Source organism: Balaenoptera musculus, chromosome 16 (assembly GCF_009873245.2).
Source record: "Balaenoptera musculus isolate JJ_BM4_2016_0621 chromosome 16, mBalMus1.pri.v3, whole genome shotgun sequence".
In the NCBI taxonomy this organism is placed as follows: domain Eukaryota; kingdom Metazoa; phylum Chordata; class Mammalia; order Artiodactyla; family Balaenopteridae; genus Balaenoptera; species Balaenoptera musculus.
Window position 1 is genome coordinate 47,027,909 of NC_045800.1, and position 54,190 is coordinate 47,082,098.

General features: G+C 50.1%; 3 protein-coding genes and 1 long non-coding RNA gene across 6 annotated transcripts; 2 read left to right on the forward strand and 2 right to left on the reverse strand.

The window, feature by feature from the left end:
• Positions 1-10,037: 10,037 nt before the first annotated feature.
• Positions 10,038-43,840, forward strand: RASSF4 (Ras association domain family member 4). Of its 2 annotated transcripts, none has more exons than XM_036828205.1 (11): positions 10,038-10,149; positions 19,274-19,367; positions 21,378-21,453; positions 32,445-32,575; positions 33,971-34,062; positions 34,774-34,931; positions 38,503-38,604; positions 38,876-38,927; positions 39,553-39,674; positions 40,531-40,628; positions 42,025-43,840. In XM_036828205.1, the coding sequence occupies exons 2-11, from the start codon at positions 19,306-19,308 to the stop codon at positions 42,083-42,085; spliced, it is 954 nt and encodes a 317-aa protein (XP_036684100.1). In that variant the 5' UTR covers positions 10,038-10,149; positions 19,274-19,305; the 3' UTR covers positions 42,086-43,840. The 2 variants fall into 2 exon arrangements, with proteins under 2 accessions (XP_036684100.1, XP_036684099.1); XM_036828204.1 differs by having other exon boundaries at positions 10,057-10,149; positions 19,271-19,367.
• Positions 27,205-29,195, reverse strand: DEPP1 (DEPP1 autophagy regulator). The gene is made up of 2 exons (XM_036828209.1): positions 28,461-29,195; positions 27,205-27,890 (listed from the first exon to the last, which is right to left on the reverse strand). The coding sequence occupies exon 2, from the start codon at positions 27,861-27,863 to the stop codon at positions 27,237-27,239; it is 627 nt and encodes a 208-aa protein (XP_036684104.1). The 5' UTR covers positions 27,864-27,890; positions 28,461-29,195; the 3' UTR covers positions 27,205-27,236.
• Positions 32,559-49,626, reverse strand: LOC118882479. Its single transcript, XR_005016779.1, has 7 exons — positions 49,489-49,626; positions 49,183-49,322; positions 44,511-44,542; positions 36,538-36,694; positions 35,467-35,519; positions 32,770-32,888; positions 32,559-32,622 (listed from the first exon to the last, which is right to left on the reverse strand). It is a non-coding gene; the product is annotated as an uncharacterized LOC118882479 (long non-coding RNA).
• A 316-nt stretch (positions 49,627-49,942) lies between these two features.
• ZNF22 (zinc finger protein 22) lies at positions 49,943-53,450 on the forward strand. Of its 2 annotated transcripts, XM_036828208.1 has the most exons (3): positions 49,955-49,979; positions 51,993-52,007; positions 52,626-53,450. In XM_036828208.1, the coding sequence occupies exon 3, from the start codon at positions 52,713-52,715 to the stop codon at positions 53,388-53,390; it is 678 nt and encodes a 225-aa protein (XP_036684103.1). In that variant the 5' UTR covers positions 49,955-49,979; positions 51,993-52,007; positions 52,626-52,712; the 3' UTR covers positions 53,391-53,450. The 2 variants fall into 2 exon arrangements, with proteins under 2 accessions (XP_036684101.1, XP_036684103.1); XM_036828206.1 differs by lacking the exon at positions 51,993-52,007 and having other exon boundaries at positions 49,943-49,979.
• Positions 53,451-54,190: the final 740 nt, after the last annotated feature.

Below are 54,190 nucleotides of genomic sequence, written 5' to 3' on the forward strand. Positions count from 1 at the left end.
CACGCCCCTTCCCCTGGGCCTCTCTCCCTTGTGTTTTGAAAGAGAAGGGTGTTGACCAAATGACCCTAAGGTGCTTGACATCTAAGTCATCTGAGACTGATTTTTCTCAGGGATGGATGGAGAGGAGGAAAGGAACAGGGAGGGAGAAAGAAAGTTTAGGGAGCTAGCTTAGGTGGGACAAGGCAGAAAACCAGCTCCGCACTGAGGCTGTGACTGTGTTTACCCCCTTTTCCACCCTGTGTTTGCATGCCCAGGAGCAGTTTCTATTCTGAGCATTAAACCCTCCCACCCCAACACAGAGGGAGCCTGAGCAGTGCCTGACTCCTGCCCCCGGCTCGGTCAGTGCCGTGCGGCTCACCCTGCCAGAGGCCTGGCGCCTTTGGGGTTTTCCCTGGTGGCTGATGGGCCTGAGCCAAGCCCGGGAGCTGCGCCAAGCCCCGCCACGTGGCCCGCCTCCACGCCCAGGACAAAACCCCCCGGCTGCAGCGGGGTCTCCCCTGCCATGCAGGTGAGAAGTGGCGAAGTAAACATCTCTTTGACACCTCGGGAGACAGCATCAACGCCCAGGCTACCCTCTGGTTTCCCTCCAGAGGCCCGGGGCTCCTGCGGCTCCTGCGTGCTGTGCGCCAGTCCCTGGGGCTTAGAAAAAAGGGCAGCAGAGAGAGACCAGCCAGCACAACCCCCCAAAGTCCTCTTGCTCCCCTGAGCCCAGAGCCCCCTGGCTAAGGCCCCCCCCCCCAGCTGGTGGGAGGTCTTTCTGGCCTCAGGACCCCACGGCCGCTCTTCATTTCTCCACGGACCTTTTCAGTTCCCGTTTCTCTGGCTTGGGCAGCTCCTGTGCTCACAGCCAGGCCACTTTTCTCGAGCCAGGGTGCTCTCCCAGTTACTCAGAGCCTCCATCCCACCTACTTGGTGCTCAACAGCAGCCAGTGCTCTCCTGAACTTCTCTCCATCTGTTGTCCTCCCCCTCCCCCTTCAGACCTGGCTCACTCATCACATGGCAGTGACTTTGCCCACTGGAATGGGCTGACCTTGTCTGCTGGGGCTTTGCAGTCAGGGCAGGCATTGCCGGACTTCTTCCCAGGGGCGCTGTTGATCCCTTGCTTGCTGGATTTTCACAGCTGATCTATCTTCCTCCCCTCCGCCAGCCATGTGCTTCACCCTGCCAGTCACAAGGGTCCATCCTCTGCAGCGCACCCCTACCCCACTGCCGGACAGCAAGAAGTGAGAGGGGGATGGCCCAGTACCTTCTGGAAAAGGTTTCCTTGCTATTAAAATGACCCTGACTGGATGACACCCTTCCTCTCCTTCAATTGAAGGTCATGACTGCTGAGAAATATAGGAACCATTTGCAAACATGAGGGGGAACTTAACCAATATGCTGAGGATGAGTGCAGAGATGGAAAGAACTTGGGTCCTTGAAAATGTCTTCGAGACACTGACTTAACCAACCACGGAACTACCCATTTCTGGGGCTTTTTACTGTGTGAGATAATAAAATCCCCTTTGTTTGGGTTTTTTATTCCTCACAGATGAAAGCATCCCATGTTAGAGTGTAACTTACCCACACCCTTTGCCAGGTTTTGCATAAAGAAAATGTCCTATATCAACCCCAACTCTTTCTTTACCCGTGGACCAAATCAAGCCCTCTGCCTGCTTTGGTAAATAAAGTTTTACTGGAACACAGCCATGCCATTCATTTACAGATTTGTCTATGGTTGCTTCTGCTTGAGTAGTACCAAGAGAGACAGCATGGACTACAAATAAGAAAATATTTACTATCTGGTCAAGTCCTAATTTACACTCAGTAGGCCAACAGAGAAGCAAAAGTTCCTCAAAAATTGTCACAGATTATATATAGGTACATGAAAACATGAAATCCCTAGGAAAGGAGGCACTGTCACATACTGAAGTGTCTCAAATGCCAAGCATCAGGCCACAACCTGCCACAGAGTCTGTCCCAAGAAGGACATGAGGGGATACAAGCTGTTGGTCAAACTCACGGGTTGTGATGGTTAATTTTCTGCATCCACTTGGCTAAGCCATGGTGCCCAACTGTCTGGTCAAACACAAGCCTAGATGTTGCTGTGAAGGTATTGTTTTTACATGGGATTAACATTTAAATCAGGAGACTTTGAGTTAAGCAGATTTCCCTTCATAATGTGGGTGGGTCTCATCCAATCTTAAGGCCTTAAGGGAGACTTAAGAGCAAAGACTGAGGTTTCCTGAGGAAGAAACAATTCTGCTTCAAGACTGCAACATAGAAACCCTGATGGAGTTTCCAGCCTGCTGGTCTGCAGCTTTCAGACTCAAGCCTGCTACATCAACTCTCACCTGAATCTCCAGCCAGCTGGCCTTTCCAAAAGATTTTGGACCTGTCAGGCCCCACATTCACATGAGCCAATTCCTTTAAATCAATCAATCAATCAATCAATCAATCAATAAATCTCTCATCTCTACCTATCGCGATAAGGTATATAATAAATATAATATAATGTAATATAATATAATATAATAATATAACATAATATATATTTCCTATTGGTCTGTTTCTCTTAAGAACCCTATTACACTGGTCAGTCTAATTCTGTCCCAGCTGTAAGGCTAACATCTTAATTATTACAATGAGAGAGAGTTTTCAAAGTGAAGAGCCAGAAATGATTCCCAATGGACACAAAATTTAAGAATTTTAGTAATTATATGGCGCCATCCTTTCTTAAACACCCAGGACCTTAGTTTATAGTTACACATTTGGGGAAGGAAACTTGGGAATGGACAGCCTCTGTCACACCAGGGGCTAAACAGAGGTGGCTTTGATGGTCGGTTCAGAGGTAAGGTCAACTCAGCTGAAACATCTTTTTAAACCCAGGGTTTACAGGTCAAGTCTGGCCAGCTTGCCCCTTCCCCACTGGGGATGTTTTACATTCCTCGGGAAGCTGCATGCTTAGAAGAAGAGGTAGAGGAGGCCGCTCTTCCCTCCAGGACACAGTAGCAGTCACATTCTCTAGCTGGTGAGTCTCCCCAAAGTGCCTGAGGAAGATCATTTTGAAATTCACAGCCCAGGAGCTGGACAAACGGCCCTTGTTTGTCAAATGCTCTGTGCTCTCTCAAGATTCCTTTCTTTTCCATCTAGAAGGTCTCCACTTCCTTTGGCTGCTTAATATCCTGGCTTGAGGGAAGGTCTTAACACTTCTTAGTTCTCAGCCTTGAGTATCAGTCAGTATCTTGCTATTCATAGAAATTCTGGCTCCTAAGCAACACCAGACTCTGTGTGGAGGGAAAGCCTTACTGAAGACATTCTCCTTTGAGAAGCCTTGTCCTGTAAATCCTCCTGCCCTTGTACTGTTTCATGACCAGCCACTGTGTCCAGTAAATAGTCTTGCTCTTTGCTAAATGAATCAAAATATTAAAAAAAATAAAGTCATTTTCTACTATTAAAATCATAGTCACAATGAAAATGCAGTTTGCTCAGGAAATTTTGCATTGCCAGTTATTTTCATCTTATTATTAAGACGTTATTAACTCATGGCCATTACAACATCCATTCATAATAATCGACTTTCTAGCAATCCCACGTTGTCAGCATCCTCCAGGGGCATAACCACATAGAAGGTGGAAGAACGTATGAAATGCAGGTGAGTGGGGAGGTGACACAGGTCTGGGGAAGGCGCAGGAAGGCAGGGAAAATCCAAGGAAGTGGAGAGATGTCCTTTCCCTAGCCTTCTGATTTGTACTGTTGGATGAACCAAAAAAAAGTACGTATATCCAGTGTCAGGAAGATAGGGAGGTGGGTGTGTAGAGAAAGAGCTTTGACTTATCAACAAACCAGATCTGTTTATGTTCTCTGTCTGTAGATGTTCATGCCATCCTTGTCCTCACATATTTTTTTCGAGCAGATCTGGGGCCAATTTACATCCTCTTCTCTGGACCAAGTGGAGAAGGGACTTGAGATAAGCTGTTATTTTTCCCCAGAAGGAAGTTTCAATGGCAGTCTTTAGCTATATCACCTTTTAAAGCAAACTCTCTTCCTCCTAGGAAAGCCAGTGCCTAAGCACTTATTAGTTCTGCAGAATGGGATACAAAAGGTTTTCCAAAGCATAACTTAAAGGACAAACAATATGTTAAGGGTGTGTGTGTGTGTGTGTGTGTGTGTGTGTGTGTGTGCGCGCGCACACAGGCGCACATGCATGCCCGTTTAAGGAGAAGGCACTTATATGGCATATATCATTGAAATTTATGTCCATTTGGAGAATAAATTCTCATTCCCAGCCTACCTCTGGAATGGGTTGCAGAATTCCATATATTAACCTGAAGTTATTATATTTATGCTAACAAATGGAGTTAATGAAAACCATTTCACATAGGAAAGAAAGGTAGATGGTATGCAAATAATTTGAGAAATCATCTGAAAACTGATGGCAAATCCTGCTGCATGTTAAGATCATGCAATGGGATGACCTCACTACTCAAGGATTCCACCAAAACAAATGGTGCAAGAAGCATTCTGTAAGTGGCCTCTTCCTCCTGATGGGTTTAATAAAACAGAGCCCATTAAAGATAAAGAAAAGCTGCTTGGTTTAAATTGGATCTTACAGATCTCAATCAAATACAATCATCCAATTGTTTTCTAAAGAATATACACTCAGAATCTGCAGACTTTTTGAAAAATTGCTTTAAAAACTCACTTGTTCAGAATCTTATGTTGGAGAGAGTAAAGGGGAAAAATCATACAAAGTCATCCATAAAAGACCTTAGGCAATTAACCAGTAATTTTAATTCAAACTCCCCTTTACTGTTTTAAGGGAATGGCCTTGAAAATAATCTTCATTATTAATATTATTTATGTTAAGATACATAAGCCTATTTTTCCTTCAAGACACAGAGAAATCTAAATTGCCTCTCAACAGCATGTGATTATACCGAGTCATTTTCACGACTTGCCTCTCAAAGCACCAGAGGGAAGAAGGCAATTTCTCAGTCTACTTGGAACGGTGCCTTAGTGCCAAGAAGCTTCAAGCCAAAGCTGAGCAGAGCCCCCTGCCCCAGGGGCAGCCTTACCTGATGCAAGAAGTCACATGTGTTTGATCAGACGCAGGCTCCTTTCCGTTTCCACAGTTACAAATCAAATATAAGTTTATCCTCTGTGGCTCTTTCTTTTTTTTTTAAATTTATTTACTTATTTTATTTATTTATTTATTTATTTATTTTTGGCTGCGTTGGGTCTTCGTTGCTGCACGCGGGCTTTCTCTAGTTGCAGTGAGCGGGGGCTACTCTTCATTGCCGTGCACGGGCTCCTCACTACCGTGGCTTCTCGTTGCAGAGCACAGGCTCTAGGTCCACGGGCCTCAGTAGTTGTGGCACACGGGCTCAGTAGTTGTGGCTCGAGGGATCTAGAGCGCAGGCTCAGTAGTTGTGGCACACAGGCTTAGTTGCTCTGTGGCATGTGGGATCTTCCCGGACCAGGGCTCGAACCCGTGTGCCCTGCATTGGCGGGCGGATTCTTAACCACTGCGCCACCAGGGAAGCCCTGGGGCTCTTTCTTAGCTAAACATGTTGGATCATGAGTGCTCCCATTTGGCTTTTTATGGATCTTACAAGTCAGTCTGGACTGTTCACAAAATAATAACTTTTCTAAAGACTTTCTGATGCAGGAATGCTATAAAAAATGAGACTGCCCAAGATAACAGGATAATGCTCTATTCCCTTAGTGGACTCCCAAAGGCCCCCTTTATTGGGGTGATGCCCTGGGGGAAGTAGTCTTGCAGAAAATTCTGTGGCCCCAGCTTCCCTGAGGCCCGATCTTCCCATAGAGGTAGATATTGTTCTACTCTCATTCTCTGGTGGCACGAACATGACCACCAGGGCCACCAGGGGGCAAACCCAGATTCTATGTCCCCTTGGATGGGGTAATGAGCCTCCCTAAGACTGTTTTCTTACCTGAATCTTGCAGAAAGAAAAAAAAAATCAGTCCTACGCCAAATGTTGATTAAACACCTTGACATTCCAGGCAGAGTCAATATCTAAGGAAACAGATATAATCTCCTTCCGTCAAGGAGCTCATGATAAAAGAAATGAAATACAGTGTGCCAGAAAATAGTCTGCATGGGCCAGGGATGGGCATTTTAGATAGTGGGCCAGGGAAGACCTCAAAGAAAAGCAATTTGTGTGTAAAACCTGAAGGAGATGAAGGAGTGAGTCCATGCAGATGTTTGAGGGGCAAGCTTTCCAGGCTGGGGCAATAGCATGTGCAAAGGCCGTGAGGTGGGAGTGGGCCTGGTATGTGGGAAGAAGAGTGTGGTCAGAACAAAGAGAGGGAGGGGAAGTGGGAGGAGATGAGGTCAGAGAGGCAATAAAAGGGGCAAGATCATCTAGGGGCAAGATCATCTAGGGAAAGTAAAAGTTAGCAAACTATAGCCCATGGGACACATGTGGCCTATCCTGTTTTGTTAATAGTTTTATTGCAACCTCAGCCATGCCTTTTGATTTGCTTGTTATCTGTGGACGCTTTCGAGCCACAACAGCAGAGCTAAGTAGGTGCAGCACAGAGCACTTAACCCACAAAGCCTAAAATATTTACTATCTGGCCCTTTACAGAAAAGACTTAACCAACCTCTGGCTTAAACCAATAGTGGTTTATTTTTCTCCATGGCAGGAAATCTAGAGTAGGCAGTGAAGGCATTATGCAGCAACTCCATGATGTTAATAAAGACTCAGACTTCTTTTATCTTTGTGCTCCCCTAGCTTTAGTATGTGGACATGTTGTATCATAACCTCAAAATGGCTGCCAATGCTCCAGACATTACACATTATCCACATTTGAGACAGAAAGGCAGGGAAAGGGGGTATCTATCTGATCCTTCTATCAGGAAAGCAAAAGTTGTCTTCACTCTCCCCCCAGCACACTTTTCCCTATCTCTTGGCCCAGAATTGGGTCATGTGACCACTTATAGCTTCAAAGGAAGCTGAGAAAGCCATGAAAAAGATTGTCAAGACTGACTTAGACACTAGCTTTCAACCTTTTTTGACTGTGGCCCACAGTGAGAAACACATTTTATATCACAGTCTAATACACATAAATGAAACATAGTGCAAACAAAAGTTTCATAAGACACAACTTACGTTTACTATGTGTGCTATACACTGATATTTTCTATTTTTTTTAAATACCAGTCAAATCACCTACTAACTTAATTTCATGATACACTGTTGGATTGTAAGTACAGTATGAAAAATACAAGTTGTCTTGATCCTTCACCAGGGAGTGGCACATTGCTGCTCCAAACAAGTTGCTCACTCTTGCTCTCTCCCTCTCTGTCTCTCTCTCTTTCTCCCTCTCAACTTTTTTTTTTTTTAAGTATTGTTGATTCACAATGTTGTGTTAGTTTCTGGTGTACAGCAAAGTGATTCAGTTATATATATATATATTATTTTTCATATTCTTTTCCATTATAGTTTATCACAGGATATTGAATATAGTGCCCTGTGCTATACAATAGGACCTTGTTGTTTATCCATTCTATATATAATAGTTTGCATCTGCTAATCCCAAACTCCCAATCCATCCCTCCCCTGTGCCCCCCTTCCCCTTGGCAGCCACAAGTCTGTTCTCTATGTCTGTGAGTCTGTTTCTGTTTCGTAGATAAGTTCATTTATGTCATATTTTAGATTCCACATGTCAGTGATATCATATGGTATTTGTCTTTCTCTTTCTGACTTACATCACTTAGTATGATAATCTCTAGGTCCATCCATGTAGCTACAAATGGCATTATTTCATTCTTCTTTAATGGCTGAGTAATATTCCATTGTATATATTTACCACATCTTCTTTATCCATTCGTCTGCTGATGGACATTTGGGTTGTTTCCATGTCTTGGCTATTGTAAATAGTGTTGCCATGAACATTGGGTTCATGTATCTTTTTGAATTCTAGTTTTCTCCAAATTACTGGATCACATGGCAACTCTATTTTAAGTTTTTTGAGGAACCTCCATACTGTTCTCCATAGTGGCTGCAGCAACTTTCCTTTCTTTTCCTTTCCTTTCCTTCCTTTCTCTCTTTCTTTTTGCCAAAGAAGGGAATGGGTACTGGGTTGGCAACTAACCGTATACACAACACCCACCATAAGTGAGCTGCAGGTCAAATACAGTTCCATTGAATACTGAAGGAAAAGGTGATTCTCCTTCTGAAGGTACTTGACGATGGACACTCGTGGTCCATGTGAAATGCGGGTAGTAACACCCAGCTCCCCAGGAATGTTGAGGGATTGTGTGGGATCCCTGCTGTAAAGCACCTAGCGGAGTGCCTGACACACAGTGGGAGTGCAGGACACATCAGGTTGCTCCCTCAAAGCCAATCATCACTCCAGGCTAGTCCTGGCCCTGACGATAACATCAGCTTGACCCACACTCTCAAGTGCTGGAGGGCGCCAGGGAAATTGTATCTTACCTGGGTGCTATGTTTACTTATCCTATTGGGCATGAATGAATGCTCAGAGGTTGAGGGCTATGTTGAATTTTACTTACTGTTAAAAAAAAAAAGAAAACAACTTTTTGAAGCACCCAATTTCTGTCCTCAGCTTTGAGGATCAGACCTTTGGGCTATGCAGGAGTGGAGGTCCCCAACCACTGGGATGCCCTGAGCTGGCAGAGGATGGGCAACTCTTCACAAATTCATGTAAAGGCAGAGCTGAAAGATCCCTACCTGGCCTGGTCATCTTTAGCTCCCTCATTTTTACAGGTAGGGAAACTGAGGCCAGAGCGATTGCAACATGGCAAGGTCATGCAGGAAGTAGATGGTAGAGACCAATCCCTTTACCCCAAATCCAGCAGCCCTAACAACAACGATTAGCCCAGCCTCTCTCAAGTGGGGTCCAGGGACTCAAAGACTCAAATCCCAGGCTGATTTTTGCCTATGTGGGCACCTGCATTTTTCTAAAAGGTCCGTATCTGATTCTAAAATGGCCATGTGACTCTAAAATGATTAGGAACCACAGATTGAACGAAAGTAAAATGATTCATGTTGGGGGAGGGAAGGGGAAGTCCCGAGGTCAGTACTGGGATGGTGATATAAAACAGAAATTGCAATTGTTTCCATCAACCCCTTCCCCTTCCCTGCCACCCCACACCCCAGAATCACTGAACTGTTCTGAGTTCCCCAAAAGGCCTGTGCTCTTCTGTCCCCTCTGCCTCTGCACAGGCAAATCCTCCTCCAGCAGGCGGTAACCGGCAGAGAAGTTTATCTCCTCTTAATCATCAGAGGATCTGATTTCTTTTTTTTTTTTTTTACAATTGAGATTTTATTTATTTATTTATGACTGCACTGGGTCTTCCTTGCTGTGCGCGGCCTTTCTCTAGTTGCGGCGAGCGGGGGCTACTCTTCGTTGTGGTGCGCGGGCTTCTCATTGCAGTGGCTTCTCTTGTTGCCGCGCACGGGTTCTAGGGTGCGTGGGCTTCATAGCTGTGGCACGCGGGCTCAGTAGTTGTGGCGCACGGGCTCAGTTGCTCCGCCGCATGTGGGATCTTCCCCAACCAGGGATCGGACCCGTGTCCCCCGCATTGGCAGGCAGATACTTAACCACTGCGCCACCAGGGAAGTCCAGGGTCTGGCTTCTTAAATGGAGTGGAGCTCTGAGAGGCCTCAGCAAGCAAACAGCCGGACTGCACACAGGTGGCCCCTGAGCAAAAACTAACATCGCTCAGGTTCTACTGATAACCTCCTCTTTCGTGACAGGCACACTAGCAATTGCGGGGCCCGCACAGCGACCTTTGTTGGAAACCCAAGGGTGTCCTTTCCCCCAAGGTCCCTGGCCTTGGTCTGCATACCGGACCCTCCCGACCGAGTCGGGGCTGCTTCCTCCGCGAGTCTCCAGGCGCCCTCTGTGTAGTCCGGGGACACCTCGCAAGGCAGACGCCCCAACCCTTCCCCGAGGCCCCTCAGGCACCGCCTGGAGCGGACCTTCCCCGCGGTGCCCGCGGCTGGGCGGGCCGCACAAGGTGACGTGACGCCATTGGCCGGCGCGGGGCGAGGGGCGGGGAGGGGCGGGCCTGACGCTCCAAGCCCCGGAGCAGTAGGCGCTGCGGACGCGTCTCCGGTGACTGCGAGGGCAAGGCAGCAGCAGCGGCTTCTGGACAGCGCGATGAGTGGACGGTGAGTGATGCACGGGCGAGAGAGTTCGGGGCGCCCACGGAGCGCCGACCTCCGCCCACCGCCCGAGCCCAGGACCTTGCCCAGCCGGGGGCTCCGGAGTCTGGGCACTGGTGCCCTTGGCTGCCGCGTGCAAAGTCCCCTCCCTCTGCCAGCCTGGCGTATTGTGGGCCTCGGGCCCAAGGCTGAGAGTGAGCACTGCGCCAGGCACCTCCTCCAAGGAGAGGGCACTTTAGAAGCTAAAACCTGAGCACAGCAGGTGTGTGCGCGGCAGCAGGCTACATCTTTGCCCACCTTGTCTCTCATCTTGGCCAATATCCTAGAAGCATTGATCTTAGAATTGGGGGGAGAGGCTCGAAGTGCCTCTGGCACAATTCTCAGATTTCATGGATGGAAGACCATGAACACCAAGATAATAGCAGAAGCAGGGCCTCACAATTGCTATTTATAGAGGATTTGCCTTGTTCCCAGACCTGTGCTAAGAGCTTTAGCACAATATTTCAGATGAGAAAACTGAGGCTTTAAGAGTTATGGAATTGTCCAGTTTTACCCAGATGAGTCAGTGGTGGAGTCAGGATTTTAACCCAGGGCTTGTTGTGCCAGGTCTCATTCATTTCACCCACTGACTTCAGAGCTCACCCTGCCAGCCACTCTGCTCGCCCCCGTGCTCCTGACTGTGTCCTGCACTTCCCACTCCAGACAGATGCCTTTTTTTTTATTCATCTGGCACAGGCCTGGGGGAGTGAGGGCCTTCTCTCACACCAGGATCAGTGCCAGGCCAGTGCCAGTGTTTTCTTGAAACACTGAAAAGAGAGCTGTGAGTAATCCCACTTCACAGAGGAATTAAATAGAGTCACAACAGGTGAGGGCTGGGATTCTGGAATTTTAGCCCAAGCAGGTTGGACTCCAAAGCCATGTACTTGCACTTGCAGGAAGGATCCTCACTGGCTTCTCTCTAGTTTAACTGCTCACGGCACAATCAAGATTTGTTGCCAGAAGCCATGAGTAAATATTAACTACAACTAAAATGGCGATCTGCCTGCCCGCCCCCCCCCCCCCCCCCCCCGGCCCCGGCTCCCCTGAGTAATTCCTGAGCTGCTGCCAGCAGAGTGGGAGGTGCTGGGGGGGAAGGGGGGGTACTGGGGAGGGAGAGGAGAGGAAGGGGAAGGGAGAGAAGAAGATGAATGCCTTAAACCTAGGTCAAAAAATTGCTGGCTAAGAAGTTGTAATGAGGTGTGTTTCAACACTGTCGGTACGTTTTTATTAGTTTTTGTCGTTATTCCCTCTGTGTGTAGTGCCTGTGGTTCGAGACTTTACAGGGAAAGTGAGATTGAGGCCACAGATTAAAGTGTCAGTGTGAAAGCCGGGAGGTGGGACCATATTTCCACCATGAGACTCCAGCAAGTGGACTGGAGGTCGAGAACAGAGTGAAGTCCAGGGTCCCCCCGGGTGAGGGTCAGCTGGACAATGACCCAAAACAACAGAACATGAACAGAACTCAGGCGTGTGTTATAGCTCAGGTCCTGTAAATGCAAAGGCTCAAAGGGGAGACTCTGATTACCAGAAAGCACTCTGGACTTGACCCTGGTTTTGAGAGTGAACTCAGCCAGTTGTTGTGGCTCACAGACGCTCCTGCTGAGGACTGTCATCCTCTCTGAGTCCCAGGTTCCCATCTCCAGAGCCTCACTGTCTCTCTGGAGACCCTGACTCCCACTGTGACCTCTATTGGGAACTTCTGTTTATCATGGGTGAACCCCATACAGGCCCATCTTACCTGTTTCCTCATTCACCTTCACAGCAGTTAGTGATTCAGCTAATGAGGAACCTGAGGTTCAGAGAGGGAAAGGGACTTGCCTAAGGTCACACAGCTAAAGAATCTCAGAGCAGAGCTTTAAACCCAGATCCTTGCAAAGGCTGGTGGTTATTCTCTCACAGAGTGCACTGAAGAAAATATTTTCAAATTGTTTTAAAGTAAATCAAAATCAAATAGGAAGTGGCTGCACTTCCCGAAGCTTCTGCAGTTTTGTCACTCTTGTTAAAGGGGAACTTGCAGTTTGCTCAGTCTCCTTTTCTGGCTGTCTGACCTCCTTCCCCAGGATGCACTGCTTAGAGAGATTTGGAACCCCCTTCCCTTGCCTTGCCTGACCTTGGGGGGTGGAGTCGAGGGTGTCATACAGCCCCATAGCCAAAGAGCTAGGAAGAGACCTAAAGACACTCTGGTCCAGCTGCCAGGACAATCCTGGCTAAACTGAGGCCTGAGAGATGTCACAACACGTTGAAGTCACGTGCCAAGCTGATACCCCAGCGAAGCTCATACCCAGACTTCTCTCTAGTATGCCCCTTTGCCTCCTCTCCCTTGATGTGACACATTTCAGCAGAAGTTCTTAACCTGGGACCTGCAGATCCAGGAGCACATGAGCAGGGGCTTACTGATCCTCCTGCAATGGTGTGCAAATTCAGTGTGTGTATGTGTGCACACTCATGCACACACGGGCATTTTTCTGGAGACAGTGTGTTAAGCTTTCAAGAGACTCCAGAGGGCTCCATGACCCAGAATATTCTGAGCCAAACCGTGTCTCACAGGAAACCACCTCCAGCAGCTACGTGCAGCACACAGGTCTGGTGCAGTGGGTAGCACGGGCTGGGGGGATGGGAGGACGTGGGGGACGAGGAGGGGCAGCCATTTTGAGCACCCAGTGCAGCCCTGCAGCAGCTGGCACTTGGCACTCGGAGGGCCTGCACCTCTGGCTCCAGGCCATTGGAATATTAACCAGTGGTCATTCTGAGTACCTGTTTGGCCCAAAAAGCATAGCTGAGAGGATTCCTTTTTTCCTAGATCTCTTCTTCCATAGGCAAGAGCTAAGCTCAGTCTGGGGAGGGAGAATCCCGCGGGGCCAGGGAATATGTATGTAAGGGGGAGCCGTAGGATTGGAAATGCTTTCTTGCCCCAGGGTGCCAGGCCTGGAAAGCAAGGGCAGAAGCCAGAGACCTGGCGGCAGGGGTCTGGGTGCAGCACCGCCTCTAGGTGGCGACTGTCAGAAAGCTGTGAGGAGGGCCAACCTGCCTGGGTGCAGAGGGCCGGGCTCTTCAGAGGAAGAGCAATGGTGTCAGGGAGCCTGGTGCTGGGATAGGCTCAGGGGGAGTGTTGGTGGAAGCCCAGGACCTCGGGGGTGGGGAGGATACAGTAAAGGTGAGCTGGGGCCAGGCGGTAGACCGAGGGGAAGGCGGTGAGTGGAGGTGCTGGGTGGCTCTGCAGCTGCCGTTCCTGCTCTCCCTTGACTCCAAATGGACTGTGCACAACGTCCCTCTGGGCTTCCAGCCACCAGGGCTGGGGCAGGGACGGTGTGGCCAAGCCCAGGGGGTGAAGGCAGAGGAGAGAGGAAGGGCAAGGACAGCAGTGTGGAAGGGGATGGAAGCTGCAGCTGCTGTGTCCCTGCCCGCCATCCGCATCCCAACAGCTGGCTTTCTCGGCACAAATACATTGCCAAGGGGTGGCCTGTGTCTGGCCAGACCCCCTCTCAGAGGCAGCTGGTACCAGCAGGCACTACAGCTTCTTCCCTGGCCAACCTCCTGCCATTTGCCGGTTAACAGGTGCTAGCTAGGGAGGGCCCATTTAAAGGTTCATTGTTTTCTGCGCCACCTTCCTGCTGGCCCTGGCTGGCATTTGAAAGTTGCAGCCACGGGCTGCAGAGCAGGAGACTCAGGCTTCACAGGAATGCATGGCAGTGTCACCAGCACCTGCCCTTTCCCTAGGAGCCTCCTACCTCCTTCTGGTCTGAGCAGCCTGGGCTGAGAGGCTCCCAGCTGTGCCCCACATGCTCCGTCCTCTTTCTTTGACTCGCCATGTCACGGTCTTTACATATTTGATTTTAATCCTGCCTAAAGAAGAACTTCAGAGTCATAATTTTATAAGATGTTAGAACAGCGGTTACCAGGCACTCAGATTTCACAGACATCCTCGGAACATTTTAATTTGGATTCCGATACATTTTCCATTTTGCCAAGTTAGAACAACAACGACCATCTATCACTGCCACTATTTTATGGAAGAGAGGGCATCGTAGGACTAAAAAGTAGGCAGCACATCATCTTGAAATAAAAGGCTTTCGAATGCAGTGGATTTAGCTTCATGAAAACGCCACTGCGTTAGCTTTCTTTTTCTGCTTCTGCCGTTAGCCAGTAGGAAGTGGGCTGTAGTGATGGCCTGAGGAGCCGCAGAGCTGCCTTCTCCCATAATAACCAGCTCCATGACCCCAAAAGAGGAAAGATGGGCCGCAGCTTTAAAGGCTTCATTGTCCTTTGTCCCAAACCAAAGGCCAGGGACAATAGCGAGGGCAGGCAGCAGGCCCACTGTCCTCAGCAGCCCCTCCTCACGGCTGGCAGAGCCGCTGCTGAAGTGGAAAGCGAAAACAATCCACTGCCTGTTCACTGGGACAGGTAACCGTGGCTGGCTTGCTGCCCTGGGGCCCCTCCTCCGGGGGACAGGGAGCCCTGGCGCAGCCTGAGTCCTCGGGTTGGGGACAGAGCCTCCTCCAGCCAGGGGAGCAAGTGTGGAGGCCTGAGCTCTGTGCCCTGGGGCCTGGGGGAGGGGAGCGGGCTGGGACAAGGAAGGCCGGACTCCCCAGAGCCACAGGGCTTGGCCTGCCCAGCTGCACCTGTCATTTTGTGCTTTGCAGCCTGCGCCTGGGTGGGGGGCCAGCCCATCCTCTCCCCGACTCCTGCTTCAGCCAAAGCAGCCCCACGTTAATCCGTTTGTGTGTTAAGCTTCTCCTAGAGCTTTATTTAAAGATAAGATTGTCCTTTTTTAAAAGGTAGAAGAACACTCCACTGAAGATTCATTAAGTCCTGCCCAATGCATGAGGACAGTGAGTGTTTAAGGGGCACGCTCCAAATGGAGAGAAATCTCAGTTGGCTTTCTTCCTGGGGTGTGTGTGCCCGCTGTCCCTCAAAGCTCTCTCATTCAGGTTATCCCTAGGATGCCTCTTAGGTACACATGCAGCTCACTTGAGAACCGGACAAGACACTGGGAGTATCAAAATCAAAGAAAACCGCCTCAACCTCCAGTCGGGCAAAGGAGGCACAAATGCAGTGTTGGCATTTGGAGAGGAATTCTGAGAGTGACCCCAGAGCTCAGGTCTGGAACACAAGGAGATGGAGGTGTTGCCGAGTTGGGGTGGGGGGATGGGACACGCGAGAGCCAGAGACCACGAGACTGGCTTCGGGCCACACACATGATGGATGTCAGAGGACACAGCAGTATGTGGTTCTCTCAAAGAAGAGATTGTTTTTCTATAGAGCAGAGTTTCCCCCCCCCGTAAGGCTCAGACCCCACCCGGCAATTTGAAAGAGCCCTTGTTCGTTGCCTCCCCCCAGCCTTGCTCACTTATCTCCTTCCCTCACCTGGGATGGTGTACCCCATTCTCTGTCCCTGCCACATAAGCTGTTCACCCTACGAGCCACCTTCTCCTTTTGCTTTGCTCTCTGCAATTCAGGACCCTTCTGCACTTTCCTCCTGATTCCCTCTGAGCTGTCTCCCCCAGCTGATGTCACCCAACTCCAGCTGGAGACACTCGACTCGTTGGTTGTGTCCTTTAAATAAGCAGGCTCTTGAGGGTAAAGCATTCCAGAAGGCCATTGCGGGGAGCATCTCCTGTGTTACTCAGCACAGTATTATCCAGAGCCCTAGGCAAAGCCGCGGATGGGGCGCCCCGCCACGCACCTCACCTTCAACCAGAGCAGCCCCTTTAATCTGATTTGCGTAACTGTTGCATTTGAACAAAGAGTTCTACAGTTGAGAAAATTTCTAACTCATTGGAGATCAATATTCTCATTGTACAGATGGGAAAATCAAGGCCCAGAGAGGAAAAAGCATGCAACTGAAGCTACACGGGTCTTTAGCAGCTCCCAGCCCAAAGCACTTTAAGAAGCATCTTCTATTAATAACTAATCACTGCTTGATATAGAGAATTCCACTTGTAAGTGTCCCTACTAAATAGAGCAAAATGGGCATATTCCCCACATGCTTAGGGAGAAAGTGTTATAAATGGAGTCATGTCATGCGCCAGCAGTTATACACACACACACACACACATATACATACATATATATATTCATTTTAACATTATTATTTACTGAATTAGTCAGAATAGCCTAGGTTATGCTGCAGTAACAAATCCCTGAAACACAGCAGAGGTTTATTTCTCTTTCCCAGTCCATATTCGTTGTGGATTGGCAGAGGCGTCCGGTCCGCAGAAGCACTTTGGGTCCAAGACTGACCATCAAGAAGCTGTACTTACTGGGACATGTGGCTTTCTGGGTCACCACGACAGGGAACAGGAGAGCCGCAGGGTCATGCACTGGCTCAGATGCACTGGCCTGGGAGTGACAACAACACTTCCGTTTGCAGAGCTAGTCACGTGGCCCCATAGCTGCGGGGGGCTGGGGAACGGGAGCTACCACGTAGTCATTCCAGGGGCAGTAATTGTCTCTACCCCAGTCACCCAACTTTAAACAGTAAAATGTAGCCCATAAAAATCCAGATTTCTGGCTTCTCGTGAAACACCAGAAGATCTGCCCCTCTGGAAGAGGAACGTGTCCCCAGGTCCCCTGACCAGTGTCCCTCAGCTGAGTCACTTCCCTGGCCCCTGGAGACTTTTGCATGATTTGTTCCAGCTGTGTATGCACAACTCTGGAAAGTTGACCTTGGGGGACCCCATGAGGCTTTCTGTATTCTTCCAATGATTTAACAGCCATTTGCGGACGTCCTGCAGCGTCCCAGGCTTGCACTCCGTGCTGGAAACAAGTGGTGAGGCAGAAAAGCAACATCCCAGGCACACCACCCTCCTCCTCTCCTGGGAGAGTCAAATCAAGAGGCCGGCCCTGCAGGGGAGAGCCGGGAGCAGGAGGTAGGCCAGAGAGAAGCTGCTGCTGCTGGAGAAGGGTCTGCTCCGGCGCGGGCTTCCTGGCGAGCTACGGTTAGGCTACAGGACGAGGACGGCGATGGGTTCTGAGCAGAGAATGGCTGTAAAAGCCCAAACGGGAGCAAAAGCATAGAACCCATTAGGGGAACCGTGAGCAGCTCAGGAAGGCTGGAGCTCAGAGCAGGCAGTGGCGAGGAGTGGAAGAGAAGCTGGCTACAGAGCAAGGCGAGAGAAAAAAACCATCTCTTGTTATTTCTGGGTAAATCCAGCCCTTGCCATTATGCGCTTGCTTAAAGCAAGACAGTTGTGTCATGGACCCACAGAAACAGTGTTGACTGAGAAACCCAGCCTTGCCCGGAGCTGAAGCCAGCTTCTGCATCAGAAGCATTTGAGGAAGGATCCAGAGAGCGAGCCTGGCAGATCACTTTTTCCACAGGGTATCTGAGGTGCTGAGGAACCGAAACCCTATTTTGAAATAGGCCAAGAAGAAGGCAGCTGGAGGTCCCCAGCTCCAGGCCCCTACAGTGCCAATGCCCTGTGCCCTACAGAGGTAGGGTTGGCTGCTGGCCACAGCTGGGGGCCTGCCCTCCCTGCAGGCCACAGTTTGCCTCACTGTAGACTCAGGCAGAGGGGAGGAATTTAGGGGATGATTCTGATGTCACCGGGAAGCCCACCTCTCTCAAACCATTCAGCTTCTCTGCCCCAGCCGTGTGTCCCCTGCCTCCAGAATCAAATGCTCATTCAGGGCTCACGTGGCCACAAGAAGGCTGGCACATCTTGTTTGTGGGTGGATCAAGCCAGCAGGGAAGAGTGTGTGCTGGGCTAGTCAGAGTCAGCGCCCCTCTGCAGCGACGGGCTCTGCTCTGAGGTCACCGATACCACACCAGTTGGACCTGACCTTGACCACCTCCCGCCCCCCCCCCCCCCAGTAGCCCTGGCACACACACAGCTCAGGAGGACGTGATTGAGCCAGGTTTGTGTGAACAGATGTTGGAGTTTTTTGTGAAGGAGCCAAGCAAGCTCCATGGTGTGAAAGACACACTGTGTGCCCTGTCGGTGCCACCTCCCAGGGTAACTAAACCCCTCGGATTCCTAGCTGCAACTTGGGAGAAGGGGGTTGGAGGCAGGGTCAAGGTTAGAGTATGCATGTGTGTGTGAAGCTGTGGCTCAGTGCCCGACACGTAGGGGGCCTTGATAAGAGAGTGCTCGGCCAGAATAATGCAGAGACAGAGAGAAGTAAGAATCGGTACGGAGGGTGCCAACAGGATAGAGAAAGCCCGAGTGGATTTACCCTCCGTGAAAGAAACCCAGGAGGGCTTGGGAAGCTCCACAAACTTTTCCAGGTTGTGAATGAGAAGAGATAGAGACAGTTTCATGGGTGAGTCCACGAGCAATCCTATAGGATAGAGGTTACTCCATTGTACAGATGAGAAAATGAAGGGTCCGGGGGTTTAAGTTACTGTCCGATATCAGTATAGAGAAGGGGCTAAGAGACCAGCATCTGGAGTCTAGATGCTTGTGTTCGGTGACTTTGCCATTTACTCACTGGGAATCTTGGGCCAAGTACTTAACTTCTGTCCCTGTTTTCTCATCCGTGAAATGGGGATAGGATGATACTTACCTCATAATGGTGTTGTAAGGAATAAATAAGATAATTCATAGAATATGCTCAACAGTCTCCAGCATGTAGTGAACATGGTACCGATTAGCCCATCACTAGGAGAGCTGGTCCAGGTGTGCTGACTCCAAAGGCAGTGATGGGGGGACCGCCTCAGGCTCCGTGGAAATGGAGGTGAAAGGCCAGGGGTGACTTAGAGGTTTGAGGGAGCAATCAAGGTAGAAACCATCATTCAGGGTGTCCATCAAGAAAAAAAAGGGTATAATCTGAAATATTGAGGAGATTGATCTGACTCCTAGGGATCATGAAGAGGTTTCGGGAAGGGGGCTGATAGGGCAGTTCTGACCTTGCCCTGCCAGGGCTGACACTTGTGGGTGTGGGGTCCCATGAAGTCCTCTAGGTCTGGCCCTGTACCTGGGGGCGGGGGTAGGGTGGGAGTGAAGTAGGGGTCGGGGCGTGGGGACGCGAGAGGGTGGGGAGGTGGGAGGTGAGGCAGAAGCTCCAGCCTCTGCACCAAGGCTCCGGCGCCACACTGGCCATCACTCCTCCCAGCTTAGGTGTCTGTGGGCCCTCCTTTGTCTACCAGCAGGTAACTTCCGAGTCTGCAGACAACAGCAAAAGATGAAGGAAGATTGTCCGCCCAGTTCTCACGTGCCCATCAGCGACAGCAAGTCCATTCTGAAGTAAGCCATTGTGAGCAAAGAGGGGTCTCCATGCCTGCCTTCCCCCCGTGGCCACTCCCCTGCCATGGCAGCCTGTGGGTGGAGGAATTCTGGGCGCTTTTTGTAGACACGATGATGTGCCTGCCCCAGGGACAGTGATGAGAGCACTTCTCTTTGAAACCTTTCTCTTTGGAGATCAAGGATCAAGGCATGAGTTTGACCCCCGCCTCCTTGGGCAGACAAAAGCAGGAAAGTGTGACAGTGCCTGCTGTGAATCTGCAGAGATGGCATTTAATTTATATAAAAACTACAGCAATACTAACATCTTATTGCATTAAACAGTTCAGGAAAAAAAAAAACCCTCAAAACTAGTTTTGAGTTTTTATTGAAAAAGTATATTTTTCTCAGCTTATTTTTATTTATTTTATTTTGTTTATGATGAGACTTCTGGTCTCATCATAAAAAAACTGTTTGGGATACTTTTCCAAGTTCATTGCTGAACTAAAGAAAAGTGTATTTTTTCATTTTATCTTGCTTTTCAAGTCCTGAGTCCAAGTATTTTCTAAATTTGTGCAGCTCCTATCTGCCATCCTGAAGACAAACCAAGCCTCCTTGAAATGGACTAGCTTTTGCTGAGGACCTGCCCCCTGGGGTCCTCCTACTAAAGACCCTGAGAAAACAGACAGTACTCCCATACCATTATTTTCCTTATTTAGATCTGATAATAAGAACAATGTAACAATATTAAATATCATTTTGAAAAAAGTCATAATAACAACCATACATGATTAATTAAATATGTTATACATGTATGTATCCTAACAATTTTATATTCAGCATTTGCACACTTATAAGCACAGTGAACATGCAGTATTGAATCCTGCATTGTTAATGCCATTAAGTTGTAAATGGGTTCCCTTGTCAGTTGCCATCACCCCACATCACACAGGGCTGCACAACAGAGCACCAGAGCATGTTTTTCTCATCCAGGCCCTGGGTTGCTCGAGTGTGGGTGAAAGCATTACCTGAGAGGTTCAAGAGCATCTCTGTCCAGTAGGGGAGCCACCAGCTGCATGTGGCTGCTGAGCACGGGACCTGTGGCTGGAGAGATGCAGTGAATATAAAAGATGCTCCAGCTAGCGAACATTTCTTACAAAATAAAATAATGAGCCAGAATCTCATTAATAATTTTTACATAGATTTCACGTTGACATGATAATATTTTAGATACACTGGATTCAATAAAATGTGTTATTAAAACTAATTTCCCCTGTTTTATTTTCCTTGGTAATATAGCTATTAGAAGATCTAAAATGATGTGTGTAGCTTGCATTGCACGTCTGTTGGACTGCACTGCCCTGCAGAGCCCAGCTTGGGTACAGGGAGCTGTCCTCATTTTTTCTCTGCCACACCTCAGCCAAGGCACAAGCTGTGGCTTTCCCTTTATTCTGGGGAGACAGCATTTGGACAGAGTAGCCATCCTAGGGCCTTCAGGATCTTACTCTCAGGGCTGTCACCTTCATCCCTTGATCACACGTCCAGCAAGTCAGGATGGGGAAGAGGCATCCTGGTGGTACCTTCATAGCAGCCACCCCAGACCCTTGTAGGAAGTAATACGGGGAGAAAAAGCAAGCCTTTAAAATGCCCATTATCCAAGCCCAAGTGACTTATTCTGAGAAGGTGACTCAGAAGTGAGGCACAGGGAGATTGTCAGGAACTCTTATCTATAATAGTGACATTGTGCAAACACCCTAGAAGTACAACAATGTGACCTGGGCCCCTCTGTGAGCTTTGCTTCCTGCACAGCCCCACCCTGGGCTTTCCAGGAGCACTGATCTGCGAAACTCCCTAGAAGACTAAAGGGTGTGTGTCTGATGGCAAAGTCTAGTCTCTCAATGGATTATATGTTGTTGGCAAAACGTGTACGTTATGCCCATTTTACAAATGAGGAAACTGAGCCCAGCGAAGCCAAATGCTTTATCCAAGGCCCCACCACATTCCAAGAGCATATGTGTGTCTTTACCTTTTTAGGTCGGAGCTCTTAAGCCTGCTGAAAACCTACAACTGCTACCATGAGGGCAGAAGCTTTCAGCTGAGACACAGAGAGGTAAGGCCCATTTCTCTTCTTTTTCATAGGGTCACTATTTATCCTGGCTTGCCAAAAATAGTCCTGCTTTATACCTGTTAATCAAGGGTAATTCTTAAGACCCTTTCCTTCACTCCGAGTGTCCAGTTTGGATAATAAATTGTAAGGTCACCCATCCCCTGAGTTGGGGACCGGGTTATCTCCTTTGAGATCCCTGCAAGGGGTACTGAGGGTCGGACCATCCCCGTGAGAATGCAGAGCCGATGGAAATCCCCTTGTGGGCCTTCTCCTTCCACCTGGGACTTGTCTTCGTGAAGGCCGGGACATTGGAGTCTGAAATCTTTGAGAGCGCATGGTCCAGTCCTTCCCCTGCTCATCCCACAGCACAGATGAGGAACTCAGCACAAGGCCCTGGCTTGCCCAAGTTCATGGGGCAATGCAGGAGTGAAAGCAGAGTCTCTGTGCTTGTGAACCAAGAGGAAAGCCTTGCGATAGAGGAGAGCTCCCCAGAAGATGCTTACAGGGCCAGGAAGGTCCGCCGCACATGAGAGGCAGGGTGGGTGTGGGGAGTGGAGGACATTGGAGAGCACGGGTCAGATCAAACCCAGGGCAGCTGTGCAGGGATGTGGGCTTGGTACACCCAGACCCTTCCTGATTTTTCAAAGGAAGCTAGATATCTGGAATTTCATGTGGAATTCCCAAACCTCGAAGCACTGTGTGGCCTAAACAAAACAAGCCAAATACAAGCACGTGGGCACCAGCTGGACTCCAGGGAGTGGCCAGCAGGGCCCAGGCTCGGGGCCTCTGCTCACCGGGCAGATCAAGTGAAGGCCTGGTCTTGCCACCCACCATCCAGAACTTCCAGATCTTTCACATGGGAACCCTGGTCGGGATATCGGGGCATTTGAAAAGCCAAAATGGGGTGTCTTATCGTGATCGTGATTAGGCTTTATTTTGGGAGGTTTCCACGGTTGAGATCGGGTTGACTCTTGGATTTTCTCTAGCCCATCAGCGTCTGGCAAGGGCCAGTGGCCTCTGAGTTCCCCTTCTGTTGTTGAACATGGGAACGGACAGTTCAAGCCCTGGCAACCCACGGAGACCTCATGCAGGTGGAAGCCACTCTGCTCATGAATCTCACTTCCATTAGTTCTTCAAACAACCACACATCCCCTTCTGTAATTACTAGAACAGGGGGTGAGCCCCGAGGTTCAGGCAGCTCTGGGCAGCAGGGGGATCGCCAGTCAGTGGCAGGGAGGTGACCTCCATCAGCCAGGCCAGGCCAGTGTCACACAGTTCAGGAGCCTGGACGGGAGGGAGGCTGCTGTCTCCTGGCTCAGGCAGTGCTAGGCTGCCTGGGACAACCTGGAATGACACAGACCTCACACTCTGCCTCCCCTTGATCCACCCACCCTGCGTGGGGGCTTGGGACCAGCCCTTACAACTTGCTCCCCACCCCTCAGAATTTCTGCATGCTTCTTTGCTCGCGCTCCTCTGCAAAGCAGCCTCTGACACCTGTCTCAGCAGCCCGCCCTGGCCCAGCTCCTTACTGCTGCCCGCAGGGCTCTGATCCTAGCATCCTGCTATCTCTGCTTTCACTGTCTCTTACTTGAGTGATAAGCCCCTAGACCTGGGCCAAGTGCCCTCCTAGTCCTGCATCCCCTCAGCTAGGCATGGTGCGGTACCTGTGCATAGGTGTTAGATAACTAGCCAGCAGATGCAGGCCTGGAGCAAGTTGGGATGAGTCCTGAGCCCCAGCGTGCTGGGCAGTTTTGATCTGTGCTGCTAAGTGAGGAGTTGGGCTCACTTCGGTTCTTGTGCTGAAGGCATGGGGTGGGGTCTTCTGACTGGACCCTGTTCCTCAGCTCTGGGCCATCCAGGGATTGCTCTAAGATCATGATGGTTCTCAACATGTGGTCCCCACACCAGCAGCTTCCGCATCACCGGGGAACTGGTTAGAACTGCAAATTCTTATCACCCTCCTTCCCGCAGGCCTGCTGAATCAGAAACTCTTCACCCTCCCAGCTGTGTTTTGACAAGTCCTCCAGGGGATTCTGATGAAGGCCAAGTCTGAGAACAGCTAGTCTAAGAGCTTGACCTTGGCACTTGGGATTCCCCAAAACAATCCCCTCTGTAGGAACAGCTGAGTAGGGAGAGGAACTGGGAAGCCCCAAACCTGTTTGTGTGATGGGACAGTCCACATGGAGGAGTATAGGACCCTGCGGTGGGGAAGAGGTGCTCCTGCTGGCCCCAAAGGCAGGAACTTAACATCCCATGGGCAGGGATTTTCATATTCCTAACCCTAAAGAAGGTGTGAGGGTCTGACCTGACCTCATTGGAGCCGGAAAGTACCTTTCAGGAACCTTCTGCAGCTTTAACAGCCAAGGTGTGCCGGCCTGAGGGAGTGTGTGTCTTTGGGAGGTGACCGCCACCATAGAGACAGGCTACCGGCTTGGGAGTCGGGAGTTCTAATGCTGAAATGCGTGACTGGTTCCTGGGGCACCACGTCTCTGGGTGACTCACCCACCACCCAGCGTCCGGGGCTCTGCGGTTCCTCAGGTTGCTGACCTGGGACCTTCTGGGCCTCAGAGACTCATAGCTCCTAGAACTTGCTGCTGGGCCACCTGAGACTGGGCTCTCCCGGCACTGCAGACGCTGAGGGCAGGGCAGACAAGAGGAGCTTTGCCTCTGTTGTATTTATTGTAGTACAAGAGCTTTGTGACGGAGGAGTGACCATTTTCCAAACAAAGAAACTGAGACTCTTAGAGTCTCTGGCCCAAGATGACCCTGAAGGAAGTCAAAGATTCTGGCATGGCTCCAAGGCCCGAGCAGAGAAGTGTATAATACAGTGATACCATCGCCAGCATTAAGCTCTGGAGGTCTGTGGAGGTCTTGATTGAGTATGACTCACAACGCCTCAGGGACCCGGAAAGCAGTTCGTCACCCCGATCCCCAAGCTCGATCGGCATCGGGTATGCCCTCCCAGCGCCGCAAGGGGCTCTGCAAGAGACCCCCCACCCAACTTGTTGTCTCTGGGCCTGCCCCGGAGCAACCTCAGGCTGGCTGCTACAGTTTGGGGCACTTTCTTGTCCACTGTCTCATCTGGGGCCCACAGAATTCGGAGAGATGAAATGTGTCACTGGCAGGGGCCACACCCTGGGGCAGGCATTTCCCTGTGAACTTTCCCCCAGCTTCTACAGAACTAGGAACAAACGATTCCAGCTCAGGAGGCCGAAGCGCTAGCTTCCTTCATTGTAAACCTTGCCTTTGGGATCATTTTGCTTGTTTTACAATGAAAAGTGTGATCAACTGGGAGCAATTGTGCCTTTTGAAGATAGCAAAGCATTTTAACCAGGCTGGTTGGTGCTTCTAGAGAATAATGGACCACCCCAGAAATGCCAGTGGGCAAATATATCACTGCTGACTGTATGAGTAGAGGCAGTAGGGCCCTGGTGTCCTGGTGTGTGGTGTGGCCGCCGCCAAAGCCAGCCTCCCACCCCGCCCCGCGCTCAGCTCTGAGTAGGCTCAAAGCGCCCCCTGGTGGCCTGAGCGCACACTACACCCAGTGTAGGACCTCAGCCCCTGGCCCGCTGCACGAGTGCAAGAAAGGGAAGGACCTTCCCTCCGTCGGGGGTCCCCTTCCCTCTTATAATGATTCCCCTTCTTCTAAGGCCTGAAGGCAGGAATGACAGGGTTGACAGACAGACCACCGGTTCCTGGTGAGTGCTAGGCCCGTGGGGGTTCCTGAGTGCTTTCCAGTCTGTCCCTCCAGGCCGGAGGGGCATTTGTGTCCCTTCCCTGTCTCAGTGGTGGGTGGAAGGAGAATGAGACTGCTCCATAGGGCCCCACCACGAGGACTTTCTGTTCGGCTGTTCTGTCTTCAGGAGCTTGGGACTTGCCAGAAGCCCCTTCCCCCAGCCCTTTATTCATCTTTTTTTTTTTTTTTTTTTTTTGGCACCTTCTGAAGGTGCCATTAGCTCCTTTTACGTCGGGGGTATTAGCAGAGGAGCCCAGAGCCCAGGAATCTCCTTGGCCCTATCTGATCTCTGCAAATGCAGCAGTGTGATTTCTGAGCTTGGGGGGATTAGCCAGCGTCATCCTAGTTTCACACCGCTTTGCTATGAGGCTGGCCCAGTAAGCCTGACCCGTCCAGTCACCAGCCAGGCACCCGCTCAGCAGGTCAGCCCTCCTCACCACCTCCTTAGGACGTTCTGGCCAAAGCCTGCCCCACACATATTTGCTGGAGAAAGTCAGGGACCCAAAGGTTGGAGTCAACCAGAGACACAGCGGTTGTGACAGTTGGAAAATTTGTATACAGTGCTTATAACTCCATCTCCAAGTTCATTTGTACCGTTTCCCCAACCACTGTAGGGTATGAAGGACAGGCGTTGCTGTCCCCATTTTACAGATCAGGAAACTAAGTGAACTGCTTGTCTGAAACTTTTTCTTTTAAATTCATGGTTTACATTTTGCCTCCCCACAAAACACACATAAAAGAGGACAGATAAATATTGTAAATGTCCAAAGCAATTTTTAAAATATTTTAAAATCAGAAAGAAAGAAAGGAAAAAGGGGGGAAGGGAGGGATGGAGGGAGGGAGGGAGAGAGAGAAAAGGAAGGCAAAGTAGTTTGCTAGTCCACAGGGCAAGGAGGTGGAGAAAACTGAACCTGGCCATGAGCTTGCCCGTGGCCCCAGCTCCATCCTCCTCCTCTCCTCTGTCCCTCCCACGCTGACCAGGGCAGCCAGCTCTGACTTGGCCCAAGAGAACAGGGCAATGGGTCTTAAGCCTGTCTCTTTTGAGTTCTCTGATGCCTCACCTGTCTCCCTGAGGAAAGCAATCTGCCCCCTCCCCTATCCTTCACCCTCACCTCCTTGCTTGCCAGATGCCTCTGGGAACTGGGATTTGCCAGGATGTAGGGACCCAGGGCTGTGGGGGAACCATGGACATGTGGGGTGAGGCCCTGGCCCCTGAACTTGCCCAACAGCAGGGCACCTGGACAACACCCTGCACTTTGCCCCACGGATAAGTGGCCCCTGGGTGGAGGCAGGTAAGGGTGGGGATGGGTGGGCACAGGGCCACCTGGTCCAGTCGTTTGGTGCCCTGCAGGCTGAGCTGGTGCAGGTTCTGTCTTGGCCGTCAGCGTGGGGAAAACGCTGCCCACGACACAACAGGACCTGTGAGGTGGAGCCACTGAGGTACCCGCGGGTGGCCCAGTGACAAGTCCCCCGAAACACAGCAGGTGCATTTGCTGAGACCCCCTGTTTGCTCATGGGCCTCTTGTGGGGAGCAGGGGTGTGGGGAGCCAAGGGGCTGACTTGTGAGTGCCCAGGGCCTGGCTCTGAAACCACCGGGGCTGCGGCCTTTGCTTCTCCTCTCCCCCCACCTACTCATTTCCCCACCTGTGAGGCAACCACGTAAACGACAGCTACTCCATGTGTGGGCTTGTGACACGCGCGCCAGGGTGTGTGCGCGTTTTAGCCCATTTACTCATCAGCACAACCTAGGAGGCAGGTCCCATTAATTACCCCCATTTTACCGGTGAGAAAACCAAGGAAGAGATGTTAAAATAACTTGCCCGAGGTGATCAGCCAGTTAGGAGCAGCGCAAACAGGATGCGTATCGATTGCCACAGCATGTGAGATAGGCTCTTATTCGGAGCAGGGGTCTCACTAGGAGTTGCCAAAGCAGGGAGCCTCTACAGAGAGGCACTTCCCTCCCAGAGACCTGCCAGGGGCGGTGCCCACCCGGGGTGGAGAGGCGACGCAGACCTGTATGTTATTTGCAGAAGTCTTTATTGGGGAGGAGTCAGAGTTCATGGATCACGGGGAGGTGCAAATAGAGAGTTCTAAGGACGCTGCTGGGACGGGGGCTTGTTGGGGAAACTGCATCCTGGCCAGGTAGCCCAGAAGCCTGGGAGCACTGGTGCCAGTCCCTCTGCAGTCTCAGCAGAGAGTGCCCTGGAGCCCTGACATCACTCAGCCTCCCTCTGGGGGCCCCCCGGGCCTTGCCACTGTCCGTCTGTCTGCATGAAGCCCAGGGGTCAGCAGAGGATCCCGTCCTCCTCGGCATGTCCCTCCCACTTGGCCGATTTTCCTGAGACTCCCCAAAGAGCCAGTCCAGGGGGTCCACAGTGCTGGCCCCGGGCAGTGTGGGCTGCTGGCCACTGAAGCGGGTGGTGATGTCCTGTAGGGACCCAGGGGTGCAGCTCTTCTCACGGGAACGGGCTGGCCGGTGGGGTCTCCTGGGTCGGACCCTGGCTGCAGCCTCATCCGGCACTGAGGTGGGCTGCGCCAGCTGACAGATGGACTTCACGTAGTCATCCAGGCTAGGGGAGGCGGGGGGGTCCTCTCCAGGCCCACCGGGCAGCATCTCCTCCAAGGTCTCCCGAATTGTGGGCAGGTGGGCCACGGAAAGCAAAAGCCGGGACCTCATGGCTGCCGGCCACAAGGAAGCAGCAACCTGTTGGTTGACAGAGGACTGGGGTGAGGGACTAGTGTGCCATCCTGACACCCTTCCTGTGTCCCCTCCCCACCTGAGGCTGCCTGGGTGAATCACATGCCTGAGAGCAGTTTAAAGTCTGCAGATCCAAGACCAGGCTCGAACTCCTGGGCTCTTCCTGCTAACATTACTTAAGATCCTATCATTACTGTTGTTCAAGAACCCGTACAAATCAGAGAACCCAGCCTCACAGACTGGAGTCAGAGGAAACCTGGGTTTAAAACCAAACTTAGCAGTTCCTGACACGGAGTCCTTTGGCACAGTCACCTCTCCAAGCTTCCACTTACTCATGCATAAAATGGGGTTAAAAATACACCTCTCAAGGGTGTTGGGAAAAACTTGTGGAATGACACCTCATGGGAAATTCCATTATGAATATAAAGCCCTCCGCAGCTGTTGTTACAGCAGTTAGCTGCATCCTGGTCTCTAACCCGCAGTGAGGCTGTGCGCATCCCAGGCTGAGAACTGCTTCAAAGATACCCAACGCCTTTTTGTTTTACCGCAAACCAGAGGGCAGTTGCTCTCTCTTACCTGTAGCTGAGGAGGTCTGGGGGTAGCAGGGGAGCTGGATGAGCAAAGAAGTCCACAGAAAGCCCCCAGGAAGCTCAGGGCAGAGGGATCGGGGTCCAGCAGTTGGAGCCCTGTGTCCGGCGTCAGATTGCTGGGAGGAGGGCGACGAGGAAGAAGTGCTACGGCCTCTGGACGATGTGCCACTGTCCAGAGTGGAATCCTCCCTGAGCTGTCTGGCGAACCTCGCGGCCTGGCAGCTGCTTTTATACCTTTCCACCAGCAATCAATTACTGTCACACGGGCCAAAAATAGCAGTTCTCAGGAAGGCTCTCAGAGGAAAACAGCTTGGCGGGCGGGGCCTGGCCCAGCGGCCAGCTTGGAGCAAGCCTTTGCGCCTGTGGGGTGTTCTGGGAATGTTTACTCTGCAGGGCAGGGGTGGGGTGGCCACTGGGAGAGGCAGGGGGCTCCACTGGGCCCCAACAGGCAGCCCTAGGGTCTGCCACCTCCGCCTAGAAGTGTTCCCCACTACACCTTACACTAGTACCCTGCAACCCCAGGACACTCTGGCCCGGTGCTAGCTCTTGCAGAGCCCTGGGCCTGCACTTGTGAGGGACCCTGCCAGACACAGCGACGCAGGGCTCAGCCTGGAGGCGGCTAAGGCCAGGCTCCCTGGGTCTGCTGGGAGTTGGGATGTGCCCACCTTCTTCTGGGACCAGGGGCAGCCTGCAGGGTCCTGGTCTTGCTGCTTCCCAGATGTGGTGCTTTCAAATGATAATTGGTTTATTTCTTTGTTCCCCAGGTATCTAATTAGTACTCCTGTGCACCAGTGACTGTTCTAGGTACAGAGAACGTAAGCAGTGAACAAATCATTGCGTCCTTGAGCTTAGCTGTTAGTGAGGGAAAGAATTAAGTACTCAGTGGATGGGTGCTGTGATGTTGGGTACTGATTACAGCTGCAAAGAAAAGGCCAGCTGCGCTGTGGTCGAGGGGTCAGGAGGGTCCTCTCTTAAGAGGGGACATTGAGCAGAGAGCTGAACAAATGAGGGTCGTGTGTTCCCAGTGGAGGAGCAGCATGTGCAAAGCCACTGTGACAAGAGCCTGCTGGGCAGGGGACAGCCAGGGGCCCATATGACTGGCCCAGGTGGGGAGAAGTCACTGGGTTTGGCATGGACACTGGGTTTCCCTCCGAAGGGGATGGACAGACACTGCAGGATTTGAACAAGGGTGCAAGAGTCTGGCTTCTGCTTTGAAGGACTGACTTTGCCGCTGTGCGTGGGCTGAAGGGCAGCTAACAGGGAGACCGAGGAGCATCTGGCCAGTGTTGGGAGGCCTCTGCTAGTGTCCAGGGGTGAGTGTGTCAGCACAGGAGGCAGCTGAGGGAGAGGCAGGTGACCCTGGGAAAGCTCTTGCAGAGAGCCAGCACCATACCCTTCTCAGACCTCACGTCATCCACCTAGCCGTGGGCCCACCTGGAAGGTACCTGTCTTGTTCCCACAGGCAGGGGATGGAAAGCAAGTCACTGAGACAGAAGCTCAGGTCGTAAGTCTGATTGTTGGACAGACCCTAGATGCCGAGGCAAGCGGGAGGAGCTGACAGTCCCAAGTTCATGCATTCTGGCTAGAGTATTTCTCGTGGGCCAAGGCATGGGGCCAACCCGTGATCAGGATGTCAGTTAAACATAGCAATTCCCACCTCGATGGCTCTTCCATCTGGATGCTTCTGTAGAGCCTTTGTCTGTTTCTCTGGCTCTCTTTGAATTCATTAGCAATTAGCAAATAAGCCAATAGGCTGAACTGAGGAGGGAAGTGTTGACTGGGATAGAATTAGAAGGCCCAGGTTGATTTCCCAACTTGTAGAAAGTCCAGGCCCCGGGACCTGTGTTCTCGTCCTGTTACTTCCCCACCTGCGTGGTGAGGGCTGCCCTGGAGGTCCCTCTTCTCTACTTTGGGCTTCTCTGATTTGATCAGAGAAAGCTGCAGGCTGACAGGGTCTCCCCTCCATTCTGATGGGTCCAGGCTGGGGGGCAGTAGAGCAGTGGTAGGGGGCTCAGATTGGGTACACCCATGCCGCTTGTGCAGGGACACCAGGCCTGAGTCACATCAGGCCAGCTGGTCCCCAGCATAGCTTAACCCTGACCTCAGAGGCAGCAGCTCTGCCTCAGCCCCTCGCTTCCCCAGAGCAAGTCCCCCTGCATCCTTCTTCATGGCAAGGTCCCCAGAGCTTTCATACAGCAACTTTGGAGGTCTGGCCTCAGTATGTCCAGCCTTGCTGCCCCTGCCCCAGCGGTGCCCCCAGGGCATCAAAGGGTCTGGGGCTGTGTCTGCTTCATCTCCTCCACCCAGAGTCCATCATGGGGCTGGTGTCCATGAATAAACATGTCCACGAATGAACACACCGTGATGTGTTCCTGGTGGGGCAGAGGCTCTCTCCAGCTACCCGTCAACATCTGACAGAGGCATCTGAAGCTAAGTCTGAAAACAAAGACCTGAACCCCACTTTGGGTTTTCTTACTATCCCCACGGGACCTTTAACTCCAGTGGATCAATCTAGTCTTTCCTTTACAGTTACATATCTGTTACATATTACATACATACAGTTACATATCTTTAGTTACATATCTGTGCCTGTGTAGCATCAGTGGTTATCAAAAATAGCTCTGGGTTTTTTTGTTGTTGTTGTTTGTTTTCTTTTTTAGCAAATAGTGCAAGGCCATTCCAGAAAGCTATGTGTATTTTTGATAAACTTGAACAGAGGAGAAATATTTTCTCTGTGTATGGCAGGGTGTTTTAAACTATCACTAACTAACCATGAAATCGACACTGCAGGACACCTCTGTAAGCACTACCAGGGATATGACATTTCCCACAAGGTCCCTCTTCTCACAGGGCTTTTGATGTCAGCAAGGAGAAAGAAATGGCATTTGTGAATCTAAAATGGTGCTTGAGATGGCTTTGGGAGAATGACGATTTAAGTTCATTGCCAAAAGACCAGTATCAAAGCAGATTAGGAGCACATAGCTGGGAAGACCTAGCCTCTGTGGAAGCGTGAAGCTGAGAAGGTTTCTGGCAGGTGCTCTGAGGGTGCAGACAAAGCAGCCTGGCCAGGCACACACGCGGGAGTGATGAGGCTGGACACAGGGAGCCTGGAGCTGGTAGCGCTTATACAGGAGCCGGAAATAGGCCAGAGGAACAGAATCAAGGACCTGAGGGGAGCAAGTGGGAGCTGGCTGAGGGTGCCTCTGGAGGACTCTGTCGATTAGGACCTCAGGGTTGGTGGCAGGGGAGTGGCCATGCCATCTGCAGACCTTGGGAAATGAAGGCTGGTCGGGGACGCGGGCTGGGAGCTGTTGTAGATATTCCGAGCGTGTGTGTGCCAGTGGTGGGACGTGGGACTGTCCATATCCCAGGAGGTGAGGAAAGCAAGACTGGCCCTCAGGAAAGAAGGCAGCTTGGAAATCTGGGGGTGGGTTCAGGCCACTAATGGGAACAGTGCGGGGACTGTCCTAGTCCACCTCTGCTCTCGTGGGCATGGGATCCAGTGCCCTCGGCACATGCCCAGGAGGGCCAGCTGACCGTGGGTACCCTGCCCAGGTGCAGCAGTGGGTGGAGAGGCGCCCTGTGTGGCACTGGTGTCTGCACAGCCGCGCTTCCCTGGAACGTGTTTCCTTGCCGCTCTGTGGACGTGCCTGCCAGACAGCGGCCGCGTTCCTGTGGGACACCTGACTCAGCCGCCCTGTCCCAGACCCTGCACCCGGGCGGTGGAAGGGCACGCCTCAGGCTTCCTCTCGGCCCCGGGCCGCGTGCCTTGGAGCACATAGAAGTTCGTGGGCCTTCCCCCAAAGGAGGACAGGACGCCAGGGAGGAGAGGGCGTGTCTGGGGAGGCCTGAGTGCACGGTGAGTCCCGTGGGCAGGGGCTGAGTCCTGAGCGGGGGTGGGGAGGGTGGGCAGTGACCCCTGAGTGCGGCTGCTCTGGGGGAAGAGGCTGACCCGTGTGGATCCCCACAGGAAGAAGGGGCTCTGATCATCGAGGGGCTCCTCAACATCTCCTGGGGACTGAGGCGGCCCATCCGGCTCCAGATACAGGATGACAGGGAGCACATGCACCTCTCCTCTGCCTCCTGGGCACCAGGATGCCCGTGAGTACCAGGCCGGGTGGGGCGGGGCCAGGTGGTCTCCGTGACACCTGTTCAACCCAAAAGTATCGTTTGGGGTGTCGGGGGCGGGGGAAGTTGATCTCAGCCTAGCCCCATTCCCATTTGGGGCAGGAGCATGGCAGGATAACCCAACCTCATCCCTGTCACCCCGTGACGGCCTCAGCCCATGACCTCACCTGCCAACCTGCAGCCTCACCCCCAGATGGTCCTTCTCCATGACAGCCAAGTCACCTCCATCTTGGAGAACGTTCCAGGCTCCCCTCCCCTCTGGCTGTACTTCTCAAACTTTCCTTGCCTGTAAGAGAGAGAGGGCTCTAGGTGGGGGGGCTTCCGACACCCTCTGCAAGCTAAGCATCTCAGCATCTCCTGTTCTATGTTAAAAACGCACACAATTGTAGCCTCCTACTGCTCTGCTTTTATTTCAATATCAGAATTTATTTTTATAAATTTATCAGAATTTAATATCAGATTTATTTAAATATCAGAAGAATGTTTCGATCAGGATGAAATGGTTTTCTACCTGCCTTATCGTTTTAATGGACGTTTGCCTCTTCCCACCCCGCCCCGTAGACAGGCAGTTTGCTGCTGCGTTTTGCTTGCTTCTGCATGTAATAAATCCTTCTAAGAGTCAGAAATTCAAAACATTTTCCCCTTCAGAAATTTAAGGTTGCTTCTCTGAGAGCCCTTAACACATTGACGCCCCTGGGGCGTCCCCAGGTATCCCTGGTCACTCGTAGCAAATTTTGAGCTGCACAGACTTAGTGCTTCGAGTTTGGATGGGCTCCTTAGAGAGGAGGGTAGAAGTGGTCCCACGAGCAGTCTCGGACAAGGGCCCTCAGAGGCCTCTCAGCATTGGGCGGGACGCTCTGTCTGCTCCTTGCAGGCTCCTGCTCACCGTGTGGCTACTTCCCATCACGCCCATTCCTTCTCCAGCCCAGCACCAGCCGCCCTGGCTTGGAGACCACGCTGCTCAGAGGCCTGGGGGTTGGCCCCCTCGAGGTTGCTGCTGCCCGACCCCCGCAGGCCTGAGGGCAGCCCAGAGAGCCCCCTCGGCACGTGGCCACAGATGCCAGCTGCCTCAGCCCAGCACCCAGCAGCGCCTGGGCACTGTGTATGTCCCTGTGTCCAGGCAACGGCACCCAGCACAGGACACCGGGTCTTCAGGACAGACTCCGTCTCCTTCCAGCAGACACTGGGGCGATCCTTTGCTTTTCTTTTAATCTCTTACGTTGACTGAACATGAAATCCTGGCCTCAGCTCTGCCTGCCCTGATTCTTGCCTGTGTCCTGTCCACAAAGGCAGCCAGCCTCTTCTCTTTGAGCTGAGCTACTTTTCTCTGCCTGCAGCCCTCTGAGCACCACGATTGTCTCTTTTCAGAAAGGAGCCACCTCTTCAGGATGGCAGAGTCACTGCCCAGGAACCAAGTGCTCAGGCCGGACCCAGGGAGGAGAGTTCCAGAGACAGCTCAGGTCAGTGGGGCCTCGAGCTGCCCAGGACCCTGTCCTGCTCATCTGGGCTGGGAAGGAAGGGAGGGGTTGGCTCATGACCACCGTCTCTGAATATCAGCTTTGTGGAGTAGCAAAGAATGGCTTGTTACCCTTCAGGAGCAGCCCCTGCTAGATCCCTCCTCAACCCGGGAGAGGCTTTCTTATCGACTCCTCACCTAGGGAAAAGGAATCAGAGGCTTGCAGAGGTGATGTAGTTTGCCTGAGTCCCTGCAGCGTGCACCCTTATAGAAAGGAGAGAACACCAGCAGAGGGTGCGGCTCCCCCCTGGCCTTGCAGGCATCTGGGACCTCTTCCCCACACGCCGGGATCCGTACCTGTGTGTCTGTCCTCTCTGCGCCCTCCCCTTGCACTCAGTGAAGGGCTTGTCCCAGAGGACAGGGCTGGGGCTGTCAAAGTCCTGCTCTGGATCCCTGGAGACGGAGGCCCAGAGGCTTACGGCCATGCGGCATGGTGACACAGGTTATCCTGTCTGGGGGTCACCTTTCCCATCTGTAAAGTGGGCATCACCCAGGCTGGACCCCAGCCTCCGTCACAGGGACAGTGGTCACATCGCCGTCTGCTGTAGCCCAGTGCAACAGGGAGCCACGCTCCACACTCGGGACCACCACGGGAGCGGTTCTGTCACCACCGACCTCACCCCAGCCTGACCCCCTCATCCACTTCTCACCACAGAGCCCATGGAGGAGGACGAGGAGACCCCACAGCTTATGAGGACCAAGAGCGATGCAGCCTGTGTGATCCAGAGGCGGCCCAGGTGCCGCGCCCCCGGTGAGGCCCAGAGGATCCGGCGACATCGGTTCTCTATCAACGGGCACTTTTACAACCACAAGGTGATGTCCCAGCCTGGCCTCTCTCCCGGGCCCTGAGGCTGAGGCCACAGGGAACAGCCCCAAGCACGGGTGTAACCACTGGGCCTTCTGTAGGCCGGCTCCGTGGTGGTCATGCCAGAATTCACCTTCACCATGGCCCTGTGTGCAGATGTGGTCATGCCCCTGTCCTGATGGAGAAACGGGCTCAGGAGGAGAACTATCTTGCCCAAAGTCACATCAAAATATCACTCCACTTCATGGCCCCAAAGCCTGTATTTTTTCCATCACACACTCACTGTCAATTCATTCTCAAAAGTTGCATGGATATTTGGAAAGTGATGCCAAATTCACTTTTAATAAGGCAATTTTCTATGAGGTTTCCACCCAAGCTCAGTTGATATGGGAACGTCATGTCCCCTACTGTCATTTTCACTTGGTAGATTAAGGCAAGTAGGTTGAGGTGTGCCCAGGAGCACGTGTGTCTGTGTCCCAGAGAACCCACACTGCTCCTGATTCCCAGCACTTAGCCTTTTGTCCAAGTATGTATTGTACTGACCTCAGGAAAAAGAGCTCCTTCCCCAGATGACATCATTCCGTAAACAAACCAAACTGTAAAAGGAGAAGTTGATTGTTACTATAAATGGCACGAGTGGCAGTTTGGGTGAGGCCCTAGATGGGGAGTGTCCTGGTAACACAGCCACATCCTGCAGCACTGGGAAATTGGAAGCCAAGGTTTTTAGGTTAAGCAGCTGCCTTCTTGATAGGTGATGACTCATGGGAGGGGGAGGGGAGCCTGGGCAAAGGGAGGTCTCAGGGTCAGATCTGAAGAACAGTCCCCCAGGTGAGGTCTGCTGGGAGCCATTCAAGCCACTCTTGGGGTGCCCTGCACTTTGGGATGAAGAATTCAGCAAGGCAGGCTGAAAGGACCCTGCTTCACCATCAGGACCTCCCTCCACTCCCTGCTAGGTTTGCAGTGAGTGTTAATGAGGGACAATAGGTTATCTTTACTAAATCCAGGAAAACCCAGGACTATTTGAGAGTAGTTTCCTGAGAGAGGGAGGGGGAGGCAGGGCTGAAGTTAAACAGAGATTAAGAATGTCTAGATTAGCCAAAGAACCCACCATCTGACTTTGGTATTCTTTAAATCTTGCTCCAAAGGGGTTTTGTCCTTAAAGTGTTAAGTACCATTTGCTAGTATTTGAATATATATTGATATGCTATTTTAAGGGATTACTCAAAAATTTAGAAAGACTATTTGCATGGGTTTAGGCTCTTTCTAGTTCTACATTCCTAAAAAGGAGCTTTTTGCTCCATGACTCAAGATACCAAATAGCGGGGTTTATCTTCAGTACATTCACCTCTACTCTAAGGTAGTCATCTCTAAGAGGTGTGTTGGGCACATTAAATCTTACGTTAGTCATTGCAAATGTCACAGGGACACGGAGATGTCTGAGCACTCTGTAGCCTTTGAAATGAACAAATGAACAGTGAGGGCTTTCATCACAGCCTTTCATGTCCATTGGAGCCATCCTGCCAAGAAGGGCTTCTTAGCCAGCCAGCCCAACACTCGATACACTACCCATTCAGGCCCCAGTAAGGGCAGATTTTCCCCCAGTCACAGATTTACCTGTGCCAAAATGTAGACCCATTCTTCCAGGCAGATTGAGTACCTTCCAGGACAGGAACTAGTGTCTTAGGCATGTTGGACAGTTGATTCACATCTCCTGGATGAGTAAGGGGCTCCCTCTTTTTCGCCCTGCCCTACGTGCATTCAGAATCTGTCCCTAGAAATCAGGCAACAAAGTACTTGAGTCACAGGCAACAATTAAAAAAAAAAAAAATTCCTAGAATTAACTTCCTGGGGTTGTTATTCCAGGTTTTATTTCTTAGAACTGTGCACTATTGCTTCACTCAATTATTTTCCAAAAGTGTTCTTATTCACAGTAATGTTGGCTTGATTTCCAGACTGGGTAAAACTTAGTACTTGTTTTCACTGCTTTGCCCTGGCCTGTTAGATTCAAATGTGTTCTGTGAAGGGAAAACCATTGTGGTTAGAGATGGGAAAACAGCCACGGTACCCTCGTTCCTACTTGGAGTTGGTTGGTATCTTCTTGAGAAAAGACTTCAGGCAGAAGAAACACTAACAATGTCTTATTGACATGACCTTTCTTCTCCTAGAAATAGCCTGACTTCTGTATTCCATATTTCTTAGAAACTGAAAACCTAGGCTGGCTTTCTCTATCACCCAGAGGCATTCTACATTTCAGCTGTGCAGAAGGCAGGTCCAAGTCTGAGTCTGGCTCTGGTACTCGGGGACCAGCTGCGGACACTGAACAAGTCCCTCACGCACCCCGAGACCCTACTGGGAAAAGCAGAGCTAGGGCCATACAGGAGGAATGTGTGAATTGGAATTTGGAAAGCAAGGAGGAGCTTACCCACACGGAAGTCGGACACGCAGGGAGGCCCCTGTGGCACAGTGGTGAAGCATGGGGTTTGGGGCAGCTCTGCCCTTTCTAGATGGGTGATGCTGACAAGCCACTTAACCCGTCCAAGCTTCCATGTCTTTCCTAAGAAAAGGGGACTAGTGACAGGTACTTCTAAGGGCTGTTGTGAGAATTAAATCAAAGATTATATATAAAGTGTTTAGCAGGTTTACTACCTAGCTAGTGATCATTGAGGACTTAATAGCCTCAGGCAATGCCCTGGTTGACTTTCATGGACGGTGTCTCATAAACAAAGGCAAGATACCTATGAGAATGTCACGGGCCCCCATAACTGTGCAGAAGCCATGTGGCTAGAGCACAGGGTACTTGGGAGGGAACCATGTATCACATGTGCATAACATGAGAGGAGCCACGGATGGCACTGTCTAGGCTGTGGGACATGCTGTAAGACAGTACTTCTCAAAGCGTACCCTACAGATAGCATCACGGGGCATTTTCCTCAAATGCAGATTTTCATCCAGGAGTCTGGACTGGGGGGGCCTGAGACTGTATGCTGACACAGCTGGTCCAGAACACACTTTGAGTCGCAGAATTTCTGAAAGGTTGTTCCGCTGGCCAACAGTGTGGGTAATGGATTGGAAGGGTGGAGACTGGAAGGGGAGAGTTGAGAAGCTGATGCAGTATAAACGGAGGGCCTCACCTCAGGCACCGCTGGGAGAGGAGAGGACAGTCAGGAGGAGGAGTGGACAGATTTGAGAATGTTCAGCCTTAGGATGAGCAGACACTTAGTGATTTGATCGACAGAAAGAGTGAAGGAGAGACTGGTTCCCCCAACCCCTTGTGAGTTACTTCTACGGCCCTGGTTCCTGGAATCCAGAGAGCTGGACCTTAAAGCTTTGTACGCATCTTTCTTAGAGGCCTCTGTAAGATGTGGGTTGTTACAGCTTCCCTGCGCGTGCCCAGATGTGGGCACAGCTTGTGTGTGGATCTTTGTGGATGGATAGACGCAGGTGTTCCCGAAGCCCAGGTTTGCCTGCTGCTGCAGCCTGCTCAGCACCATCTGGCCGACAGTATGCCCAGACCCTGCGTGATGTCAGCCCCGTGTCCCCTCTGGACTTGCCCTGAACTGCCTCCCCCTTCCCGTACAGACCTCCGTGTTTACTCCCGCCTATGGGTCCATGACCAACGTGAGAGTCAACAGCACCATGACCACCCTGCAGGTGCTCACCCTGCTGCTGAACAAGTTCCGAGTAAGTCTGCCCACAGACGGCCCTGCCCCAGTTGCTGGTGGTTTGCTGTCTCATTGCGGGAGGGGGCTGGGGAAAGCCACGGCTCCTGGCTAGAAGGATGACCTAGGTTTCCTCAGCTGAGCTGGCATCTCTGGGAATTTAAGCAGAGAGAGGGGAGGGTGCCTGGGGATTTGTGTGTGTGGCACTGAGGATGTGGTTACCACCAGGGGTCCCTTTCTGTCTCTCCTGTCTGGAAGAGCCGCGGTCTGACTTCCTGTTACTACCTGTGCAGGTGGAAAATGGTCCCAGTGAGTTTGCACTCTACATCGTTCACGAGTCTGGGGGTAAGTGTCTGCCTTTGCTTCCCGATCATAAAAACAAAAGTCCCTGTCCATTTGGCAAGCTCACCAGCTGTGCTCCTTCTCCGAGGGCTGGGCTGGCTTGTGCAGCGGGCACGGGGCAGGTGCCCTCCTGGCCTTGGGACATGCTATGCCCCCACCACGAGCACCCCTCCCAGGCCCAAATCCAGGCACATTGTCATCCCTTTCAGAATCCCACCAAAACCACATGGTAAGCCGCTCTCTCCAGTAGGTTCAGCAGGGAGTGGGGAGGAATGTGCATCTGGGTCTTCAAGATGGATCAGTGGGGAGTTCTCGCCCACTGAGAACTGCTGTTGCAGAACTTGTACTGCATGGCCCTATGTCCAGTGCTGCGCAGCCCAGGTCTGATAACTGAGCAGGCCTGGCCTCCCCAAGTCCACTTCCCCATCCCCCGCTCCTTCAGCCACTGTTCCTCTCTGAGCTGGGCCTTCACCGAAGGACATGATCACACATCATCAGGGCAATGTCCATCACACAACACCTGGCAGCGTTGCCAGGCCCCCTGGACGTCTGTCTTCCATTACGTTCCTGTCCTGGAACAAAGAGACACAGAGATGCCATGAATTTTGTCCACCACCTTCTTTTTCAGAGAGGACAAAATTAAAAGACTCTGAGTACCCGCTGATTTCCAGAATCCTGCACGGGCCCTGTGAGAAGATCGCCAGGATATTCCTGATGGAAGCTGACTTGGGCGAGGAAGTCCCCCATGACGTGAGTGAGGGCTGAGGCTCAGGGAGGCCTGCTCCTGAGTTAGGGGCTGGGGGACAGCATGGCGGACTCCCAAGGGCTCTTAAGGTGACCTTGGGCAGAGCCCTCTTGGGCGATGCTTCCAGGCCCCCACGCTGTTCTGAAGGGCCAGTACAGTATTGGTTTCAGCCCTTCTTCCTGTCAGCCACCGCCAGATGCATCAGCTGGCTCAGGGGAGATAAGAAGTTGGGTCTTAGAAAACCATGGCCTGGCCTTTCCCCCTCAGACAGATAGAATCTTTTCCTTCATTGGAGCGTGTTTTGTTGTCATTGCATTAAAGACCCACAACAAGGGCTCCTTAACTAGGGCCTAACTAGGGCTTATGGAAGGGACCCTATGGAGGTCTGTGTCTCAGGACAGCCTGAGTCCTGGCTGGGCAATGGGCACATTTCCAAACTCCCTGCCCAGAAAAGGCCTATAGGGTGTGGACCCCAAGGAGAAGGCCCAGTGACCCTGTATCCCTTGAGCCATTCACAGACGAGTGTAGTTTCACTCCATTGTTAAAAACAATGGCATTCCCACCGTCTCCACCCCACCCCCAGAGAACACCCAGTGTGACTCCACTCACTATTGAATGCTCTTCCTAAAATTCAGCTTAATCTTTCCTCCCAGGGATCATAGTTGCCTTTGAGGTAAGAATGGGCTCCATCCTCCCATCCTGGTACACACAGAGCAGTGTTGGGGGTGGGAGGAAAACAGGACAGCCTCTTCCTTGGATTTAAGACCTTGCTGAATCGGCCGCTATGGAAGCCACGAGGAAAAGAAAACACACTTTTGGCTTCTAATTTAAAACACATTAAAATGTTCTTGGATTTTCTAGGTCGCTCAGTACATTAAGTTTGAAATGCCGGTGCTGGACAGTTTTGTTGAAAAATTAAAAGAAGAGGAGGAAAGAGAAATAATCAAACTGACCATGAAGTAAGCAGCACTTAAAGAGCCAGTCGTGGGTACTGAACGTCAGGGCAAGTCTGCAGGGCAGAGCACGCAGGCCCGGGGCTGGGAGACCTCTCTCCTCCAGGTGCGCCAGGTGTCCTCACGCAGCTCGGGGACACCTGCTAACCCTGGCTCCCCAGCACCGCCCTCTGGCCCCTTGCTCGACAGTGACACCAAGCTGGGGTGACAGCCTGCCAAAATAGGGGGATGCAGCCCAGACCACTCATCTAGTCTTGGCAATCTCACCAGCACAGGACAGGCACAAGCTGCTGAAAAATGCCCAGGAGAGTCAGGCAGGAGCACGGGTGGGCCCTGGACCAGGGTTGTGTGTTCTGCTGGTGACATTGCTCTGGAGGAGCAACCGAGAGGGGGCCTCCCTGTGCACCTTCAGCCTCGTCTGGGCCCTTCACGCTAGCCGGAATTCTAGGCCTGCCCCAAAGCAGCAGTTATTGGAACTGCCTGCACCAGCTGATGTTTGCAGGTGCAGGGGACCAGTTCAATGGAAAGGTGAGGAGGTGTTACCTGCTGGCCCCTGGGGAAGCTACATCAGGGCCCGGCTGTGTGAGGTCAGCCAGGCTGCGCATCCCAGTGATCCGTCTCTCCCTCTGCAGGGGAAGCTCGGTCCCAGAGTCCCTCTTAGGAAGGGAAGGAGAGAGGCTGCTGTGAGGGCCCGCGGTCGGGGGACTGGTTCCGACTCTGGCATCTGGCTGAATGATTCCTAGAAAGGCTTCTATGTGTGCAGTCAGGGCCCATTCAGGCAGTCAGCAGAGACCTCGATCAGAGGAAACGGTCTACACGCAGTCAGCAGTGTCACCGTGGCTAGAAGGGACTTGAGGGTCACCTGGTCAGCCTGTTCAATGTACAGAGAGGAAACAGCGGCCTGAGAGAAGGAAGGAGGCAGCACCACGTGACTGCAGAGCCGAGGCTTGAACGCAGGCTTCCTGATCCCTACTTTGCCGCCCTGTATACTCCAGCACACTCCTGTCTGTACTGGAGAATCTTTTTTTTTTTTTTTTTAACATCTTTATTGGAGTATAATTGCTTTACAGTGGTGTGTTAGTTTCTGCTTTATAACAAAGTGAATCAGCTATACATATACATATATCCCCATATCCTGTACTGGAGAATCTTTGGAATAGAAAGATCATTCTGCTTTGAAGCTTGACAGGGTCTGCAGCCCTGTTTGACTACTCCTCGAAGCCAGTGGTCTTGTGGGATGTGGGCCTGGCTTTTCCCTCTCCGGGCAGAGGAGAGATAGTGGCCACTAATCAGCCGGTCAGGAGCCGTGGGTCTCCGGGCCCAGCATCTATGTGCTCCCTTGCTCCCCCCCTCCCTGTCCCCTCCAGTATCAGTGAGTCCTCTTGGCTGTGTCTCCCTCCAGGTTCCAAGCCCTGCGTCTGACGATGCTACAGCGCCTGGAGCAGCTGGTGGAGGCCAAGTAGCCCACCAGCACCTGCCTCCTCCGAAGCCCCCAGCAGCCAGCGCACTCTGAGCACTGGCGGCCGGGCCCTGATTGTCACACAGATTGGTCACACTGGCTGAGGAATCCGGCACCCGTGTTTCCACCTGTCCACCTGCCCAGGTAGCATGAATCCCACGTCCCTGGCTCTTGGCTCCAAGGTGAGCACTCACAGTGCCCAGACCTAAGCCTGAGGAGCCAGGAACTTGCTGGGTGGGGTCTGCGTGTGAGACTGGCCTGGGCCGTGAGCAGCCCTGAAGCTGTGACGTGGGCCACTTATGTAGCTGGACAGCATGGCCAGTCCTGTTCACTCCACACCTCTCCTGCTCAGGAGAGCAGAACATGACCTTGTTTCCAGGGCGTGGGCTCCGTCTGCTCTCCCAGTGTCCAGCCCAGAACCACAAGCCCTTATCCTCCTCAAACACGTGAACCACTAGACCCCCGGCTGCCCTTGTCTCATGCTGCCGCTCAGAAACTCCGCTGGGTAAAGCAAGGGCTGCCAGCGGGTATGGGATGTGCGATGCTCCCAGCGAGCACTTCACCATGGCGTCCCTGGCCCTCAAGCCTCTGATGTCACTCCATGAGCCTCACATAGCCCCGTGCCCCGGCAGCAGAGGTCAGACTGGGAGTAAGACCACCAGCAGCCCATCTTCTCTCTGCAGCACTCACTCTGAGCTTCCTCAGCAAGACCTGAAGGGATTCTTATAAGGAGCTTGCTGCAAGAAACATGTCAATTTGATCACATTGAGGAGGTGACCCGCGTGGCATTGAAAGGACGCTGCCAGGGTGCGTGCGAGTCCGGGAGCTGTCCAGGGACTGCTGGCAGTGGCTTGGGAAGGCCGCGCTCTGCCCCGTTGCTGCTCTCCTCGGACACCTGTGTGCCTCCTGCCCTCTCTGGGTGTGCATTCCTCCCCTCTCAATACTTCCCATCAAAGGGCCACCAAGGGAAAAATGTCTGTTTGAGGAGAAAGGGCTTTGAATTCCCTGGGGCCAGATACAGAACAATTTGGGTTTGTCAGCTGATGGAAAACTTCTGGAATGAACAAGAAGGCATTTGCAAAAATTATGTAACAGTTTACATTGGTCACGTAAGGTGTCTGTCCAAAACAGAGCAAACTGGAGACCACATTCTCCCACTGGGGCCCATGGATAGTGGATTTAAAGGGAAAAACTATAAAGTCTCCCAAATATAGAAATTCAGTATGAGGGAGATTCCCTCGGTGCCTTGTGCAGCGCCCATAAAGAACAGAGCCTGGGAGCAGCCGTGCCAATAGAACCCACCGTTCAGGGTGAACTTCACAACAGGATTGCCCCAACCTGGCGCCATGTGCACAGAGGCAGGCGCAGAGATGCCCAGGGGAGGTCCGCTGTAGTTTCTGCTGTCTCTGCTCGCCTTTGGCAGCACAGTTTCCTGGGTACTCAATAAAGGTGTGCTGTATTGAACTGAAAGAGTTAGGTCCAAGCTTCTTTTTTTTGCTTGTGTGTGTCCACCCTGACCCTCTGCTCTAACCTCTGACACTCCTGTCCCACAGTACGCGTGGCCAAGTTTGGCAGAAGAGCCAAAGCTGAGCCACAGCCCACGGCTCATGACACTGACATGACTCCTTCCTTTCCGGGCACATTCTTGGGCCTGGTGTGGGGCCTGAGGACAGAGGCAGCTGCAGGGCACAGAGGAGTCATTGGTAGGGGTCTGTGGACAGCCTGGACAACATGCACAAGGGTCACCCCGAATCGCAGAGTCCCAGCATCAGGAGGACCTCGGGAATCTTGCAGGGCTGGGGGCGGGGCACGGTGACGGGGTCTAGGGGAGGGTAGAGAACGACTCAAACAGGGCTCCTCAGTAAAACAGTGAAATAGCTCCCAGACCCTATTTATAAGCTCAGGTCAAGGACAACTGTTGTCCATTGTTCAGCAGTAATTGAGGGACCGCCTTGTGCCAGACCTGTGCTCAGCCCTAGAGGGACAAAGACAGAGCCATGCTGTGCCCTGTGTTCAGGGGTCTCAGACAAGACCTGGGAGAAGCAGGCCACACACCCTGGATGGTCAGGGGACCAGCAGGGCAGAGAGATGGTGAAGGTCCCTGGAAGGAGGCCCAAGACTGAGCCCAACTTGCCTAAGAGAGTGTGTGTGACATTCTAGCCTGAAGAGGCCTGCCAGCCCTGGAGCAGACAGGGCTTGGCACATGGGAAGCCATCAGATGAAGAAACCCTCTGTAAACATCCCCAGTTTTGCTTTTGGGGTTTTTTGTTTTGTTTTGTTTTCTTTCAGTTGTTACAATATTACTTCATTTAAGGCCTGTCTTGATACGTGTCACTTGTGAAATAGAATTATCAAAACTAACTTCTGAATAACATAGCTAAGAAATCACTAACAAGTTGTACAACAAAAGGGAAAATGTACAGACATACCTCAGAGATGTTGCAGGGTTGGTTCCAGGCCACTGCAATAAAGCAAATACCACAATAAAGTGAGTCACACAAATTGGTTTCCCAGTGCATATAAAAGTTACGTTTATGCCCTACTATAGTCTATTAAGTGTACAATAGCATTATGTCTAAAAAAACAATGTACGTACCTTAATTTTAAAATACTTTATTGCTAAAAAATGCTAACAATCATCTGAGCCAAGTCGTAATCTTTTTGCAATAGTAACATCAAAGATTATTGATCATAGATCACCATAACAAATATAATAATAATGAAAGGCTTGCAAATTGTGATGTCAACTGAAAAAAACACACACAACCTAAAATTTGTGAGTTATGTTTTATTTGGGGACCTTACTGAGAACTATATCCCATGACACAGCCTGTCAGACAGCTCTGAGGAACTGTTCCAGAGAGGTAAGGGAGGAAGCAAGATATGCAGGAGTTTTTGCTTAAAAAAAAAAAAAAGCCAAACATGTAGTTGAACACCGAAAGATGACTGCTGATCACAAAAAGCAGAAGTCTCACGTTAATGATTTTAGTGCCTTTTGGTGTATGGGAAGATGCAAGAGTCTGGGTTCATTAAAATTATTCCTTAGATGTGCATCTTAACTATCTAGGGCCAGTATCCTGTTTTTCTCCATCCTAAATTGCCCTCAGGGTGCACCCCTTGGAGTGACTGCAGTGGCTGATGTCTTGATAGCACCATCATTTCTTGTTTACTTAAATGGCTGCCTACATTTTTTTTGTCCACAGTGAGAATTACCAAAGTGTGACACAGAGACACAAAGTGAGCAAAGGTTATTGGAAAAATGGCACCAATAGATTTATTCAATGCAGGGTTGCCACAAACCTTCAATTAAAAAAAAAAATGCAATACCTGTGAAGCACTATAAAGCAAAGCACAATAAAACAAGGTATGCCTGTGCACTTCTGCAATCATCTGAGGGGTTACAAAACTTTTTATCAACACTACTTGCTTTTCAGAGGCAATTTGAAAAGCTGCTAATTCAGCTCACCCTGACACCACAATTTCAGACTTTCTCTGTTTGGCTCTGCGGTTTCCTGATGGTTTGTATGGGAGTTCCATGTGCCTCTCTCCACAGAGCTTAGATTATTTGTCATATGTTGCTTAACTCACTGGTATCGCAGGTAGTAAATGTATCCAAAGAAAAAGTGAAGATTCCTGTGATGAGCGTCCTCTCTTAAAACAGGACGGTCTTCCCAGGTCAGGCCTCCGGAACCAGGGAAAATAATAAACACAGGATAAAATCAACATGATTGCAAAAGAAGATCTGAACTCAGGAAAAACAGGGTGATTTGCCCAGAGCAAATTACCAGAAGGAATCAAAAAACAGCTTGTATTTCCCATGGTGATAACCATATGCTACCTGTTTTCCAGAAAATGGATTAAAGACCTTCCCACTGTTAAAATAAAGCCGTTCGTTCACCCAGGATACATCTGGCCCCTTAATCCTAGGGAAACAAAGCACGAGGCTTATCCTGTCTGATCAGGTGATCTGCGGAGAAGCTGGCTATACACAATGTGCCCATGTGGGCAGGATACAGGTGCCCTGCAGCTGCAAAGCAGCAGTGGGATATTTTTGTCAGGTGCCCTGCTGGGCAGCAGCCTCCCTGCCCCTCAGTCCCTCAGCCATGAGGGTCCCTCAGTCCCTTTCCTCGGGCAGGAAAGGCAGTCAGACTCAAGCCTTTCCAAACGTAAAAACAGCGAGTGCACGTGCTGTATTTAGCCCCCATGATCTGTGATTGTCTGGGAGAAAGCCAGCTGCTGACCTGCCCTTGGACTTCCAGCATTCGGGTGGGGCTCTGCTCCCTCCTGGCTGGACTTTTAACAGAGATGTTTTCTGCAAACTCAGGAATGGGAATTCCCAGAGTTTCCTTTCCCAGAGAACCCAAAGGAAACAAAAAGCAAAGTCTCAGCCTTGGTGGACAGAACCCTTGTTCAGGGGCCCTTCATGGGAGATAGACCGCTCCTTACTGCACTTGGCCCTTGGGCCACACATGTGACCGGCTTCTTTTGCACTGTTGCCAAATGCAGACCCAAGGCAGCAGTGCTCCCTGTTGAGACAGTGCTTTTTGGTGTGTGTCTCTGTCTGTCTGCAAGGGAGTGGGGTGCAAGGGACAAAGCCATAGTAAAAGGAAGCTGTCTTGCCAAGACTGTTCTCAGCCCAGAAGCCTCTTCTTCCTAGAATGAGCCCTTCAAATACAACTGGGCTCAGGGACACACTGGACCCCACTGCGAGCCGTTTCCCAGAGGAGCCCCAGCCATTAAGGGATCTGGCCTCTCTTGACCCAGTTCTCCCAGAAAGATGTGCTATTACGAGAACACAGCCTATCTTTGCTACCCTGACTGTACCTCCCTCCTTTTCCCTCCCCCCTTTCAGCTTTCTGTTTTGTAAATATCAAGTGTGATCAATTTCAATAATTTAATTTGTTTAAAAATAACCTGGAATTCTATTTGAGAGATACTGCTAGGTAGAGGTTAAGAGCATAGGCTCTGGACCCAAACTGTCTGCCACCTGTGGCCTTAGGCAAGTTACTTGCCTCCATTTTCTCATCTGTAATATGAAGATTATAACAATTCCTATCTCTTAAGATTGTGAAAAGTATATTAGCTTTGCTGTAGTAACAAATAACAACAAAAATAGTGGCTACAACAAGAGTGTTTACTTCTCTGGCCTGTTACATGTGACTGCAGGTGGCTCCAAGTGGGCTTACGTGGCTCTGCTCCACATGCCTTTCATCCTGGGCTGAAGGCTGAAGGAGCAGCCCCTACGTGGGACGTATTATTCTTGAGGCAGAGGGGAAGAACAGAGTGGTGGCAGAAACACAGTGACCCAAAGCTTCTTCTGGGATGGGCTATACTTTGTGTCCACACACATGCAGTTAGCCAATGCTACTCACATGTAAAGTCAACATCAGTGGGATGGGCTATCGTTAACCAGAAGACAATGAAAGTCACACAGGATTAAGCAGGGACGTTAAATCCAAGAAGGGTAGAGCAAATGCTCAAGAGCAGACATACCACAGGAATATTGAATGAGGCACTGCCACTGCTTCAAACAGTGCCTAGAACATAATAAGCACTCACTAAGTGTTGGCTATTATTACACTAACGAATAAACTGAGGGCATAAAACCCTGCCTGTTTTCTCTCCCTCTCTTTTTTCCTTTTACCTTTTATTCTTCCTCCCTTCCCCACCCCATAACCTTTTCTATCTCTTGCCCCTCTCCATCCTTACCTCCTACTCTGTCCACTCTTGGCCACCCATAGCCCTGTATTTCCTGACTTTTGTCTCTCTCCTTTTTAAATTTCATCTTTCTTTACCCAATTCCCTACTTCTCTAACCTACACATCTCTGGGCCTCTGTAGCTGGCCCATTTGTTTTTAGGTACAGGCAAAAGGGATAATCCACCTTTACGTGGGACATGAAGTTAGTTTTAACTAGTAACTCTCTTACTAATAAAATTTTTTGAATACATTTTTATTATTTTAATGTACATAGAGCAAACAGTTCCATCAGGTCATTTTTGTTCTTGAAACTTTTCCTAAACTATCTTTGACCATTGTCCCCTACGCCTACCCCCTCCGGCCACCAGCATCAACCACTTATAACAATTTAATAATAAAATAACAATGCCTCATATTTCTTATGTGTTAGGCATTGTGCTAAGTGCCTTACATTATCTTATTTAATCTTTACAACAGTCCAGCTATCATCTAGATAACTGAGCTGACATTCCCCGTCCAGGCCTTAGTCAGTTTCACGCTTTGCCATCTGCAGAGCAGAAAGCTCCAGCTTGATATCTGAACCTCTGATCTAGTCTGGCCTGTGCCATCAACTCGCTGTGTACTTCAGGCAAGTTTCCCTCTCAGCCCTATTTTACTGCTCTTTAAGATGGACACGAGGATCCCTGCTTCGCAAGGCTATAAAGATGAATGACCAGAGAATAGATGTAAAAGCACTTTGTAAAGAAGCATCTTATAAATTCATTCATTCAACAAATACTTGCTGAGTGCCTGCTACCTTCTGAGCACTGTTCTTAGCACTACAGAGATAACAAAGAACAAGAGACAGATCATGACAGCTTTGTGTGCCACTGTGAGGCCATGAGCTTTTGCTCTAATAACATGGGAAGCCTTTGGAGGATTATGAACAAAATGAATGACATGATCTGACTTGGGTTTTAAGAAGATCACTCTGGGGCTGTGAGTAGATGTAGGGAGACCAGTGAGGAAGCCAATGCAATAATCCAGACAGGAGATAACAGCAGCTTGGTGGAGCTTATAGCAGTGGAGGTGTTGATAGTGGCTCAATTCTGGATATATTTTGAAGATCGAGCCAACAGAATTACAGATGGCTTGGATTTGGGTTTGGGGTGAAAAAAGAAACAACAATGACATCAAGATTTTTGACCTGAGCAATTGGAAAGTTGGAATTGCCAACTGTCGGGATGAAGATTGATGAAGGAACAGGTTAGGTGAATGTCAGAAGTTCATCTGGGGGTATGTTAGGTTCGGGATGTCCATCACACATGCAAATGGCACTAAGTTATATAAGTTATAAGTTATAACTGGATATATAAGTCTAGAGTTCAGTAATATTTGCACCCCAAGGTTGGACTGGAGTTACCGGTTAGGAAGTCTTCAGCACCTACAGATGGTATCTGAAGCCATTAGACTGAAGGAGTTCTGCAGGCAAACGAGGGCCCGGAGAGAAGAGAGGAGATCGGGTGACCCAGCACAGGTTAGGTTGGCGGAGGAGGAGGTTGGCTGTAAGAAATGAGAACCAGGAGAGATCATTACTAAAGAGAAACAAGGGGGTGTGTTGAAAATCACGAGACTTTGGAGCCAAAAAGACCCATTCCAATCCTTGGCCATCCATTTATACACTGTCTAAACTCGAGCAAACTTCTACTCGAAGCCTTGGTTTCCTTACCTGTAAAATGAGTATGATCGTTCCCATTTTGTAAGGGCTTTTTGGTATAATCAAATAAGGTGACTCATGAAAAATATCAGGAACAGTTTAGGCTCTCCAAAAGTACCTCTATATAATTAATAAGTAAACAATATTTGTAGAAAGAATGAAGTCTCGGGGTGGGACAGGCTGGTGTTGCGTTTCAAAAGCCGCGACACACAGGCTGCTGCTCGTCAGCCCTGTGGGTGGCTCCGAGCCATCTCAAAGGGAGAAGACGACAGGTCTTGTGGTCCTGGGGGCCACAGGACGCCTTCCAGGGGTAGGAGAGGAAAATAAAACGACAGGAAGAAACGAAAAGTCGCTTTTTTCCGCTGGGCCCGTGAGCATAGAGGGTCACTCCGCCAGGATCCTAGAGCGACCGCGCGGCGGAGGCGAACGGCTCGGCCTGCACTTCCGGCGGCGCGAAGGGAGCGGGGCGAGCGAGCGGGCGAGGGCGGCGGCGGGCTGGCGCGGTGAGTGGGCCGGGGCCTCAGGAGCGCGAGCTGGCCGCAGTGGGGCGGTGCCGACCGGGCAACGGGTTGCCGGGCGCGGCTTCGGGCCTCAACTCCCGGCTGCCGCGAGGGCTCTGCGCTGGCTGGCGCCGGGGGCGGAGGGAGCGGGGCGGGCCCGGCCTGCGAGGAGTGGTAGCCGGAGGCCTCGGGAGAGCGGAGGCTTTAACGGAAGCCCGGGCGAGTTGAGGCCAGAGGAGGACAGGCCCGGGATCGTGAGCCGCATTCCTCACGCTCTCCATCAGGCGCGTGTCAGGATAAAACAGATTGAACCAAGCGCTTGGGTAGCACAGGGCCGTTCTGAGCGACTTACAGACTCATTTAAACTTCTAACACCATGATAATGTAGTGGCTTTATTGTCATCCCCATTTTATGGACGAGAAAGCAGGCACATTCCAGTGAGGCGTATTCGCATGGCCAACAGCTCCATTCACTCACGTTTCCCTTAATACCCGCGCTTGCTGTGAAATGAGGCTGAGCACCAGTCGGAGCGCTGGACTTGGCGTTGGAAGTTGGGGCTGCAGTCAGTTCTGCCACTAAGAATACAGGCTCTGGGGTCAGGCTGCTAGGGGGTGGGAACCTGGCCGAAGTGTACCTGCCTTTCCTTAGAAGTGGAAGTAAAATGAAGATAATCCCATAAACCTGCTCTGAGAATTAAATAAGATAGCACAGTGACTGGCACCCAGGCTGCCTGTTGGTATATTTCCTCATCTGTAGTGTTCTAGGTGGTTGAGATAGTCTCTGAGTTTCCTACTAGAACTGACTTCTATAGTGTTGAAAAATAAATGTGGGTTTTTTTTCAGTGTATAATTACCATTATAGCTATTTTTGAACACCAACATCACGTACCTGACATACCTCCTTGTAATAGATGTTCTATAAATATTTACTAAAGTTAAGAAATTAGTGCGCTCTCTGTAATTTTGTGTTGTATGCAGTTTGCTCTTCCTGATACTTAACTTAATTGCAGCAGATATACTTAAATACACGAAGTCTCAGCACTATCAGGCCTGGAGTCTCAATTATACAATAAGATGATGGAAAGGCAAGAACAATGATGTAATTTTTGTTTGCAGTTATTTGCTTTGTAAGCTTGTGTGCAGATACCCAGGGTAATTATTCCCATTTTAAAGTCTACTTGCTGACAATAAGATGTGGAAATTAGTTCCAATAATTGTATTACCTTTGCAGTCCTAGGTTTTCCCACATTGTCACCTATTTGGGCTTTGTGCTTCTTTGTTTGTGGCCATTATTTTAAGTAACCTTATAAGTAATTAAATGAAGTTAATTTATTTGAAATTTTGAATTTTTGTAGCATTTAGGTATTTTTAAAATTCCATCCTGTTTTTACATGTAAACTTACTTTCTTCTCCTCCTCTTCTTGTGTTTTACCTACCACCTTTTATTCTGTTTCATTACACTATCAAGTAAAAGTTCTTTTGAAATTTTTCTTTCTCAAAAAAAAAATTCCTCGTTTCAAGTTTTCAAGAATTGTCCTTTTTCTTGGATCATTGGAATCTAGAGGAAATAATTATGAAATATCTCTTCATTGACATTTTCCTCATCCAGTATTTATTGAATAGATTCACAGAAATTTTCCACTCCTTATAGAGTAGTTCTTACATTCAAAACAACTTATGCTACAAAGTTAGAACTCAGTTGCTCTCTAAAGCTGTGAAAGTAGAATGGCTAAACAAACAAGGATAAACAGAAATATTTAACAAAGTAGTATGATTTGCCATTTCTTTCTAATTTGGACACCTTAATGAGTCACCCATGAGTATAAGTTTAACATGGGAGTAAATATTAAAATATAATGATAATCTGTTACCCAAATTTTGATTGTCTTTTGGAGTTCTTTTATTCCCATTAAGATGTTACATTGTCTCCACTTTTTAATCTCATTTGTTATTGTCCAACAAAAATTTAGATTTCATATTATCACTTTTTTTTTTTTTTTTGTCCTGTCCCAACAGACAAAAACTCCAAAGGTAAATTTGGTTATATTCATTAAGTTTGGACTCTGGAATTATTAGAATTATTTTGCAAGTATTTTTTTGCCAGAATTGTCTTTGTTTTCATATATATTGAATACATTTTAAAAAAATTTTTATTGGAGTATAGTTGCTTTACAATGTTGTGTTAGTTTCTACCGTACAGCAAATACATATATACATATGTATATATACATATATAGCAAATCTATATATATATACATATATCCCCTCTTTTTTGGATTTCCTTCCCATTTAGATCACCACAGAGCACTGAGTAGAGTTCCTTGTTCTATACAGTAGTTTCTCATTAGTTACGTATTTTATACATAGTATCAGTAGTGTATATATGTCAATCCCGATCTCCCAGTTCATCCCACCCACCCCCCCTTTCCCCCTTGTATTCATGTTTGTTCTCTCTCTATGTCTGTGTCTCTGTTTCTGCTTTGTAAATAAGATCGTCTATACCAATTTTTTCAGATTCCATATATATGCCGTAATATATGATATTTAATTTAAAAATGGATGCAGTTTTGATGGGCTGAAGAGGTATTAAAGTTGAATAATTAACAAATCATCTATAATTTGTTTTTTATTTTTTTCTTCTACACATAGAAAATTCTGAGCTGTGTAGCTCTAGGAAGTGAAACATTCATTCAGAAGAAGAGTGTAGACTCTTAAGAATACATTTGGCTCTTCACCATGCGGTTAGGAAAACCTAAGGGAGGTATATCTCGGAGCTCAAGCCAAGGAAAAGTCTATGAGAACCAGCGCAAAACAGGCCGGCAGCGGCAGAGATGGGGAATGACTGTTCGCTTTGAATCAAGCTTGAGTAGGCTGAAAAGAAGCTTGGATGAGAAGCCTTATAAATGTGTCGAATGTGAAAAGAGTTTCAGTCAGAGCTCAACTCTTTTTCAACACCAGAAGATCCATACTGGAAAGAAATCCCATAAATGTGCTGATTGTGGAAAAAGTTTCTTTCAGAGTTCTAATCTCATTCAGCATCGACGGATCCATACTGGGGAAAAGCCCTACAAATGTGATGAGTGTGGAGAAAGGTTTAAACAGAGCTCAAATCTCATTCAGCACCAGAGAATTCATACTGGAGAAAAACCCTATCAGTGTGATGAATGTGGCCGATGTTTCAGCCAGAGTTCCCACCTCATTCAACATCAGAGAACCCACACAGGGGAGAAACCCTACCAGTGCAGTGAATGTGGCAAATGCTTCAGCCAGAGCTCTCATCTTAGGCAGCACATGAAGGTGCACAAAGAAGAGAAGCCTCGTAAAACCCGGGGCAAAAATATTAGGGCAAAAACTCACTTAGTATCATCTTGGAAAGCTGGTAAAGGAAGGAAGTCAGTGGCTGGTCTCCGCTAAGTAAAGGGCACTGCATCAGCCCTCTTTTAAAAAATAAAAAGCATTTCTTTTAGAACTGGAGATTTTTAATAGTGCACTTAAATACTGTATCCTTTCCTAGCATGGAGACATTGGGAGTTTAATGACATTGGGCTGAGAGAAATTACATTGAGTCCAGCCTTCCTTATTTTTTATGTAACCTGGAGTACAAAGAATTGAAAATGTGTTTTGAGAGAATATAAGCTCCTTGATCTCGTTCGAAATTGCTTCTTGAATCATTTTGACAAAACAGTCATGTTTTGATGACACGTGTAGAAGTGTAGTTCCAATGACTATGCAGTTTCAGGAATTTCTGTGGAAGGAATACTTAAAAGGGAGAAGAAATTAATTCCATTAGTTTTGGAGTTCTGTAGTAGATGAGATTTTATGTTTGTAAAGTTTTGTAGTGTATTAGCCATTGGTTTGTAAGTATGACTCAAGATTCAACATATTAAAATGAATTCATGTTCACAAATGTTTAATCCACGAGGTGCATCACTCTATGTTAGCTTTCCTTTGTTTCTTTCCTGCTGCTTATGGATAATTATTAATTAAAGGAGTAGAATTTCCCTGTTTTTCACTAAATTCTTAGTAAGTGATACTCTAGAAGCCAAAGAGAGAACTGAATTAGATCGCAGGTCTCCTATTCCTGCTAATACTATCCTTTGTGATAGTGTTATGCCGTGTCACTTGTTTTCCAGAAATTAGAATGGATTTATGTTAGTCCATCCCCATGGCTTTGACTTCTGGCATTCTCTTGTGCTCTGACAAACTGAGCTAGC

Bases quoted from the DNA above. Each gene is read 5' to 3' on its own strand.
- RASSF4 (XM_036828205.1), top strand. From the start codon at position 19,306: ATGAAGGAAGATTGTCCGCCCAGTTCTCACGTGCCCATCAGCGACAGC. The intron at 32,576-33,970 runs GTGAGTACCAGG...GTCTCTTTTCAG, and splicing joins TCCTGGGCACCAGGATGCCC to AAAGGAGCCACCTCTTCAGG. The intron at 40,629-42,024 runs GTAAGCAGCACT...GTCTCCCTCCAG, and splicing joins ATAATCAAACTGACCATGAA to GTTCCAAGCCCTGCGTCTGA.
- DEPP1 (XM_036828209.1), bottom strand. From the start codon at position 27,863: ATGAGGTCCCGGCTTTTGCTTTCCGTGGCCCACCTGCCCACAATTCGG.
- ZNF22 (XM_036828206.1), top strand. From the start codon at position 52,713: ATGCGGTTAGGAAAACCTAAGGGAGGTATATCTCGGAGCTCAAGCCAA.